Source organism: Nicotiana tabacum, chromosome 5 (genome assembly GCF_000715075.1).
Source record: "Nicotiana tabacum cultivar K326 chromosome 5, ASM71507v2, whole genome shotgun sequence".
Lineage (NCBI taxonomy): Eukaryota > Viridiplantae > Streptophyta > Magnoliopsida > Solanales > Solanaceae > Nicotiana > Nicotiana tabacum.
The window spans coordinates 136,842,739-136,914,827 of NC_134084.1; the positions used below are offsets into that span (position 1 = coordinate 136,842,739).

At 40.5% G+C, this 72,089-nt stretch overlaps 1 protein-coding gene across 1 annotated transcript; it reads left to right on the plus strand.

The window, feature by feature from the left end:
* Positions 1-34,912: 34,912 nt before the first annotated feature.
* Positions 34,913-36,738, plus strand: LOC107787610 (trihelix transcription factor GT-3b-like). Its single transcript, XM_016609227.2, has 2 exons — positions 34,913-35,450; positions 35,949-36,738. The coding sequence occupies exons 1-2, from the start codon at positions 35,163-35,165 to the stop codon at positions 36,420-36,422; spliced, it is 762 nt and encodes a 253-aa protein (XP_016464713.2). The 5' UTR covers positions 34,913-35,162; the 3' UTR covers positions 36,423-36,738.
* The last annotated feature ends 35,351 nt before the right edge of the window (positions 36,739-72,089 follow it).

Consider the following 72,089-nt stretch of genomic DNA (forward strand, 5'->3'; position numbering starts at 1 on the left):
ATGTGAAGTACATAAACCTGCCGAGGAGAACGGACCGATCCCATAAGAATAAGAAGCTTTAATAGGTCCTTAACCCTACTCATGAATGAACGTGTGAGTTATAATTTTTAAGGATAACCTTTCGGATAAAACGCATAGCGTATGAGAAAATTCGTAAGAAGAACACCATTATTCCGTGGCAAATCATGAAACTCGTGAAATCTCTACATTAGCAAGTCTATCACTCTACACATGTCTAGTCTCAAGTCGTAATGCAAAATAAAAGAACTAAACGAGCAAAGATAATCCCTATAGTACAAGTATAGCATGGTGTGAACCTAAGTCTACCCGGACAATAACATGAATCTAACTACGTATGGACTCTCGTCTCCTCGTGCGTACATAGCTCCTCCCCCCCACAATAAGTAGAAAATATCAATTACAACACATAGGGGTAGTTTCCCCTTCACAGAGTTAGATAGGAGACTTACCTCGCTCTAAAGTTCCATAACCGGCTCCAATGCTGCTCTAACACCTCAAACTGGTGTTTGTCGCTCCAAAACTAGTCAAACAATGTGAAAACTAATAAAAATATACTCAATATTCATAACAAATCAATTTAGACAAATTCCCAACTCCGCTCGAAAAGTCGATAAAGCAACCATCGAGCCCACATGCTCGAATTCCAAAAATTTCAAAAATAAATATTACCCATAACATTACTAACCCAAATATATGATTTATTCCCAATTCCACGTCCAATTTCGTGGTACAAATCCAAAAATACTAATTTTTAGGTTTATTTTCAAAATCCCAAATTTCTACTAATTTCCAAGTTTAAATCAACACACATACCATGTATTTAACTTGAAATAGGCGGGAATCACTTACCTTGTGATTGATGCTGGAAATTGTGCTCCAAAATCACTCCAAGATCAGCTCCCATGGAGGAAATGAAATGAAAATGGACAAATTCCCATCTTAAAACTTCACTGCCTAGGTCCTCCCTTCTTCACGATCGCGGAAAGACCATAGCGATCGCGAAGGACAAGAAAATGCACTGCCTCCAATTTTCTCTTTGCGTTCACGTCATCTTGTCCGTGTTCGTGAAGCCTTGTGACCACCACCCTTCGCATTCGAAGGGTGGGCCTCGCGCTCATGTAGGCCAAACGGCCTCAGGCCTAGCTCCTCCCTTCTTTCTACGCATTCATGACCGCCCCTTTGCGTTCACGTAGGTCCCTCAAGCTCTACTGCGCGTTCATGACCCCTGTGTTGTGTTCGCAATGAAAAATCTACTCCCACAAATCCTCCTTCGCGAACGTGATCGCCTCCACGTGTTCGCGATGGAGCACACCAGAACCAGCAACAACAGTAGCCAAAACATCCAAAATTGGTCCGAAACTACCCCGAAACACACCCGAGGCCCTCGGGATCCCGTCCAATCACACCAACCAGTCCCATAATATAACACAAACTTGATCGAGGCCACAAATCACATCAAACAACATCAAAGTCATGAATCACACCCCAATTCGAGCTTAATGAACTTTAGAACTTCAAACTTCTACATTCGATGCACCTCAAATTTTGCACACATGTCACATTTGACATTACAAACCTACTCCAACTTTTGAAATCAGAATCTGATCCCGATATCAAAAAGTCCACTCCCATTCAAACTTTCCAAAACCTTCGAATTTCCAACTGTCACCAAATGACCCTAAATGACCTACGGACCTCCAAATCCATGTCCAGACGCGCTCCTAAGACTATAATCACCATACAGAGCTATTCCCTGGCTCAAAATCACAAATGGACATTGTTAACATTGAAATATACTTCAACCTAAATTCATAAAATTATTTCAAAATGCCAACTTTCCACAATAGGCACCGAAATGCTCCTATGTCATCCAAAACCCAATCAAAATAATCATATAAACCTGTTGGAACCTTCAAATCTCGATTTCAAGGTCGTTTACTCAAAAATCAAACCTTAGTCAATTCTTCCAACTTAAAGCTTCCGAAATGAGAATTTTCTTTCCAAGGGCGCAAATCGCCGAACGACGTGCTAGGGCTCAAAACGACCGGTCGGGTCGTTATATTCTTTCCTACTTAAACATACATTCAACTCAAACGTACTAAGAACTGCTCCAGAGTTGTCCAAAATCATTGTTTAACCCCTTGAGCACCTACCCGTGCTACCACAACCCAGTTGAGCATATTGGCTCGAGCTAGCCTGAAGATCCTTCCTGTTACCTTAGCTAACAAGCTTTAGAACCAAATTCCAACTTCTGGAATTCTCTACCAGGCATGTTTCCAATATACGAACACCGTGTCAATCACTACACACTGTACCAACATGATTATATACCTTTACTGAATTCACACCATGCACCGTGTAACTCATTTGCCCAAGGCAATCTTCCCCAAGCACAACAACTGAATTTTCCACTGACCCGAAGCCCGTAGTATACCTCATAGCAAATATAAATCTTATTTCAACTCTCGCAATACTGCCATGATGGAAGAGATGTGTAGAAACTCATAACCACCTTCCAAATAACAAATTATGGAGTCTCTCCTCCTGACAAGAACCGTTACCTCATTCTGAATTGAATAACGATATTTTCTCTTTAATATGCCTTATGTAAATCCGATCGCATTGATCATATGTCCAATAATCTTTTCTCACTCAGTAAAAGCTACTGAGGCAACAAGCCACCTCAGACACTGCCAAAAGTCTCGTATGATGCCACAATGTGCTAACAAGCTACAAACTCAAATGTGATACATAAGCAAAACAAATTCTGGAAGTAACTACATCAACCCAAGTAACTAATTAAACAACCAAAAAGATGTTATGAACCTTCCTCAAAAAATGAGAAACAAAACACACAATAATAGATATGGGGAACTGTACTCAACATCACACCATTGCGGCATGTAACCCGATATACACATGATACCGTTGTGGCGGTGCAACCCTATCCAACCATGATAACCGTGGAGGATAGCCACCCGATCTAAACAACATACCCGTCGCAGTGTGCCACCCGATCTAACTAATGTACCCATGGCGGCGTGCCACCCGATCCAACTAATGTACCCGTGGCAACGTGCCACCTGATCCACACAGAATAATCTATAAGGAAATATTACCAAGCTAGAACATTCATACCTGCAAAATACCCAAATGTCAACCACTTGCATGTCAACTGCATAATACCTTCCCTAGGGAGACAGATAGCGTCATACGCTACAAAACTCAAGCACGACTAAGATGCAATAAATGACCTGCATCTCGAGAGCCATCCTATTCATATAACACCGCAAGCTACACAACACTACAACACATGTGCGAATAATCAAGCCATCTCAAAACCCACATGGCACAATAAAGAATTACATGGAATAACTGACGATAAGAATAACATTCAAAGCCCGAAGACTCCTCCATAAGCAACACTATACTGAAATGAACATATCCGGTCTGCTATAGAGCACACATTCACATTTAGATCCATCCACGGACCTCGAACCGATTTTGATCATACCATACTAAACTAATAACCTTTCAAGGATCCATAATGACCTATTCATGACAAATAAGCATAGCCGTTAAATTCGGAACAAACTCACGCGGTCCACAACCCAAGGAATAGAATGCCCCCAGGTATAAACTCTTGCATTTGTGATATTACCATAACTTCCATACTTGGTTTCAATCCTTAACAATCAAGTGACTAACATGACACACTTACAAAAATCTCCATGTGGGATATGCTCCCACGACCTTTCGTACTTGGCAGCAAAGTATGCACTTCTACACTACCAACCAGACCAAATTTTAAGACCTATTTACCATAAAAATGGTAATGATAATTAAATTTGTTGATAGGACTCTAAAAATACGTGATCTATTTTTGTGTTAGTTGCTTAAGCAGTTGATGCTAGATGTGTGGAGATAAAAGATAAAATGCGACTAAAAGGGAGTTATAGTCAAACCAAGGGGTTAGCTGCCCGGGCCTCGAACTAACCGATGAGGGGCCTCGAGGTCGATGCCTGGGCTCGAGCTTGAGCTATCGAGGGTAATCGGGAAGGGGCTAACAGTTAGGATATAATTAAAGGGGGCTCTTTATGGCCAGTAACGAGCAATAAATGAAGAACAAGTATGAAAGTAGTAAGCAATAGCAATAGTGTCGCGAGAATATGTTAGATAGAAGAGAGAGAGATAGAGTTGTTATTTATCTTGTGTAAAATAGTTGGAGCAACAAAGACCATTTACAAAGTGGTAAGGATCCCCTTTATATAGGAGGGGAATCCCAACATAGTACGAAATACATTAATTGTAAAGGTATGGAGATGAGACGGCTACGCGTGACACCTTGATACAGGCTTTGGGTAGGCCCGCTTTGTCATACTTAGCAGCGTGCTTTGGGAATTCCCCCTTTTTTACTCTAACCTCGATCGGCATCCCCTTTAGGTCAGGCCTCGATGAGCTTTAAGGGAGGGCACTCAGTCATAGCTTCGCGCCCTCGAGGCCTCGAGGTATTCCTCTAAAATGAACTAATAGCAAGAAATCAAACCCTCTAATTTTTTTGCATACAGATAGTCTCCGCATTTCCTAGAACGAAGCGATGGGAAACGATTCTAATACCCGACTTCCCGGGCTTCCCGCGACAACGTCATGACGATGATGTAATCTATGGCGTGAATTTTCACGATAAGTGGGACATCCCGTGGGCTTGTCTTTTCGACGCCATTTAATGCGTTGTCGATTCTCGTTCTTCAAAGTGATAGTACCGTCGTCGATTCAGTTCTTCAAGAATGCAGTAATTGCACCCAACGGTCAGTCTTCCAAAGGCATTGATGACCGTGTCATTAACTCCTATAGATGGGGGAATTCTGGCGTTATTCTTCTATCCAAGTGCCTTCCTCTATTCATTCATCCCTTTCTTCTCGCCATCTTTCTCTATTGTTGATCATTATGTTTGGAGTTCACGGCCTTAAGGTTATTTGGCAGCATTCTCATCGGCCGTGTGGAGGCCTTTTGCCTGAGCTTCCCTTTGTCGAGCGAGATCATGCCGTCATGTCGTCGATGTTATTGTTGTTACGCTTACTACTACTGTCCTTATTGGCTCGAGATAATGATACAGGGGCGACTGGCATCATCCAATATAAAAGGGTGTTTGGACTTTACACCGTTGCTCGGGAGAGTATTTGAACTATACACTGCTGCTCACTCTCCTACCCTGGCCTAGTGTGATACTTCATCCCTTGGGTTTTTCCTCCCAAGGGATAAAATGGCACAACCAGCCGTTGAGGCTGGGGCCCGCCGAATCTTCACCCTTTGGCTTTGGCGGCCTATGTCTTTTTTTTTCTACCTCTTTTGCATCCTCCCCCTTTCCTCTTCTTCATCTTCTCCCTCGGCGATGTTATTCCGTGGGATCGAGCTGGGAACCTAGAGGAGGTAGCGATCGAAGGAGTTGCCTTCGAGGATGCGAGCTCGAGGAGGTGGCGCTCGGAGATGCTGCTACCGGAGATGAACCTTCGAGGGTAGACTAGGTCCTTAGGCTTTTACCATGGGTGTGCACCCCTTCGCTTCTTTGTTTTCGTGTAAGGACCCATTGTGGGCTTTTGTAATCATATGTAAGGACCCCTCGAGGGCTGTTATAAGCAAATGTTTACGAATATGAATGTGAAACTATTTTCTTGACTTCTGCCTTTAATGCTATCATATTCATTTATATTTGTGGGAATTCTGAATGTATGCTTCTGCTGACGATTGTCAATATCTTACTCGGATGCGAGTATCCCTTCCGGACCTTGATTGATAGAAATGGCTCCTTTTTGAGCCCACCGTTGTCCCTCGGACCAAGCCTGAAATGGTCCGATAGACTCAGGTCATCGAGACCCTCGAGTCACATGAAGATAGTGCATCGAACCTTGAAATTTTTTAGGGTGATCTATAAGTGAAGATCAGCTTCAGGCACCTGGAGATTAACTTTGAACTTTGATGTAGATAACCTTTTAAGGCATTGTAGGTAGGTCCCTGAGGAGGGGTAACCCATAGTTAGGCGATGTCCTGAGGTCGAGCCCTCATGTACGGAGCTCGAAGTGCTTACTTTTCTTCTTGAGAGGAACCCTCGATTCAGGTACCACCTCGGAACTTGTATTGAAGTCATTGGCCCCCCAGGGCCTAACTTGGGTAGGCAGACCATTGCTGTTTCCCACATATATATGGGGTTGCTTCCGCTTCTTGGGAGATCCCATTTTTAGATAGCTATCCTTCCATTTCGGCATCGAGTCCTTTGTTACCTTAGCACCAAAGTGTTTGTGTAGGTTCCTGCTTCAGTTTACTAGTCCCCCTATAGCCATGATTGTTACTTCAGGGTCTGCCCGATAGAGAAGGAAGAACTCCACTCCCAGTACTCAAGATCCACGGGAGTTCACCTTGAAGACTATGTCTTCGATAAGAGAGGAGCACCTTGATCTAGTGAAAAGAGACTACAGATGGGGCGAGGGGGTAGCGTTGCAGGTGCTTCCCCCGGATGAGGGTATCACGGACTTTGCCGATGGATTCCTGAACGTGTACTTATACCCTTTCGCACTAGGCCCCCTTGATAGGGGCGTGGTCGATTTCTATTTAAAGTACCAGGTTACTTTGGCATAGATACATCCGTTGTTTTGGAGAATAGTGCTGATGATGAGGTTCTTTGCGGAGAAGGTAGGGCTTGAATTTACGCTCAGTCATCTTGTTAGGCTGTACCGACCCTTTCATCATCAAGGTATGCTAACCTTGCGGTACCGCTCGTCCATGCCCTCTGTTGTTGATGATGAGAAAAATAGAGATCGGGAATGGATTAGTCGGTTCATCCGGGTCCAGACGACTGACGTTATCCCCGTAGAACTTATGCCAATCCCCGAGGAATGGAATTACACGCGTGAGTGGAGTGTCTCATGCTTTCTCAAATTTGCTCGTGGTGGATGCTATTTTAGTAATCGTGTTTTCCTCTTTTTTTGCAGCAATTTCATGGGCACTGGGTGGAGTTCCTGATCTGCCTGGTTGGGTCCGGAAGCCGGCGACCCATTCGACTTGTGACGAGCATAGGTGGCAAGCCATGTCCCGGGGGAGATGTGAAGCAAAATATCATGGTATGTGTGTACGCTGCTTTTACCTTGTCCTTCGTATATTTGGGAAGACATTTTCCCTTTTTCATGTATTAATCTTGCCGTCGTAGGTATCAGAGCATCTCCAAGGGCGAGGCTATGCTCCTATGGAGAAGGGGAGGGGTTGCCAGCTTCCGAGCTAGAGGACGACAATAATAAATTGGGCCGAGTCTTTGAGGAGAAAACATCATCCGAGCCTACTGCACCCAAAGTTTCTGGTTATAGAGAGGTGGTTCCTCCGAGCGATCATGATTCAACCGGGGTTGATTCTTCCAGGGCCGAGGGGACTAGATTAACAGAGGTGTGCTTGGCCTTCGAGGAAGTCCACCGACTTCACGTTGCGGTGAGCTTTGGCACAGGCATTCTGAATCTTGCGTCTTCCCTTCCTTACCAAGTTTTTCTTTTGCAGGCCTTTGGCAGGCTAAGGTTTTAGCTGCTCCGTCATGGAGCTAGGCTTCGGAAAACGCTGGATGAGGGTAGGTCCCTTGGGCTCCTTTGCAAGGAAAAGGAAGTTGAGTTGGCACACTGATGATTTGAGGCGTACCGGAGCTCGAATTACGAGAGCTATTTGATGGAGCAGGTAACTTCCCATCCTAGGTGGGTATGCATTTCGCTTTTTAACTTCTCAGGTTAACTCTTCGTCTATGAGCTGCAGAAAAAGACGGAGGCCCTGGAGCGCCTTAGGGGTGAAGCCGACCAAGTAAGGAATGTCTATGGCGAGCTAAGAGCGTAGGTGCAGGCTCAAGCTTCAGAGGAGAAAGGTGCCTTGGCTTGAGTTCCTGCCTTCGAGGTCCAACTCTGCTTAGCTAGTGATAACACTTCAGTTCAAGCAGATATGATCACGAAGCTCGAATCTGAACTTTTGAAGGTCAAGGTTGAGATCGTTGATGCTCGGACTGAAGCATCACTGAGTCGGACTAAAGCTGATTAGGAAATAGAGATCTATTTGTAGGATGTTGCCAATGCCCGAGGCAAGTTGAAGAGGGTCCTTGATCCTGAAGAGAGGATCAAAGAATATGCTCTTTATAGATCCCAAAGAAGGGTTCTCGAGGAGATTGGTGCCAGGGGTTTTGTTCTCCCGGAAGAGTTGGCGCGAGTGAGGGCGAATGAGCGTGATGCTCGGTCATTCTTATCCGACACCGAGGAGAGTGAAGGTGAGGCTCATAGGCCATATCTTTCAAGGTCGGGATGTAGACTTTGCCATTTTGTATGCGATATCTTTAGAGCGTGTTTGTAGATGGAGAATGCACTTTTTCATGTATGTAAATAAAAGAAAACTTGAGGCTTTATTTCTTCTGTGCCCCTTTCTGCTTTGCTTCTAACCAGGTGGGCTGGTTTCAGAGTTGGTGAGAATCCTTAGATTTGTGACATGGCTTCTAGGGCTCATTAGGTAGGCCCGGAGGCTCTTACGCGCTCGGTCGATGCGACCTTTAGTGTAAGCTGGCATTAGAGCTCTTAGATTTTGCTCAACTATTTTGGATTTAGTGTCCAAGTTAGGCTTTGGCTCAAGCTTATTCGACCCTCAAGCTTTTATGTCTGCATGGGCGGGCGACAATGGCTCTTATCCTTGCCTTTGGGCATTTGTATTTTAACTATTTAGCTCATTCGACCCTCAAGCTTTTGTGTCTGCATGGGCGGGCGACAATGGCTCTTATGCCTTGCCCTTGGGCATTTGTATTTTAACTATTTTGGGTTTAGTCTCAGAGTCGGGTTTCGACTCGAGCACAATTGACCCTCAAGTTCTGTATTTGCGTAGGCTGGCAACAACGGCTCTTACGCCTTGCCCTTAGGCATGTATAGTTAGCTATTTTGGGTCCAGTCTCCGAATTGGGTTACAGCTCGAGCTCATTTTGACCCTCAAGCTTTCAAATTTTAAGCTGGCGACAATGGCTCTTACACTTTTGGTCGTTGCAATCTTTTAGTGTGTGGCCCTGAGGCTCGTTAGGCTGGCAACAATGGCTCTTATGCTTTTCCCTTAGGCATATGTAGGCTTTGTTTTCCTCTTGTTAAGGACTTTTTGAAATGATTTTTCCTGACCCGTCGTCAATTCTAGAAGAACCTCGATTTCAAGTCGTTTACGGCGATGTTCGAGCACCTCGGAAGGTTTGGCTTGTAGGCTGAGTAGCTCGAAGCCTTGTGATTTGGAGCTGACATGGTCGAAGCTCTTTTGCCTGTCGAGGGTAGCCTGTTTTAACCGGTTCTTTTCGAAGTAGATTCAAAGTAATGGCCTATGATTTTGTAGCGACGGTCGGGCATCCCTGAGTCGCGTTAATTCGGCTAGTACAGTCGTATGACCGTAGTCATATGTGTTTGGCCGGAGCCATGTTTGATCCAGTAAGATGGGAAGTACATAATCCTGCTGAGGCGAACGACCTGATCCCATTAGAATAAGAAGCTTTAACGGGTCCTTGACCCCACTCACGAATAAACATGTGAGTTATAATTTTTAAGGATAACCTTTCGATGAAAACACATAGCGCGTGAGAAAATTCGTAAGAGGAACACCATTATTCCGTGGCAAATCATAAAACTTCTGAAATCTCTACATTAGCAAGTCTATCACTCTACGCATGTCTAGTCTCAAGTCGTAATGCAAAATAAAATAATTAAACGAGCAAAGATAATCCTATAGTACAAGTATAGCATGGTGTGAACCTAAGTCTACCCGGACAATAACATGAATCTAACTATGTACGCACTCTCGTCACCTCGTGTGTGCATAGCCCCCCCACAACAAGTAGCAAATATCAATTACAACACCTAGGGTAGTTTCCCCCTCACAGAGTTAGACAGGAGACTTACCTCGCTCCAAAGTTCCATAAGCAGCTCTAACGCTGCTCTAACACCTCAAACTAGTTCTCATCGCTTCAAGACTAGTCAATTAATGTGCAAACTAATAAAAATATACTCTAATACTCATAACAAATCAATTTAGACAAATTCCCAAAACATAACATTACTAACACCTCAAACTGGTTCCCGGATTCCGAAAATTTTAGAAGATAAAAATTACCCATAACATTACTAACTCAAATATATGATTTATTCCCAATTCCATGTCCAATTTCGTGGTAAAAATCCAAGAATACCAATTTCTAGGTTTTTCTTCAAATTCCCAAATTTCTACTAATTTCCATGTTTAAATCCATATATATACCATGTATTTAACTTGAAATAGGTGGGAATCACTTACCTTGTGATTGATGTTGGAAATGGTGCTCCAAAGTCGCTCCAAGATCGGCTCCCATGGAGGAAATAAAATGAAAATGGCAAAATTCCAATTTTAAAACTTCACTGCCTAGGTCTGCCCTTCTTCACGATCGCGGAAAGACCATCGCGATCGCAAAGGCCAAAAAAATGCACTGCCTCCAATTTCCTCTTCGCTTTCGCGTAAGCTTGTCGATGTTTGCAAAGCCTTGTGATCACCACCCTTCGTGGTCGCGGTGTGGGCCTCGCGTTCGCGTAGGCCAAACAGCCTCAGGCCCAGCTCCTCCTTTACTTAAACGTGCTCGTGTCTACCTCTTCGCGTTTGCGTAGGTCCCTCAAGCTCTACTCCACATTCACGACCTCTGTGTCACGTTCTCAATGAGCAATCTACTCCAGCCCCACAAATACTCCTTTGTGAATGCGATCTCCTCTACGCGTTCACGATGGAGCACACCAGAACCAGCAACAGCAACAACCAAAGCAGCCCGAATTGGTCCGAAACCACCCCGAAATACACCCGAGGCCCTTGGGACCCCGTCCAATAATACCAACCAGTCCATAACATAACACAAACTTACTCAAGGCCTCAAATCATATCAGACAACATCGAAATCTTGAATCGCACCCCAATTCGAGCATTATGAACTTTAGAACATCAAACTTCTATATTCGATACCGAAACCTATCAGATCACGTCCGATTGACCTCAAATTTTGCACACAAGTCACATTTGACATTACAGACGTACTATAACTTTCAGAATCGGAATTCAATCCCGATATCAAAAAGTCTAGTCCCGATCAAACTTCCCAAAAATGTTCGAATTTACAACTGTTGCCAAATGACCCCGAAATGACCTACGGACCTCTAAATCCATGTCCGGACGCACTCCTAAGACTAGAATCACCATACAGAGCTATTCCCATGCTCAGAATCCAAACAAACATCGATAACATTGAAATACACTTCAATCCAAAGTCATGAAATTCTTCCATAATGCCAACTTTCCACAATAGGCGCCGAAACGCTTCCGGGTCATCCAAAACCTGATCCGGATATACGCCCAAATCTAAAATTATCATACGAACCTATTGGAACCTTCAAGTCCCGATTTTGAGGTTGTTTACTAAAAAATAAAACCTTAGTCAATTCTTCCAACTTAAATCTTCCGAAATGAGAATATTCTTTCCAAATCAACTCCAAACTTCCCAAAATTTAATTCCGACCTCACGTACAAGTCATAATACCTGAAGTGAAGCTACTCAAGGCCGCAAACTGTTGAACGATGTGGCAAGGCTCAAAACGACTGGTCGGATTGTTATAGAATCCCCTGACACTTCAAAGTTCCCAAGAGTTTCAAGACTTGGGGCAATGCCTGTGCCGGATAGAGCAGCCCAACCTATAATTAAAATCTACTCCCAAGTACCTTTAACCACTAACAACTAACTCTTCCATATAGGTTTGAATGCTAATGAGGCCCTTTCAATGCAAACCACCCACTATGACATTTCCTACCATAAAAGCCTACTTTCCTAAGTAGAATAGCATAGAAATAGACACATAGAAACAATCCTTATATATCAGCATTAAGTGAGTGAAACACACATTTGAACACGTTTAGAAAATCAGACTTCTTGGTACATATGACAACATGTACTTTTATATTGTTGCTGCTAAAAATCAGACAAACATGAATCATACAACTCATAGACAGATAATGCACATGGTTAGGAACTGTAACAACTTTAAGATGCAAGTACTAATGCCTTAACATTGATCATAAATTAGCTCGGCACCAGACACTATCATGAGCATACACCTAGGTGAATGATATTACTTGAATCCCTTAGGATTCCCAGTACAGATTCAGATAATGACACAAGCAAGTTATTGCACTCAACTAGTAACAATAGAAGGTTTCCCTTACACCAAACTGAATCCAGAATGACAAAGGAAAGAAAAGACTGAGTATAAGTTTAAAACAATATTCAAAATGTGAAGTCATGAAGAATAAACAAAAGTTCATACCAAACTCCCACACATACAGTGATTTCGGTGAAGATTATGACTTCACAAGACAAAATAAGTCCCAAACATTGAAGAATCAGGTGGTTAGTATCATTAGGGGTTAACGATAGGGGAAAACATCAAACTTAATAGACTTAAATCATCTACATAGGCTTGGTTGAATAGCTAAACATGATGGAGTCATATTCGAATTACAGAAAATAATCAACATTCAACCACAACAAGCACACCTATGGTTTGATTCATAGGAGATAGACTGATCATGACGAATGGTACTAACATTCAAAAGCAAGTTCATCCTAGTAGGACGGTTTATAAGCTAGAAGTTAGACATGGATGTAAAGCATTCATGATGAGGATTCAAAGGATACTTAAGGACTAATAAGCATTTATCAAAGCATTTTGAACACTCAGGTTATAAGTCTTAGCCTAGAGAGGCAGGGTTATCCCATGTATTTCATGTATACCCTAGCTAAAGTTATCTAACAATATCCTAAGTTTAGAATGAAGGAACCTAAAATGACATGGCATGTTAAACATGAAGACATCAATAACAACCCTAAGTATAGCATGATAGAACTCAAAGAATATGGCATGATGAACAAAAAAGCCTAGGTAGGATAGGAGAACTTAGAAGGGTGCTACATGTTAAACAGAAAGACTATAGCTGAACCTAAATATAGAACTCAGGAGAATATAACATGACAAATCATGAGGACTTATAACAGAACATTAAGTGGAACAAAATTTAGAATACAACATAATGAGCATGAAGGTTATAACAGAGCATTAAGTGGAACAGAACTCAAAATGCAACATGATGAGCATACACGTTTTAGCAGAACATTAACAGAACTCATAATGCAACATGAAGATTTACTCTACTCTAGGGTAAGGTCTGAGGTCTTGGCAGATTTGAGAAATTATCATGCTAAGAAACTTAAACACATAGGCTGTTCACTACAGAAATTGAGGTCATTAGAGTCACACATCTATCTAATTAACATTAAATAAACACAATAGCTTATCACTGCTCCTTAACAAGTCATAGTTAACCAAAATAAACAATTAAAGGCTGAATAAACATTATAGACTAAGCAGTTAATTATGAAAATAATAACACATTTATGATTTTCAAACGAAGCAATTAAAAGAGAGAATGGAGGTATCCTAACCTCTTCTTGAGCAGTTAACCAAACAAAAAGATCTTGTTTAACCATATAGAATCAAAAACTCACCCGACCAGTACAATACTCATAATCAGAGAGAAACCAGAAACTAATTAGAACCCTTGTTCAATTTACTACTTGGAACTAAAAGGGAGATCTTTCTAAGTGATTTCAAGATAGCTTTTGTGCCTATTGAGTGTATTAGCGCTGTAGGTTGAAGATGTTAGGTTTTTCTTATTGTGTAAGGTCTGGTTGGTGAGAGCATTGAAAGACCTTTTATAGTGCCATTAATGGCTTAGGATTTCAACAGATTCAAATTCAGTAGTGGAAAATGGTGACTACTAGATGATGCAAGCATGGGCGAGTGAAAATCAGAGAGACAGATGGGATTTTACCTAAGAGAATGGGAGCTAACCGTTGAGGTATAAGAGACCACTGTTCAGAATCTTAATACCTAGAGGTTATTGCATTTGACCTCTAGGTGTCGAATATCAACATTGAAGTCAGCTAGCCTCTCAGGCTCGCTTTGATTTGAAAAGATGGATGAGGAGATCTGGCGAGTTGAAGTATCACCCTTTTGGTTTGACTTCTTCAAATAGGGCTATTGAGATTAAATGGTGAAAATGAAAAGGAAGTGATGAGTTTCGTAGTACATAAACAAAACTGATGGCCATGCATGACATGGATTTGAAAACTACAAATGATTTGAAGTTTCATCTTTAGGTTAGAGTTTTCCGATTTGGGGTTTTGAGTCTAAAGATGAAATGAGCAAAGATTCAGCGAGAATCATGGGTAATGAAGGTAGAAGGAACGTTCTCTGATCATGATTCATGACCTTGCACTAATTAATGCAAGGTTTTAAGTGATTGACGAGTCTGACAGATTGAGAGAGATAAGAGAAGAAGGGGAAATAGGACGGCTGGGTGTTTGGCGTGAATGATTAGGGTTAGTAGTATTGAAGGGTTGTCTCTAGGTTTAAGATCGAGAAATGGGACTTGGGCCATTGAATCATTTGATCAATGGCCCTGATAATCAGGTCTTAAAGTTTTAAAGAAAAGGTTATTAAGAAAAAATGGGGACCTGGATTTGTGAAATCCATTAGTTGAGATAATACATGGTGTGGAATTTAAAATAAAAGGAAAATATGAATAAATATGGACCGTCGATGATTTGGATCGACGGCCTAGATCAATTGTGCTTGTTCTATGAGTGGGTGAGACAGATGGCATGATGCCATTAGTCCTCAAGAGTTGTTCTGGATTGCCAAGGTGGATAAGATGGGGGTAATTTTGGACCGGGTTAGGCTATTTGGACATGTATTTTGGGCTGAAATTAATTTTAATGAATAACCACTTTGTATTCAATTAGGTATTGCAATTGTAGCCTTTTTAGTTTTAACCCCTTGTAAAATTTATTTAATTAAACTTAATTAATTTTCAATAGATGTAGTAAAATTAGAATTATCAAATATACTACTAATTATTGTAATTATTTATAAAATACTTTATTTACTAATTTATGACACTAACTTTGGATTATTAACGTAGTGACCTATTTAACTAAAATTGAGAAATAATTCTCTAAATTAATTATAAAACCTATGTGATGTATTTTATTTTAAATAATCTAAAAATGATAAGTATATTTACGTAATACTGATGCTAAGTTATTAATTTTAAAAATACTAATACCTAGTTAATTTTGTAAAATAAGTAGATAGAAAATACTTTCAAAAAAATCATTGTAAATTATTGCGTATAAATAAATTAATTTTAAAAGGGAGGGACAAAATTGACCATCAACACTAGGTATTAAAGGATGATAATGTGGATTGCTAAAAAGTATTTTCTGGAAATTTCCAACTCAATTCCATACCGTTACAGGTAAAAACGCATGGCAATTACAGGACAAACACGCAGCAAATGACATTGCAATTTGTTAGAAGGATGATGCTCATATTTACAAAAGTAGTCAGGGAGGGGGTTTCCGTGACTCAGGCTAGTACTTCCTCTTACACTCATATGCATTTTGAAGTGGTAATGTGCCATGTCATTAATTGTATCCACCTTTTCCCCATATCTTTTAAACCCAAATGTCACACCCGTTACAAACCGACCCGACTACCCATTCTATCGCGTCCATCTGTAACTGGTCCATTCTTCCCTCTAAATAATCCCAAAATACTTGTCTCTCTCATAACTGTCTACATCAAAGCCATCAAACCCTCATTTTCTCTCTGAAAACCCTCTCTTTCGTGTCTTCACTCTAAAAATTTCACCATGTCTTCTTAGCAATCAGAGTCTCCTAAAGACACCATTAAAATCCCTATTGTGTCTTTATCTCACAAAGCATGACCATCAACATCGAAGCCTCAACCTTCACCTATTGAAACCCCCCATCTCCAACCAACCACCACCCACTGTCTTTTCCCCTACTTTGTGAAGTTCTGGTTCCCATCGTAGCAGGAAAAACCAAACTCCTAAGAAGTTTGTCGCTTTGACCTCTCCCTCTACTACAATAGAAAAAATGGAAGTAGAAGGACTGGTAGAAGGGGAAGAAGGTACAGAGGTCTCGAATCAATGGGTTGAGGAAGAAAGTGTGGACCAAGTGGTTATCACTGGTCTTGGTGAAGAATCCGGTGCATCTGATACCCCTTCTGCTCAAAATTTTGATCTAAATATCTAATCACCATCAGGTAATAACTCTCTAGCTCCTACTGATTATGTACTTTTTTAAGATTTGGGTGAGAAAGAAGCAATAAAAAATATGTTGCTTATTGCTGCTGAAAAGAGTCTAGTTGGGGAGTCTGTGTCTGGTGATGTGAGTATTGGGGCTAAGGGGGGGATAAAGAGGGAATGGGGATGGAAATAGGGACATGGTGCCTCAAGGTGACTTAGCACAAGTCAGTACTACAGGGGATCCAACAGAGGTACCTTCCCCCTCTACCCAAGAGGAGCACTTTACTCCTACTTGGGATGAAACTCCATGCTCCAACAGAAAGCCCCTGGACATACTGACCCTTTATGTAGCCCCTTTAGACTTTGTGATTACTGAGATGAAGTCTGTGTCAGTAGAAAAATGAGATATAAGTGAGGAGGATTATGACAATGTGCATGTAGCCCAGTTCATCGATGCTAGGAGCGATGGGACAGCTTTGGCCTTGAAATTGTTATGAAAGAGAATAAGGAGAAAAAAAAGAGAAGAAGATTAGTGAAGGAGGGTAGATTAGTTGACGAGGAGGATCTGCCTCCAGCCTATGTTGTGGAAGTTGAGGAAAAAGAGGTGAATGAGGAACTTGCTTCCCTTTTTCGTAAATCCTCTAAGAAGATTGTGCCTGTGAAATCCAAGAAGGTGTCACTTGTAAAGAGTGTTGAAACTCGTGGTGAGAAGAGTGTTGAGAAGAAAGAGTCTGGTGAGAAGGCAAAGCCTATTGGGAAGGAGAAAGGCATTGAGAAGAAGAAATCTCACAAGAGAAAGCCAAGTGACAGTGAGGGACCCGGTTCCTCAAAAAAGGTCAGATTGGAAGTGTCTGATAATGAAGGAAAGAAAAGCTGAAGAAGCAAAAAATGTTGTGGGGCAGTGTTTGATATTGATATTCTTGACAATTCAGGCATAAGGCAGTTAGTTGAAATCTGTGAATTTCAAAAGTGGACTCATCTCTTTGCTGTTAAGAGTCCAAAGGTCTATGAGGAGGAAGTTTGCAGTTTCTATGTTGATTTGTCCACTGTGGAGGATGCCAACATTTGCCTAAAGGTCAATGGGGTGGATTTTGTGATGGATGAAGCTGTACTGGGAAGTATTCTTGATGTGCATGCTGAGGGGATCTCGACTGTTGAGGGGAACTATTCCCGAAGTTTTAGGAAGGTTATTCTAAAGCCTCAAACTGTTCAACAAGGAGAACGAGTGTACAAGAAAGCACTGCTTCTAAAATACCAGCTCATGTTTGAGATGGTGAACAAGGTTCTGCTACCTCGAGCTAAAAGACAATCCATTGCATCGATAGCAGACATGTTTTTTTGGAGGCATTGGACGGATACAGTGCTATCAATCTGCCCGGAATCTTGATTGAACATATGAAGAAGGTGACAAACTTCAAGGATGGGAACCATGGGTTGCCATATGGGTTTCTACTCACTAAAATTTCTGAATATTTCAAAGTCCCCTTAGGGAGAGAAGTTGTGGGAACTCATAAGCAAATGTTCTCAATGAATACCTTGGAGGAATGCAAGTGTATTGATAAGAAGGGGGAGTTGGCAGCAATTCTACAATTTATCATTTGATTGATGCTTAGAGTGCTTCTAAGGAGGAGATAAGGAGGCTGACGGCTCAGAATGACAATCTTGAGGGAAAGCTCAGTAAATCCAAAGAGGAACCCGGTTCTAGCAGTGCTCAAGGTGTAGAGGTTGCCCGCTTGACGGCTGAGAATGCAGAGCTGAGGAAACATATTGAGAACCTAAAAGAGCAGCTGATTAATGAGCATTGGTCTTCTAATGCTCGAGGGGATGTTCTCCTCAAAGCCCTTGCCCCTTCGTCCTTCCATTACTCTTCTAGTGCCCCTAAATTGTCCCTTTGTCAGTGTCCAGTATATCAGTCCCTATTCTATTCCAAGTGTCCTGTTTTGATCTCTTGCCCTTGTGACTATGGTATTTTAGTGTTTATTTTGTGGATGTTTTGTAATGATGGTACTACTGCTTGTTTTCTTCTCTTTAAATTTAATGAGTATTTAATCCTTTTTCTATGCATGTTATACTATTGTGTTTTGTTTTTAACTATGATGTATACACACAAGTGGCATGAGTTAACTTTGTTGGACTTTTTTTGTGTTTACTTGTAAAAATTCTTTTTATGATGCCAAAATGGGGGAGTAAAATTAAGGGGGAGAAACAGATTCTCCGAGGGAATATAGCTAATATGCAGGCGGAACAATATGAAGATCTGGTTCTCAGGGAATATAAATTCTATGTTTGTCGTCATCAAAAAAAGGAAAAATTGATAAGTTATGCGTCTTTTGTTTTGATGATTTAACATACTTCATATGAGAATTAAATGGGGAACCTGATACAAAGCCTCTCAGTGCTAAGAACAACAAGTAAAATGTATGATACAAGTTCCAATGAAATCAGTTAAGGGAACAACAGAGGGAACAAACAGTATCAATTCCTTTGGTCACAGTACAAGTCAGCTCTTTACAGCTGTTAAAGTATTTGCACTGTAGATGCAACAGTGCAATAGTGCAACAGTTACTGTTGAAGCATGCTGTGTACCGGACACTTGCTTGCATCATCCTTGTTGACCTCACTTACATATTAGCAACATGAGGCAATGGATTACATACACTTGCAAACCCTAAAACATATTTTACTCTCAAGTGTGCAGCCGCCTTTATTTACTCCAAGGTATTGAAGAACAAAGCAGCAACAGAACGAAGGACCAGAGCACATAATTGAGTACATCGTGTGTCCTTAGTGTTGTTGTCTCTTTGTTAATGTTATTCATTTATAACTCATACTCAGCTTATTTAGAAGCATCTCGTAGGATATGTTTGTAAACCATAAACCGTGTGTTTGTGTTTTCCTAGAGTTAGTCAAAGTGGTTAGCTTTGTAATAGTGTTATTACAAAGAGGCTTGCAATGTAGTTATTGCAAGTAGGTGAGGGATTGAAAGTTTAATAGGTTACAATAGGTTGTAATCTAAAGTTGCTCGGTTAGTAAAGTTGAAATCCTACGAGGATAGGTTGTGATTTTTAATCCCGTGAGCTGGGAGTTTTCCACGTAAAATATTATTGTTATTTACTTATCGATGTATGTGTGTGTTCTGTAGGAACTGATAGATAACCAAGTTCTCTATACAATTTGATGGACTCTTAGTTTATATCAAACTAGATTAATTTGTGTCACCAAAAATGATATTTAAAATAAATTTGAAGGAAGAACATTACCATTTTCTTTTTAGAGTCAGTCTATAGGAAAGGAGACCTAATTGGATCGGTGCTGGTCAGGAGTTAACTAAATTGGAAATAGAATACAACAAATGAAGACCAAAACACATTAGCAATTAGAAATGTTTTGCAATTAAGAAAGTGGCCATTGAGTTGACAAACTAGCAAAGTGGGTCACTGAAGGAATTGGGATTATTTTTTTCATGTCCTTTTCTAAGACCATAATTAGACACATGGGCTAAATTTTGTCGCTAAAGGTAGTTGAATATTTTTTTTGGGGTAGACAATGTGCTAACAAGAGATAGAATTTAAAGTGTAATCTCAACAACAACAACAAAAGAAGAAGCTATTTGTGCAAATGCTCTCAAGGAATTTCACATTTGACCCTAACAAAAATAATGGGCTAAGTCTGCCCGCAGAGTGGCGAACGCTTTGTGCTTTAGCCACTCCCTAGAAAAAAAAAGAATTATCAAGTGACACTCTCTGTTTCTTACTATAATAATAATTCTATTGTGAACACAACGAATGTAGAAAAGATAAGTGATAAAATTTCCTTTAAATTGAGCTACATTTAGGAAAGAGATATCCTGTCAAACTTTTCCATAATAGTCTCCTTTATCTAGATTTTTTGTTTTATCTATCATAACGATTGATTATCACACATCTATTATTATTTAAAATTTTATTTTGGTTCTCTAAATCGAAGGTCTCTCAGAAATAGCTTCTCTACTTTTACAAGGTAGAGATAAAAACTGCATACACACCTCAAACCTCACTTTTATGGAATTACACTGGAATTGTCGTAGCTATTATTATTGTATTTGACGCAGGGGAAACTTCTAGTAAAGAAACAAGTTCATCCTCTAGTTGGTACTCTTCTAATCTCTACAGAGAATCTCCGCATTCATCCCAACAAATTTATCATGGATTCAACTACAAACTGTAATCTCCAAATATCTACAACTATTCTATTTAAAGCACGTGAGCTAAATTAAAGGTTAATTACTTTAGGTCATACCTTAAAATCAACCAAACAACTAGTAATGTATATACTATATAGGGGCGAAATCGGGGTTAACGCACACCCTAATTTCCCGGTGTATCAAACGGAGTAAGAGTATATGAGATCGAATCAAAGTCGGGAACTCTTTGTAGCAAGGCCCGAACAGAATGCTCGCCATCAGACCTGATAATACAACACTCCTCAAACCGAGAATGAGCTCCAAGACCTTGGAAAACATGGCAAACAGTTACACACGACTAATAGAGGGCCCGTTATATCCGCACCCAACCGTATATCACGGCGCATAAAGGAGGATTTTTTACCTTTTTAGAAATATACTAGAGATGAAACTCTCCTACTATATATAGGGAATGTTTTATTTCAATAGGACACATTGTAACACGCATACCAAGGCAATACAATTTCATTTGTGTTGCTCTCCAGCTATAGCAAAGCTATTAATTTAATGCTTGTTATTCATTCTCTATTGTCTCCGAATCGGGGATTCGATCGAGGGCAAAACTATTGTCCAATCAAAGTTCAAGCTTGGCCGTAACATTACAACTGATTTGATTATTTATTTTGTCTTTCACTCGTTGATCTAATATATTTGATTATTTGTGTTGAATCTATCCACATATCCTTAAAACCACATACAAAGTTAATTGTTATCTGTTTTAAGGGTAAACAATTCGGACCTCACCATGGGGCTAAGGATAATAGTGATGGTTTAATACAAATCTCCATAACACTCTATTTTAAGCTTGTTTTAAAGTCTCAATTTTAAATCAGCTTAAAAATATCAAATTCTAAGTCTGCCCACTTGAGCGTTGAGGCTGACTGTGGCCATCATGGCAAAAACAATGACGGGAGAAGAATGTAAAAGCCCGCAATATTATGATAATGTTACGTCCTGCAGTATTATATTACGATGATGTTACGCCTTACAGTATTATATTACGATAATGTTACGCCTTGCAGTATTACATTACGATGATGTTACGCTTCGCATTAATAAGTTACGACAATGTTGCACCCTGCAGTATTACATTACGGTAATGTTACGCTTCGCAGCATTAAGTTACGACAATATTGCACCCTATAGTATTGTACGTTGAATTTGTCGTAAGGTAATTGACATCAGTCCAAGTAAAAGATTATTTGGAAATTATAAGGATTATGCTATTTCAAAAGTGATGAGTAAATTCGTGAATGTGAGAGGGGAAACTAAATCAAAGAAAATGAGTTTCGTCAAAGTTTGACCTGGTGGGATAAAGTATGGCATGAGCTAAAATACTCGGTATTTATGGACTAGTACCATACAAGGTCCATGATAGTAAGGTGTATAAAGTATGTTAAAAGTAAGTAGTATTTTAAAGTAATTTGAGATAATTATTAATTATGCGGATATTTGGTGAAAGATTAACCATATAATTAAGGAAATGGGTGGATAAAGTTTGGATAACCTTAAATTCACCCAACGTGGAAGCAACTCATATCCAAAGTAATGATTATGGAATTAGAAAACAAGGTGGCAAAATTATAGATATGTGATTTGGCATTCTTAAAAATAATATGAGTCACATATATCCACTTTTAAGAAAAAGTAATATACCCATTCTTAACATATCCTTCTTAAGAAACGTGAGAGTTCTATAGTCATATATCTACTCTTAAGAAAGAGTAATATATCCATTTCCTATCTTAAGAACATGAGAGTTATATATCAAAATGTAAGATTTGGCAATTATAAGAAAGATAATGTGCAAATCTTCAATTCAAGATGTGATCATTTCCTACAAGATATAATCAATTCACAAATCTTCAAGTCTAATTCATAAGAAACGTGAATTAAAACTAAGGAAAGTGACGGATTTTGGGTAAGTTTTCATACAAAGTTACACTACGTAACAACAACAGGATTTACAATTCTAAGAGAGCACGGTGCAATCTTTCTCAAGAACAACATACAGATTTTCTTCTACTTCGATCCGCTGTTACGTCTTGTTGCAATCAACGGGTGTTAGAAGCATTGTCAAGGGAATCGGTTCAGGTATGTTAAGGCTATCCTTTCTTTCTTTTGACATGATCCATACGATGTAAACGAAACGTGCAAATGCACAACTTTCATAAATGACTCTGTTCATAAAAATGCTAGGGATGCTTATGTTCTTGATTCTCCATGTGTCATATTATTCTATCATCTGTTCATAGGTCTCAGAAAAATACGTAAGTTGAAAAAATTATACTACATGATATTATTCAAAGTCATAATGGTCTTATGACACTCCAAGAGATTTTATTAACGTACTTGTTATGCATTGCATGCATGTACATTGATCCATGATCAGATGGCGTTATATGGGCATATATATGTATGTAGATATATGTATATGGGATATGGGAAAGGTTATGGCGTTATATATGCATCACCATCTGATCATCTGGTATACGTTGATGATTTTGCCTAAATTGGCCAAGATGATATGATGGGATGCCCTTAGAGGCTGATGATGTTATGAAACATGTACCTATGCACGACATGAAATTCATACGCATATGCATGATACTATAATTATTTCATGATTAACAAAGTTATTCAGACTTACAGGTGGAGTCATTTCCTCTATATTTCCTCCATGTCTGTTATGTACTTATTTATGTGCCTTACATACTTAGTACATTATTCGTACTGACGTCCCTTTTTGCCTAGGGACGCTGCGTTTCATGCCGGCAGGTCCCGATAGACAGGTCGAGAGCCCTCTAAGTAGGCTATCAGCTCAGCGGAAGTTGTTGGTGCGCTCCATTTGCTTCGGAGATGCTTGTTTGGTTAGTATGAGTTAGATGTGTATTATTTGGTATGGCGGGACTCTGTCCCGACCTTTATGAAAATTATGTATTCTTAGAGGCTTGTAGACAAATGTCATGTACGTAAAATATTGTATGGCCTTGTCGGCCTATGTTTAGTGTTCAAGTGGTTATTTTGGTCTTAGAGGCCCATATGTTTTATGTATAAGTTGGCATTACCTGTTGTATTCTACCTATTTCACGGCAGCCTCTCCGGCTCAGTTATTTATGATAGTATGACATGAAAAAGATACATTATATTGGTACTCGGTTAAATAAGATACCGGGTTCCTGCCGCGGCCCATCGGTTTGGGTCATGACACTAGCAATGAGGTGCCCCCTGCTAATCCCAACTGAGTCTCAGTTGCCGATCCAATCGACGCCAATTCATAGGTTGCTATCGACATCAACCTACCAACTGACCCCGAAAACAATGTTCGTAGAAGCCCCCTACCAACAGTTCGAGAAATGACCGAAGGCGAAGGTGATAGGGTAAGACTGCGGCCAATCGTCAAAATATGCAGGCTCAATAGGCGGCGATAGCACAACGAAAAAATCAAGGCCACGCCCCTGGCAGGGTCAAGCCCGAGCAATCTCGAGAGAACACCCGAAGAGATGAACAAACCGGTGAGAGGTCGTGTGAAGCTGAACCAGGGATCAACCCCAAGATAATGAAAATGCTTGAAGCATTGAATAAACGGGTGGAATCAGGTGAGAAGAAAATTGAGGCCAGCGACAAGAAGGTAGAGACATATATTTCCAGGGTCGGTCAAATCCCGGGAGTACCCCTGATGTTGAAAGAACTGGATTCTAAGAAGTTTATCCAAAATCCTTTCCCTTCGAGTACTGCATCAAAGCCCATCTCAAAGAAGTTTCGTATGCCTGATATTCCAAAGTAAAACAGAACCACGAATCCAAATGAGCATGTGATCTCCTATACATATTCCATCAAGGGGAACAACTTGGAAGATGATAAAATTGAGTCGGTGTCGCTAAAGATGTTCGGGGAAACTCTGTCGAAAGGAATAATGATATGGTATCACAAATTACCCCCAAATTCTATTGATTCGTTTGGTATACTTGCAGATGCTTTTGCGAAGGCCCATGCCGGGGCGATCAAGGTCGAAACTAGAAAATTGGACATTTTCAAGGTTAAATAAAGAGATAACGAGATGCTTAGAAAGTTTGTGTCGAGGTTCTAGATGGAACAGATGGACCTGCCTCTGATTGCCGATGATTGGTCCGTTCAGGCATTCACTCAAAGACTTAACCCCCAAAGTTCCATGGCTTCGCAGCAGCTAAAACAAAATTTGGTAGAGTACCCGACGTTAACTTGGGCCGATGTCCATAACAGATACCAGTCAAAAATCAGAGTCAAGGATGACCAACTCGGAGCCCCTTCTGGGTGCATTTATCCCGTTAGAGTCGACATTTGGTATAAGAGAGTCACCGATCATGAACTGAGACCAATATAAGGCCGGTATAACCGTACAACAAAGATCGAAGTGGAAAGGGGTCTGGGTGTCACCCCACGAGGAAAAAAAAAGAAGCAATCGAAGGCCCAATAGCCGAGGTCTGATGAGATAAAATGTCTTCAATAGGCTACTCGGGGCCAGGGAAGCACCAAGATTGTCAGAATACAATTTCAATGTTGATGCTGCCGACATCGTATCAGCCATCAGGCGCATGAAGGAAACCAAGTGGCCTCGACCATTGCAGACCGAACCTACCCAGAGAGATCTTAACTTTATATGTAAGTATCATTGCACTCAGGGCCACAGGATCGAAGATTGCCAGCAATTGAGAGAAGAAGTTGCCCGGTTGTTTAATAATAGGCACATACGAGAATTTCTGAGTGATCGAGCCAAAAACCACTTCATAAATAGGGACATCAACAAACAGACCGAATAAGAGGACCTCAACACGTCATCAAAACGATCATTGGAGGGGTCGATGTCCCTCAAATGCCAATGATAAAATGCACTAAATCTCGAGTAATGCCGAGGGAAATGTACAGCCTCATAGTGATGCACCGGTAATATCTATACTCATCAATAAATCTTGAGTTAAACATGTGTTGATTGATCCAGGTAGCTCAGCCAATATCATTAGAACGAGGGTCGTAAAGCAATTGGGGTTACATGATCAAATAGTGCCAGCAGTTCATGTGTTGAATAGATTTAAAATGGCATATGAAACTACTAAAAGGGAGATAACCCTAGAAGTGAACACCACCGGAACGATCAAAGAAACAAAGTTCTATGTGATCGAAGGGAACATGGGATATAATGTTCTATTCAGAAGAGCATGGGTTCACAACATGAGGTCGGTACCTTCTACCTTGCACCATGCGTTGAAATTCCCTACACCTGGAGGAATCAAGACGGTCGAAGAAGAACAACCGACTGTGAAGGAGATGTTTGCAGTTGACGAAGTACTCCCGGTGCCCGCCGTCTCAAGGAACACAGAGTCAACCAAAAAGTTTGAAGTTAAATAGCAACCATCGTTGTGGTCCCCGGCCGGACCGGAGGAACGGGGAGTAGACGAGGTGGATAATTACGGAGTTTCGAGATCGTTCATAGCTTCTGATGATACCGACACCACCAAATTGACAGTCGAAGAGTTGGAGAAGGTCACATTGATCAAACACCTACCGGATCGAAAGGTATACCTGGGCATGGGGTTAACCGCCAAACTCAGGAAAAAACTCATTTATTTTCTTAAAGCTAACATAGATTGTTTCGCTTGGTCTGACATGACAGGGATCCCGCCGGAAGGTAACCACTCATAAGCTGAGTTGGACCCGAAGTTCCATCATGTTAAGCAGAAAAAGAAGCTGCAGTTTGAGGTCAAACATGCATTTATCAAGGACAAGGTATCTAAACTCCTTAAAATAGGATCCATTCGGGAGGTTAAGTACCCAGACTAGTTAGATAACGTAGTAGTAGTGCATAAAAAAGGGAATAAGCTAAGAATGTGTGTAGATTACAAAGATCTAAACAAGGCATGCCCCAAGGATTCTTTTCATTTACCCAACATCGATCGGATGATCAATGCGATGGCCAGACACGAGATACTCAATTTTCACGATGCCTATTCCGGGTACAACCAAATTTGGATGAACCCGGGTGATCAAAAAAAGACTCTTTTTATCACTAAAATTGGTACTTACTATTATAATGTAATGTGCTATTAAAAAATGCTGGTGCACTATTAAATTGGTACCTATCAATGCCTAATAAATCGGATGTTCTAAGAATAGATAGGGAAATCAATGGAAGTTTATATTGACGACTAGTTAGTCAAGTCCGTGCGAGCAGATGACCATTTGAAACATTTGCAGGAGACTTTTGACATATTAAAAAGATATAATATGAAGTTAAACCTAGAGAAGTGCGCATTTGGGGTCAGATCGAGAAAATTTCTCGAGTTCATGGTGTCCAATCGAGGGATCGAGATCAATTCCAACAAAATCAAAGCCATAGAAGATAGCGCCATGGTGGACAATGTCAAGGCCGTTCAAAGGCTAACCGGATGTACAACCGACCTGGGCTGGTTCATATCAAGGTCTTCGGACAAAATCCATCGGTTCTTTGCACTATTAAAGAAGAAGAATAACTTTTATTGAACCCCAGCAACAAGCTTTGGAAGAACTCAAACGATACCTATCGAGTCCGCCCCCACTGCACACTTTGAAGGCGGACAAGTAGTTATACCTTTACTTGGCGATTTTCGAGGTAACGGTAGTGGATTCTTAGTTCAGGAAGAGGAAGGTACACAATTTCCTATTTACTATGTCAGTAGAACTCTAGGTGAGGCTGAAACAAGGTATCCTCACCTAGAAAAACTGGCGCTCACTTTGCTAAGTGCCTCTAGAAAGTTAAAATCGTACTTTCAATGCCACCCCATATGTGTCGTAACCTCTTACCCACTAAGGAACATAATGCATAATCCTGAGATCTCGGGCTAGTTGGCCAAATGGGCCGTCGAAATCAGTAGGTACGATATCGAGTATCGACCCTAAACCGCCATAAAATCTCAATTTTTGGCAGATTTTGTGGCAAACTTTACGATGGCCTTAATACCCGACATATAAAGGGAATTATTGTTAACCTCGCAAACTACTTAGGGAATTTGGACCCTTATTATGGACGGTGCCTTGAGCACAAAGGGATCAGGGCTTGACATTGTGTTAAAACCACTTACGGGGAATGTAGTTAGGTAGTCTATTAGAACTATGAAATTGACTAAAAATGAGTCCAAGTATGAGGTCATGATTGTAGGTCTTGAATTGGCTAAAAGCCTTGGGGCCAAGGTGATCAAAGATAATAGGACTCCCTTCTTATGGTAAATCAAGTCAATGGGACGTTCGAAGTGAAAGAGGAATGAATGCGAAGATACTTAGACAAATTACAAGTAACGCTGCATCAATTCAGGGAACAACAAGGCCAATGGTTTGGCTAACTTGGGGTCATCGATCTATGTCAATAAATTCAGTTCAGGAATGGTATTATAGCTCATGAAGTCGGTGATAGAAGAGTACCACGCCGAAGTAAAATCAATGAGTTTAACTTGGGATTGGAGGAACAAGTACATAGACTACTTGAAGACCGGGAATTACCCTTGGATCCCAAAGAATCGAGAGCCCTATGTACTATGTCGCTATATTTAACTTGGTCGAAGGGACATTGTTCAGGAGAACGTTCGACAGCTCGCTAGCTAGATACTTGGGGCTGGGAGATACCGAATATGCCTTGAGAGAAGTTCACGAAGGCACTTGTGGGAACCATTGAGGGGCGGAATATTTGGTCCAAAAATAAATTAGTGCCGGCTATTATTGGATCGAAATAAAGAAAGACGTGAAGGACTTCGTATAAAAATACGACGACTGCCAGAGACACGTCCTAATGATCCACCAACCGGGAGAACTATTCCACTTGGTCTTGTCCCCGTGGCCGTTTATGAAGTGGGGAATGGGTATCATCAGTCCCCTATCTTGGGCACCTAGTAAGGCTTAATTCATACTATTCATGACCGATTATTTATCAAAATCGGTCGAAGCCCAAGCGTAGAAGTCATTGACTTCATCTAGGACCACATAATATGCTGATTTAGGATACCGACAGAGGTTGTTTGCGATAATGGAAAATAATTCATTGGCAACAAGGTAAATAAATTTTTCGAAAACCATACGATCATAAAGGTACTATCAACGTCTTATCACCCTAGTGGAAACGGGTAGGCGAAATCAACAAAAAAGACCATAATTCAAAACCTGAAGAAGAGGTTGACCGATTCCAAAAGGAATTGGAAGGAAATCCTGTCCGAAGTCCTGTAGGCATACCGTACGACCTCGAAGCCTAGTACCGGGGCCACTCTGTTCTTATTGGTCTATGGGGCCGAAGCCTTAATACTAGTCGAAGTGGGAGAACCGAGCCTTAGGTTCCAATATGCGACAGAAGAGTCGAACGGCAAGGCCATGATCATGAGCTTGGAACTATTGGATGAAAGGCAGGAGATCGCCCTGGTCCGGTTTGCCGCCCAGAAATAGCGAATAGAAAGATACTACTACCAAAGAGCCATTCTTTGACACTTTAAGATCGGGGACTTGGTGTTGAGGAAAGTAACATTACACACCCGGAGCCCGAATGAGGGGAATCTGGGACCGAATTAGGAAGGACCACATCGAGTCATCAGAATTACCGGCAAAGGCTCGTACAAGCTCGAAACAGGAAATAATGTGCAACTACTGAACAACTGGAACGTGACACACTTAAAGCGGTACTACTGCTAAGGTACGACCTCAATTATTCTTTAATCATGTTATGAATCGAACTAATGTTTGCAGGTAAACGACCAAGGATGGATGTGGCTATTAGGTCTAAAAGCATGCGTTGCTCTCTTTTTCTCTTGAACCGTTTTTGTCTCAAAATGGGTTTTGGGCAAGGTTTTTAATGAGGAAACATTAAAACGTGTTACCTTAGATTCGAAGATCAGTTTCAAGCCAGAGTCTTTGATTGTTCACTTCATGTCAACAGTATCCGAGCCCTCTCAAACTCAACCTCGAATACTGGGGGCCATTACCCTCAGATAAGGTTTTTAGCAAGGACAAAAAGAAAACTTTGTATGCTAGTAGATAATGCTTGGTGGTTAGGATTCATTGTAAGGGCCAAACGGTCGTACGAACGGTTCTCACATAGTCCACTCTAGCCATGATACAAGTTTTTATGCACTTTTGATCATGTATTTTACATAATAAGAAATGAAAGAAAGTTCCATCTTGTTATTGTGCATATTTTGCTTCTTCGATTCCGGATCATAGAGCCCACAGGCTACCTCTGTTCGGAGACTATCGAGCTTAGAGGTTACCTTTGCTTGGGGACTATCGAGCCCAAAGGATACCCTTATTCGGGGACTGCCGCTTGAAGAAAATTCGGATGATCCAAGCTAATGAAACTCGGAAGCACCAAACCTATTAGGCGGTGCCTAAAAATAAAAGGCTACGGCCGCCCTAGGAATGGCTCGGGGACGTCAAAAGTTCATAATAAGAAAGTAAGGCCTTTAGAAAAACTCAAAACCTACTAAAAGGTTACCCTCAACAAAAGCATCGTCTAAAAACACTTAAGCATCTTGGGAACCTCCGGTCACACCGAGGTTTCGAAGCCATGAGCAAAAAAGTTGCATCAAAGTCTGGCTTCGATCGAACTTCCGAAAAATGAATACCATATAACTACATCTGATTCTATGCTAAGGCACAAAAAACAATACACGGATAAAAGATGCTGGAAAAGTAAAGACACGATATTTCTAGAAAGGGAAAATTTTCATATATATTGCAAAATATATTTACAAAGGCCCAGTGAAATGGCCCCAACATGAACAATATATATATATATAAGGGAAAACAAAAAAGGTACTGAGGCATCTATGTCTGGTCTTCACTGAGGACCGACTCGTCACCAGAACCATCAAAGCTCTCAGATCCCCCGGAGCCTTCGGCACCCTCAGGCTCGTAAAGCTCTTTTGCCTTGACCTCAAGCTTCTTAGCTTCCTTGATCTCAGATGATAAGTCGAAGCCTCGGGCGTGATCTCTTCGAGATAGCCGCCTCATGTATTCAGCCTGTCTTTAGGCAAGTCTCAGCTACCTCCACATCGGCCTCGTACCGGGCTACCATTTCCTCGGCATCAGCGGAGGTTGTGTCTAATTTGGACTTCAGTGCCTCGTATTCTCTTCTGAGGGCAACCCTTTCTGTAACAGCCGAGCTCAGCTATTCTTGAAAATTATCATTCAGCTAAGACCACTTATCATCTTTGTCCTTTGCCGCCCGGAGTTGGTTCTCAACCGATGCTAGCTCTGCCTTATTAGTTTTATTCTCCGAAGCTAGCAGGTCCATCCTGCCTTTCCTCACTTTGGATATGGCCTTGACCTCGTTCATCTTGGCTCGGAGCAGGTCGATCAAGTCGGTCTTCTGTTAGACTTGCGAGGTTGTGTTGTTAGTCATCACGACTAGCTCCTCATTTTTAGCTTCAAAGACCTTTACATTTTCAATCAGGTCGGCATGTTTCCTCTTTAAAATCGAGGCCTCTTTCTGAGCTTTCTCCAGCTTGGTCTGGAGGTCTTTAAGGGCCTCGTCCTGTTACTCACTATAGCTTGTTTGGCCAAGCTTCTAAAATCAGCTTATTTTGAGAAGTGCTTTTCTCAAAAGTACTTTTCAAAAAAGTATTTTTGTTGAGAAGTAGTTTGTGTTTGGCTAATTGATTTGAAAAGCACTTTTGAGCAGTAATTAGTGTTTGGCCAAGCTTTTGAAAACTGCTTCTAAGTGTATTTTTATCAAAAGTGCTTCTCAGAAAAGTACTTTTGGAGAGAAGCTACTTTTTTCTTCTTCTCAAAAACTACTTCTACTTCTCCTCAAAAACACTTTTTTCCATTTAAAATCTTGGCCAAAAGTGCTTTTGGCCAAAAAAGCACTTTTGGACCCAAAAAAGGTTCGACCAAACAGGCTATAAGAAGCATGTACATGTCCTTCTTCTGGACTTGTTCTTTGAGCTCGAACTCGAGCTGGCTGATTTCCAAGCGGTACTGGAGGAAACTTTCATGGTGAAAAATTAAAGCCCGTAAAATAGTGGAACTAGTAAAAGATATCAAGGGAATACTTAAGCGGGATTCATGAAGTGAGTATGAAAGTGTTAGAACCTTACCCGGTTCAGTTCCTACTCTGTCTCATTAAAGAGACTTGACATTCCCACCTCGTTCATCTTTGCTTGGTCCTCTTCGGTCACCATGCATCAGAGGTAGCTGGCCACACCTACCAGAGTAGACAGTATCTGGGCATCCTTCGAGAATGTAAGAACAACCGTCCTCTTGCGCTCGGGGTCCACGCTTGGCGTAGGGAACTACTTCACCAACCTTGGGGTCGTACTCGGCCCATCAGCTCCCGAAAGTACGTCCTTCTTTGGGATCTCCAAGTGACCCATCCCGGAGAAATCTTCCAATGTGGACATGTCCACGCCGTTGAAGAAGGAGTAGAGAGGATCATCTGCACCCTAAACTCATTCAATTAACTTTTCCTTTACTTGCTTGGGCTTCTTCAAGCATGGACTCGGTATAGGAGGGCGTCTCGATGATGTATATCACACTGATCATCTCCTTCAGAACAGGTACGACTTCTTCGGAAGTCACGACCCTCATCTTCACCTTCAGCCTCTCGAATCGGAAGAGGATCGGCCTCGTTGCCCCTTTCTTCGATCGTCGCCTGTTTCCCAGTAGGGGTAGATCCATGGTTGACAAAGATTTCATCTTCTTCGCACTCATCCCTGAGCTGGTGAAGCAAGTTAGAGTCCGGTACCCAGGACTTAGTATTCTTCTTCGGCTTACAAGCCTAGGTGGCCGCCTTTTTTTGTACCTTCACCTCGGGATCTGGGGAACTTAAGATTTTCTTTTCCTCTTCTTATACTCCGCAACAACCCCGGGTTGTCCCAAAACGAAGTGTTCGATGGTGAAGGACGTATCCTCGTCTCCGTTTAGCGGCCTAAGTTCGGTGGTCTTAGACAAACTTACGAGGTAAAGGAGAAGGTCAGCATCGTGTATGCTTTGGTCGTAGTAATAACTATTCAGGGGGGATCCTTACCATGAGATTGGGCCTCCCATTTTCCCTTCGAATGTTTGTGCTACGCGCGCTCGTAGTATGACATCTACTTGTTGAGCCGGGAGATCGCATTAGGAACCCAGGCAACAGCTGCACGACCATAAATACTGGCGATAAGAGAAGAAATAAAAGGAAATTAACACTTAAGGAAAGACTATACTTATGAGATGCGTTCTACTCCTTGGGGAATGGCAGGAACTCGGGAGGGATCGAGTGTTCAGTTTTTAGCCAAACAAAATGCCTTTGCCAACCTCAGTCTCGATCCTCGTCGATGCTCGAAAAAGGGCCTTGTTTGCTCGGTAAATAAGCTTGATTAGTCCCCCTCGGAAAACTCAAAGACTGTACAGATGGAGTAGGTGGTCGAGGGTGAATTGAGGAGACTAGGTGTTGTTCATAAATAGCATAAGAGGATCACGATCCTCTAGAGGGACGAGTGAATTTGCACGAGGCACACCTCATACCTCTTACAAAAGGCCAGGATTACTAGGTCTACCGGGCCCAGCATGAAGGGGAAAGTGTAAACACTTAAATACCCCTCCACGTGGGTAGTAATATCTTCCTTAGGCCCGCGGACAATCACGTCATTTGTCTTACTATTTACTGCCCTCTCGAACTATAGGACGAGTATTTTCAATAACGGAGCATATGTGTCTCCATGCTCCTTCGCCCCGGTCTTTTTTGACAGAGGCCTTCTCGACCTTGAAGTAATCCCCAATAGAACAATCCCCGGGTATGAAACTTTTCATAGGAGGCTCTGGAAGTACCTCGGGAGCATCCACCTCGACATCTGCAGTCAGGTGGGAACATGAAGGGGCCGTTTGCTGTAGTACTGACTTGGATGTTTTGGCTATCGTGAATCTGGGAAATATATGAAGATTTGAAGAAGGAGTATGAAGATTTGAAGGTTAGAAATGAAGATATGAAGTTCTGGGTTAAAATCCAAGGAACAAATGTGAAGGTTAGAGATGAAGGTGTGAAGGTTCAAGAAGAGAGGTATGAAGATTTGAGAAAGTTGAAAGCCTTTATAAAGTTCGAAAGTAAGAGCTAGGATCAGAAAGTGAAAAAAGTGAAGAGGGTTGAAGATTTTATAGGGAACAATGCAATCATTACGCGATGTTTCGCCTTCAAAGACAACCATTTCGATGATCGACACATGTCCGAAGTCAGAACGACGTGAATGAAGGGACGTTTCATCTTGTCTGTCACCTCGATTGATATGTACAAAGGAAGGAACCGGGGTTCATCTATCATTTCCCATCATTTCGACAATCCTAGCTACTCTCTGGGAAACGAGGGGATTATCTGTAACGAGTGAAATCGGGGTTAACGCACATCCCGATTTCCCAATATATCAAATGGTTTAAGAGTATATGCGACCGAAATCGAAGTCGGAAACTCTTTGTAGCAAGGCCCGAATGGAATGCTCGCCATCGGACCTGATAAGACAATACTCCCCGAACCCAGAACGAGCTCCAAGACCTCGGAAAATATGGAAAACAGTTTCACACAACTAAAAAAGGGCAGTGATATCCGCACCCAACCAGATATCACGACGTAGATCTCGCTCGATGTCGGTAACAGATCAGTAATTAACGAGAAATGAGGATTTTTACCTTTTTTAGAAATGTACTAGAGATGAAAACTCTCCTACTATATGAAGGGAAAACTTTTATTTAAATAGGACATATTGTAACATGCATACCAAGGCAATACAATTTTATCTTTATTGCTCTCTAGCTATAGCAAAGCTATTACTTTACTGTCTGTTATTCATTCTCTGTTGGCTCCGAACCGGGGGTCCGATCGAAGGCAAAACTATTGTTCAATCCCAGTTCAAGCTGGGGTAACATTACAACTGGTTAGATTATTTATTTGTCTTTCACTTGTTTCTCTAATATCTTTGATTATTTGTGTTAAATCTATCCACATATCCTTACAACTGCGTACAAATTTAATTGTTATCCGTTTTAAGGGTAAACAATGGCATAAAAAGATACCGCGGTATCGTTACAAATTTTCTATGTACTTTTTGTTATACCAGCCAAATAATACACGAGTACGATCCAAAATGCATGAGATCAACAATGGAAAGCACGTAGAAAAAGTATGTACAACTGGTCAAAGCCAAAGCCCCACCTGAATTAAGGGCTCTATTTCTTTCGTCAGCTTGACAATACTTTGACGCAATATGAACAAATGTGGATATCATTTAGTAATTAATTAATGTTTTTGCTTTATTTAGTATATACTGTATTAATTAATTTGACAAATAGGGAAAGAAAAAGAATAAATTTCCGCGTAGAGAGATGAGGACAGGATATCAAGACTAGCCCCTTGAAAGAAAAAAAATGAAAGAAATACTATATATGGATTTATATATGCTAGCAATTTCATTTATCTCTTTGAATTCTTGAAAAGTACCATCACAAAGAAATACTATATATATAGTACTATTTTTGTTTGACAAATACACACATTGGATTCACACCACCCTTTAATTTCTTTTCTTCCTCCTTCATATAAAACCTTTTTTCTTCTGTATCCCCTAATCTTTTCTTTTCGTTTCCTTGCCATTTTATTAAGTAAAACCTACTCTTTTATTCTTCTATATATTTTCAAGTTCAAGCAAACATATACTACTATATAATTTATAAATCTAGGGTTGTTAATAATATGGAGGGTCAACCTAATCTTTATCATCAACATCAGTTTGTAAGTCAGCAAAATTTACTGAATATTGATACAGGTGGAGTTGGGGGTGGAGATAGGTTTCCACAATGGAGTATTCAAGAAACAAAGGATTTTTTGATGATTAGAGGAGAGATGGACCAGAATTTTATGGAGACAAAACGCAACAAGCTTCTGTGGGAAGTCATAGCTACTAAAATGAAAGAAAAGGGTTACAATCGCAGTGCTGAGCAGTGCAAATGCAAATGGAAGAATCTCGTTACTCGCTATAAGGTATTTTCTTTTCATTTATTTCATATGATCGTGTTTAATATTTACTCTGCACGAGTTAAGCAAATAAAGACCTTTTTAAAACATATCGAAAGTATCTTTAGAACTTATGATTTTGAACACACGACATGAGATTTTTATGATTATAAGGAGCATGTGATAAGAGTAAAATGAAAATTAGTTTAAAGTTATATAACATTAAAATATAAAAAGTGTAAAAAAAAATTCGCGTAGACTAAAAATGAAAAAGAGTTACTCCATTTAGAATGGAAAATGAGTATTATTCTTCATTAAAAACAAAAATAAATTGATGGATTCTTTGCTACGTTCTTTTCTAAAAATGTTCATTAGTACAAGTAGTTTAATTTTATTATTTCATTTTGACTTTCATCTTGAATCTTGATAAAGAGACTTCAATAAATTCATAGGGTTGTTAAGTTTCTACGACTTTTTAATGTTCTTAAATGAAAGTTATTATTTGCCTTATATATTTATTTCTAGGGCTGTGAAACAATGGAAGCAGAAGCTCTAAGACAACAATTTCCATTTTATAACGAGTTGCAAGCGATTTTTATGGAAAGAATGCTAAGGATGGAGGCTGAAGAGGAGGAAAATGATGAGGATAGTGAAGAAGAAAAAGGTGGCAATAAAAAGAAAAGAAAGCTTAAGGGAAACACAAGTAGTAGTAGTAATGTTGCTAGTGGGAATTTAGTGGGAAATTTAAAGGAAATTTTGGATGACTTTATGAATAAACAAATGGAAATGGAAATGCAATGGCAAAAAGAATATGAAAGAAGGGAAGAAGAGAGGAAAATAAAGGAGATGGAATGGAGACAAAAAATGGAGGCAGTGCAAAATGAGAGGCTAATGATGGAAAAGAGATGGAGAAAAAGAGAAGAGCAATGGAAAATGAGAGAAGAAACCAGAGCTGAGAAGAGAGATGCCCTAATTACTGCACTTCTCAACAAGCTTTGAAGTGAAGATACAAGTGATTAATTTTTTCCAATAAATATTTTCTTGAGAGGTTAATTTTCTTGAAATTCCCTCCATCTATTAGAGGAAAGAAAAAACTGCCCCATGCATGTTAATTCTCTTTTTTTTCTTTGCAATTTATAAGAAGGTTCCGATTCGAGAACATTATCGCATAGTTTGAAATTTGGTAGATAATAGTTTCGTCCAATTTTAACGACCCTTCTCCTTTAAATATACATTGGATTTTTCTTTGTAAGAAATCTAGTTCGCACCCATGATGTGCGTCTAGCCTACACATAAAATGTTGCAGTACTATTACTACTAGACCAAAATTTTGGGGCTATTTAAAGGTCCAGTCTCTACATTATACTTAAATGTTTAATTAGTATGCCAGACTATTTACTTTATTATTGTTAAAAGACAATCTTCTCGTATTCTTGTGGAGAAGAAAGAAAAAAAGAAAAAAAAGTGGGGCAGGAATCTACCTAAGTATTACATTGATATTCATGCAACTGAAGGAACGATATTTCCACGCTTGACTATATATACCATGTTTTACAATACATATACTATTATTTATGTAGACTACATTAAAATATCACTCTATAAACATTTTTTTTATTGGTCTTAGAAGTTCTCTGATCAATTTCTGTAATTGACATGGATGATGAGATATAACGTTCATGTATAAACATATTTCCAATGGCGGTGATACGCGTAAATGGATGTAGTCAAAGTCTGGAGTTGGATATACTTTTAATGATTGCCCATTCCCATTATTTTCTGAAATAGAGAGCACATAGAAGGGCAATTACATATATCATCATGTTTATGCTATTGGCATGATGGATACAGCATTCAGTTCCCCGGATAACAATATTAAGAAGTACCTTATGTGAGAACAGAGTTCGAATTTAAAGTTTATGATTTCTTCATTTGTCAACGAACTCATAGTTCATCTTAATTACTGGATTTATAATTAAATATTTATATATATTTAATTAGACAACTAATACAAATACATAATCTAAGCAAAAATTATTGGATTCGTCCGAACCCATACTCAATATATACTAAGCTCCGCCTTTGCTTTCCGAATATAATACATTAATTGTGAGTGCAGAATGGTGCATGTCGCAATAACAACATTAGCTAGTGCCTCACTGATGTCCGATATCCGTATTGGAGTCCGATTATATCCAGATTTGCATCGCGCAGTGCCCCATTCGAGGAGAAGTGCTCTCTACCAAGGATTTTTTCATACCCAGGGATCGAACCCGAGACCTCTGGTTAAGAAAAAAGCAGCCCCATCCGTTGCACCATATTCTTTGGTGGTAACTAATTATATCTAGCTAGGTGCATCCTAGTATAGTGAGCACTCGGTTAATTCACCTTTTTTCGGAAATAGCCTCTCTACCTTCATGGATAGGGGTAAGGTCTGCATACACTCTACCCTCCCCAAACCCTACTAGTGGAATTATTACTGGGGTGTTGTTGTTGTTGTTGTTGTTGTATATAGAAGAATTGTTTGTATAAAGAGTTTATAATTCCTGTCAATTTTTAGTCATAAAATTATAGTATACATGATTTTTTTGTTGATCATGTTTACCCTAATATCGGATAACAATTAAATTTGTACAACGTTTTAAGGATACATGGATTGATTCAACACAAATAATCAAGAATATTGGATAAACGAGTTAAAGACAGAATAAACGACCAAACCAGTTGTAATGTTATGGCCTAGCCCGAACGTAGGTTGAACAGCGATTTTGCCCTTGATTGGACCATTGGTTCGAGCCCAGTTGGGAATAGAGAACATAATAATTAAATAAGAACTTCTGCAGTAGTGTCACAACCCAAAAATCCCTCCGAAGGAGTCGTGATGACACCTAGTCTCTAAACTAGGTAAGCCTAACATTAACTGAGATAACATTTATATTTAGTAACTTTAATTTAAATAACTCTTAACAAATTACAATTTCCAAAACCGGTGGTACAAGTCACAAGCCTTTCTAAGAGTAGTTATACAAAATAAATACATCACTGATCCGAAACAAAAGGAACAAATAGAAATAAGTACAAATGAAGGTGACTCCGAGGCCTGCGAAAGCTGTAGCATGTTTACCTTGAGTCTCCACCGCAACGACCCGCACAACTACTATCGATCAAATACCTGGATCTGTACACAAAAATGCATAGAAGTGTAGTATGAGCATACCACGGTAGTGCCCAATAAGTATCAATACTAACCTCAGTGGGGTAGTGACGAGGAACAGTCCAGACACCTACTGGTCAAATAAATTGAACATGATTTGATAATAAACTATCAACCTAGAAATGACATAGTAATATCAACAGTAGGGAAAAAACAAACTACAATCAATAGAAACAATAAAGAGAAATACGGGTGGAAACGAAGATAACCAAATAAATTAACACCAACATAACAGGAACATAAACAAATAAAAATATACTCAACAAGGAAGGCAATGTCAGCTCAATATATCATATTGTTTCTGATGCACAATTTCTAGCCATCTCAAATTCGATATCTCATATCATAACCTCAATTACAAAACTTTTAGCACACCCGACACCTTATGTCCACATATTTCTTTCTCACTTTACACAATAACGTTCTCATGTTACTCAGTTCAGAGGTCCATAACCAATGCAATTAAGATGTTCAAGGAGTCTGATTTACATAACATAAGTGGAGTACAACTTCTAAACCAATAAGGAACTCATCAAGAAAAAATGAAGTTATTTTTTTCAAATCATTTAAATAAAGAAAGTACCATTTTCAATTAGAGTACAAAATCGAATGAAATATTACCTTTAACAAGGAATTTAATAAATTAACTTAGTAGAAATTCTATTTTTAAGTAAAATACAACCTCAGACGGTTCAAGAAAATTTAATTGAGTAACTAAATGAATTGAAGATGAAACAATTATTGAAATTTGATGTATTGAAAAATATGTATATAAATACGGCAAAGTATTAAAAACATTTTGGAGTTCCTTCACAAAAGATCACAACGGTAAATGAATCTGAACAGTTAAAACACTTGAATTGGTAACAACAGATAAATATAGCAAACAGAAAGTGCACGGCATCACCCTTCATGCTTTTACTCTCGTTCTCACCATAAGAATCAATATTAACTTTCATTCTTTCTTGTTGCAGGCATGCAACCCGATCCCATTACAAATGCCACCATGGCGGCGTGCCACCTGATCCCATTTCATATATCTTATTGCAGACGTGCAACCCACTCCCATTTCGTATATCTTGATGCAGGAATGCAACCCGTTTTCATTTCGTATATCTTATTGCAGGTGTGCAACCCGCTCCCATTTCGTATATCTTGTTGCAGACGTGCAATCCGCTCCCATTTACAAATCGTCATCAATCATACTGGCAAGGGAACAAGAGTATAACAACAACATCCCGGCAATGGAGACAATATCATAAACAATAACATCCCGGCAAGGGAACAATAGTATAACAACAATATCCCGGCAAGGAAAATAATATCATAAGCAATAACATCCCGGCAAGGGAATCAACAAGTACATAATAAGGGTCACGGAAAAACCAAGAAGCTCGATAACCTCAACAAAACAACAAGACATAATAAGCATGTGATAACTACACCGGTAACCACAACAATTGGACATGTAACATATTTGCACGAAGTCATAGAGGAACGTACAATCAAAAGTATCAAAACAATAAGGAAGACAATCACTTCAATTAAGGAAATTAAGGGTCAATGTAACACGTAAGAATTACAGGAAAGCTAACAATGTCATATGGATCATATAGAGGAAATTTAAGCAATTAGGAAACCCAATCATAATGGGATACTTTCCACATAAGGACCTAAGAACCCTAGAGGCAAATTTCCCATAAATAAGTCCGAGCACACACTCGTCACCTTGCATGCATGTACTACAATTAGGATAGAAGACTCAATTCCTAAGGGGAAGTCCCCCACATAAGGTTAAGCAAGATACTTACCTAAATTCGGCCAATTCAATACACAATTTAGCTTTTCGTTTACCAATTCATCAATCTCGGCTCAATCTAGCCAAAAACGACTTGAATACATCTAACAATGCAAGAGAAAATAATTCCAATTAACAGAACTATGATTCTTATACAATTTGCAAAAGGTCAACTCCTCGGGCCCGCACCTTGGAACCCGATAAAATCTACAAAAATCGAATACCCATTCCGATACGAGTTCTACCATACAAAAATTATCCAATTTCGATACCATTTGGTCCTTCAAATAATCATTTTACATTTTTGAAAGATTTTACAATTTTTTCTCAAATTCCATCCCAAATCACGAATCAAATGATGAATTCAAAGATAGATTCATGTATTCTAGCCAAATCCAAGTTAGAATCACTTACCCCAATGAATTTCTTGAAAAACCTTCGAAAAATCGCCAAGATTCGAGCTCTCTAGGTGAAAATATGAAATAAAACCCTAAACCTCGTATTTATAGTGCACCTCTCAGATTTCCATCACTATTGACCGCAAAATAAACCCCGCTCACCGCGGAGAATGTTGACTGCAGTGATATGCTTTAGTATTTTGACCATAACTTTCTCTACAGATGTCTATATTGTGATTTCTTTATCTTTCATAAAACTAGACACGAACGGCTACAACTTTCATTTTTAAATCATCTCAAAATTCCTTGTAGATCAAAAGATATATCTTCCGAAGTTGGACCAGCGATCCTGCAGAACATCTTGATGCGCGGCCGCACACAAAATTATGCGGTCCGCACTGAGGTCCGCAAAATTTTAGTGCAGTCCGCACTCTCCTCTGCGGTCCGCATATATTTGGTGCGGTCCGCACTCCCAAAAGTGCCAGAACCATCTCAGAGTACCGAAATGCCCAGACTCGCTCAAAACACACCCGAGGCCCCCGGAACCTCAACCAAATATACCAACACATCCCATAACATCATACGAACTTAGCCCCACTTTCAAATCACTTCAAACATCACTAAGACCACAAATCAGATGCCCAAACCTATGAAAATCACTATGAACTTCAGAACCTCTAGAATTGCAACCAAGCGTCCGAACCATATCAAATCAACTCCAAACGATACCAAATTTTGCATACAAGTCCCAAATGACATAACGGAGCTGTTCCAACTTTCAAAATTGTATTCCGAACTTGATAACATAAAAGTCAACTATGGGTCAAACCTCTCCATTTTCCCAACTTCAACCTTTTCAACTTTCACCAAAATGCCTCAAATTACCCTACAGGCCTCCAAACCCAAATCCGAACACACGCCCAAGTCCAAATCACCATACGAAGCTACTGACATTATCCAAAGCTCATTCAGGAGTCGTTTACTCAAAAGTCAAATTCCGGTAAAGATCTCTCTGCTTAAGCTTCCAAGACTATATTCCTTCTTTCCAATTTGACTCCGATTCATCCGAAAGCTGAATCCAACCCTGGACACAAGTTTATATACATAATGTGAAGCTGCTCTTGAACTTAAACTGCTGAACTGGATGCAATTGTTCAAAATGACCAGTCGGGTCATTACAAGTAGCTAAAATACAGAAAATAAATTTGTATTACTTTTATTTGCGTGTTACAATGTTCCTTATAAAATAAAAACTTTTCCTTTATATAATAGGAGAGTTTCATCCCTAGTAGAAGTCTAAAAAGGTAAAAATCTTCCTTTCTCATTGATTATTGATCCGTAACCGACATCGAGCGAGATTCACGTCGTGATATCCGGTGTGATGCGAATATCACGACCCTCTATTTGTCATGTGTAAACATTTATCGTGTTTTCTGAGGTCTTAGAACTCGTGCTAAGTCCAGGGTGCATCGCTTTTATCGGGCCTAATGGTGAGCACATCGTTCACTTTTTACGGATCTCGATACAAAGGGCTCCCAGTCTTGATTTCAATCTCATGTGTTCATACCCTCATTCCGTTTTCTTCACCGGAAAATCGGGGTATGTGTTATCCCCGATTTTACCCGTATGCAGATATTTCCCTCATTTTCTAAGGAGTAGGTTTGCTGAAACGATAAAAAATGATAGATAAACCCTGGTTCCTTCCATCAGACATTACAACTGAGGTGGCAGATAAACCAAAACGTCCCATAAATCATGCCGTTCTCACTTTGGACATGTGTCAGTCACCGGATAACTGCGTTTGAATGTGAAACATTGTGCATTAACTATTTTTTCCTATAAAAGTTTCGACCTTTTTTACTTCGTTCACTTTTCGATTCTAGATTTTACCTTCGAACATTCTAATGGCTTTTAACTTTTCCAAATCTTCCTACATCGCTTCTTGAACCTTCATTCATCTCTAATCCTCATATACTTTCCTTGGATTTCAAACCCAGATCTTCATATTTTCAACCCACCTTCAAATCTTCATATTATTTCTTCAAATCTTCATACTTTTCCTTCAAATCTTCATATTTTCCTTCAAATCTTCATATTTTCCTTCAAATATTCATACTTTCCCAAATCACGATGACTAAAATTTCCAATTCAGTACCTCAACAAGTGGCTCCCTCATCTTCCAACCTGTCCACGGGTGCCAAAGTGGCTGCCCCCGAGGTGGCTCAAGAGCCTCCCATGAAGAGCTTACTTAGGGGCTGCTCTATCAGGGATGACTTTAAGGTCGAGAAAGCCTCTAGTCAACCCAAAATATCCTATTCGAGGGCGGATGAACCCAAAATATCCTATTCGAGGGCGGATGAACCCAAAATATCCTTAAGACTTGAAAATGTCTTACCCCGAATACTTGCTGGGGATTGGGATGGATTTCCCTTTCTACCTTCCCCATTTTATTTTTTATTTTTTATTTTTATTTTTTATTTTTATTTTTTATTATTATTATTATTATTAGCTTCTTCCTTTGAAGACTAACTCCTTTGAGACTTGTTTTGCCTTAACCTGAAAGGAACCGCTGAGGATACCGATTTTCACCAAACTTGTGTTGGACTCCTCGAAACTGCTAGGGATAACACTGTTGGGGAATTATTTACTTACCTGTTGGGGGTAAAATGTTATCAGCTGGGGATAACGTTGTCGTGGATAACACTGCCGGGGGATTCTGATTCCTTCAGAACTAGTACTTACTGAGCTCAAGTTTCATCCCTTTGTTGTCCGCTGCGGAACAACTTCCTCCATTGAAACTTATTATGTTGGGGGCAACACTGGTACAAAGACCACTTCCCTTGAGATTGGTGTTATCTTTATCCTTCCCCAAATGGGTATCTGACTTTCAGAAAATTTTCTAAATGAAAGGAAAATTTTCTGCCCCAGTTTGATAATATCCCTTGCGGCATGCATTTTGGCATCAATGCCATTTCCTTTACCTGTTTCAAATCAAACAAAATTTGTTAGTTTAAAACATGGTGGTTGGTTGTGATACTCCTACTGGTGATGGCTTTTCCCTTTCTCCTTTCCTGCTCTGCGCTCCAAAACTTGTTAGGATGATATTATTTGCTGGGGATAATCCCTTTCTGCTGGGGATATCCCTCTTCTTTTGTGGCATAGCTCGGAAACTGGCATTTCCCTGACCTCTTGGTCTAATATGAATTTCCCACACCATGCTCATTGCTCTCCTTGCTTTGTCCAGGGGCTTCGGCCTTGAGGTTTATAACCTTTGATTTCGACAAGGGTACCCTCTTGGCACTTGTCAATCCTTTTATCAATTCGCTTTGCTGGGGATATCTTTTGACACTGGCCGCGCGCTTGTTCCTTGCTGACTATACCACTTGGATGTACTAGTCAGATCTCATCTTGCCTGATTGGAAAGCTGATGATGGCCTATTTTGAAGTCATTTCCCACTGGTTCTGACCAAACAGACTCTATTGAGGAATTTTTCTATGAAAGGAAAAAAGATAAAAAGGGAACAGAATAAAAAGATAAAGGAAAAAGACGACTCTTTAACAAAAGAAACTATGAATAAAACCCTATCAAACGCAGATACCGACTCTAATGGTCATGACATGCTTATGTGGCCTATCCTCTAGCGCCAATCATCTTTCAAGATCTTCAATTGGCAATTCCCCATTTGATTCTCAATCCTATTCAACTTGTAGTGCCTGAAGGGTTTTCACTATCAAGTCTCTCTCATTTTTGTTTTTTTCTCTCAGCTTTCATCGCTTTATGGTGCCTATGAAGGTTTTCACCGATAAGACTCTCTCATTTGTATCACTTTCCAGCTGGGGATTTGGAGTGTCACCGGTATGACTCTTTCTGCCGGGGATTAGAGTCCTTTCTGTTGTGGAACAGAATGTTATGCTCACCGGTGAGACTGTCATTTGTCTGACTTGGCATCTTTTAAAGACTGATCAGAAGGTCTTTCTTTGGACCGTAATGTGGGTTTTGGATGGGACTAGAAAGAAAGGGTATAAAAGACTCAAAAGTGCGTCAATTCTGGGTTATTAATTACAACTTTCGGAACCAGATTTATTTACAACGAACGCAACCTCTGCCCCAGTTTCTTGCTTGAGGATATCTTAATTGAATTTTTTTCATTTTTCAAAATTATGACCGAGCCGTGAAGCGCCTACGTATCCTCTTTGAGGAATCAGGTCAAACGTAGTTCCCAATTCCTCTTTTTCATTCTGATTTTCTTTTGTTTTTGTTTTTGTTTTTCTCTTTTTTTTTCCTTCGTTTTTTTTTTGTTTACCTGTCATGTTTGCGTTTTCTAGTCGTTTCTAATGATTCCGAAAGAGGGGTATGAAAGAAAAAATAATAAGGCTCAAAAGGGGTTAACGAAGGATAAAGTGTTTAGGTAGCAGAACAAAATGCCTTCGTCATTCCAGTCTTCAAACATGCCGAGTGCAAACAACACAATTTAAACAATAGATTTATAGTCTCTTCCGATGGTGCTGGACTTGACAATTATATTCAACATCTGTTTGTTCATTTGTCACTTCTAAAGCACCGTTGAGCGACACTCTCATTCTCATTATTATGAACGACCCTCATGCCAATTTAGGCGAATCTTTCTTTAACGGTTTTCTTTGTGTTTAACTTGCCCTAGTTCCACATGACTCGGGCTCCAAATAATCTCAAACCGTTCTTATTTCCTTTAAATGCTTTGATCACCTTCCCAGGGTTTTATGATTAACTTTTAAGACTAGGCCCAAACTGGGTGCGCATGTCATGTCCCTAGAATCGGCATTGAACAAAAATGATAAAAGGACTAAACAAAAAGATGACTGGAAATAATAAAAGACCGGATTTTGTATTAGACTACCGGTGAAATGGTTTAAATAACAAAACAAACAAAACAATCCAGAACAAAATCCTAAAACAAACTGGACAAGACAACATCCGACTTATAACCCTAATAATCCGAACAACAGAAATGACAACAAAATGAGCCACCACAAGCTTCTCTCTTGCTGACCAAGGAACGAAACGTCCTCCCACTTTATCAAAATTGGCATTTTAACCACTGAGCTTTGCATCAATACTGCCGAGACCATTACCAGCTTCAACCTTATCAACCTCTGTCGGCAAGTTCTCGAGGGGGTTCGAGTGCTCCATGTCACTGTTATTAATCACAACCCGCCCGTCTCGGATCATTTTCTCTACTTCCCTTCTCCAACTATGACAGCTCTCAATGTTGTGTCCTATGACATTGGAGTGGTAGGCGCATCGCGCTGCCGGATCAAAGCTCCTTGCAAGTGGATTTAGAGTACATGCGGGGAGTGGCTCAATCGAGCCAGCATGCCTTAGCCTTTCAAACAGACTGGCATAAGATACCCCGATGGGGGTGAGAGCCTTTCCTCGTTTCAGCAACCTCTTCATTCTTGCATGTTGACAGGGCCGGAAACCTGATCCAGATGGCTTTTGATGGGCTTGTATGGGTGGGTAAGCATTTCGTGGAGTCGGGTCCCTGGGAAGTGAGGTATGGCTTTTGAGGTCACGGGGAAAGAAGTGGTGTTGGGGAGCGGAGAAGCATTGAGGATTGATGGAGCTACTCGGATAGCTGGGAAAGCTTCCATAAGTGGGTTGGGATGGAGAGTATGGGGGATCTTCCATTATGGTGTTGGGTGCTTGGGAAATGACCGAGTTCAAAAGACTTGGCGGTGGAGGGGGTGGTGCTTTTCCCGTTATCCATGCCTGATACATGTCTGCCACATGCTGTCTCAGCATTCTCACTTCTTCTACCAACCCGTTGTTCCGTTCGACCAATTGTTGTCGGTCATCAGTACCGACCCACTCGGTTCTGCGGTTCTGAGCCATTGTCTTTTGATTTTGCTTTGCAGGGAGGAGTTACCACAACCAACCACTTTCTATATATGGACACATCAAAGGGAAGCCATCACGTTAGTGTTAGGGCATTGGACAGACAATCATATATCAGAGATACAATGTACCTAAGCAGTTAGACAATTGTGCCCCCTGAAAATCTTCCACACTCTCTTTTATTTATTTATTATTATATTTTTTTATTTTTTATTTTATTTTAGTGGTGGTCGAATCTTATGGAGATTGCCTACGTATCATGACCCCGCATGAATCAGACCGAGCGTAGTTCGGACCAATAAAAGATCAATAATAAACACATTTTTTTTTGGAATTTCCAACTTTCAAATTAAAACAAACTTGATTGCAAAAGTTTAAAAACTAACCATACTAACAGACTTTTTACAAAAGACAACAAACGGCCTCGAAAATCAAATAACTCGCATACTCTAATCAAAGAATTACAAACTCAAAACAAACGGCCAGTTCCTTTCCCCGTTTGCCAAATGCAGCCAAACAGCTATTTTTGCAAATGTGGCCCCTTCCAAATTTCACATGAATTTTGAGGCTGGGGAGGATTATTTTATGACACTTTGCAAACTTGTCCATTCTTTTACGAAAATAATCTTTCGACAACTGAAAGATACTCTAAGGCTATTTCGGCAGAAGGGTTTAAGACGCGGCCGAATCTGGCTCGGCTTATCATGACAAAATTCAAACGGTATTCAGCTGACCGCGGACTCTTTTTTTTTTCAAATTACAAAAAAAACTGGTGTTACAAACACGACCCTTCAGCGTCTCGGGAACGAAGATTTTTCAAGGCTGTGCGGGTCAACTAGACCAAATATAAAAAATGACCCAAAGGTGGCTGTTTTTGCAAAGTCAGCCTTCCGGCGCCCCTTTCGGGAACGTTCGGCTATTTATGACAAACAACATCACCTGACTTATTTATGACTCTTTTTATCGTTTTTCAAATTAGAAAACTCAATATTGCAAGCACGACCTTTCAACGTCTCGGGGACGAAGATTTTTAAGGCTGTGCGGGTCAACTAGACCAAATATAAAAAATGACCCAAAAGTGACTGTTTATGCAAGGTCAGCCTTCCGGCGTCCCTTTTGGGAACGTTCGGCTATGTTTTGACAAAACAGCGTCACCCGACTTCTTTATGACAGAATTAAAATTTTGACATGTTTTTTTTTATTATTATTATTATTTATTTATTTTTGGCTTTTTTAGCAAAAGGTGGGGTTGGACCCGATGAGGGTTGCCTACGTATCTCACATCCGGTGAGAATCAAACCCGCGTAGTTCGGGCAATCAAGGATAAGTAGATGAACTAACTTTTTTTTTTAATTATTATTATCTTTGTGAAAGAACTACTTTAAAAGAAGAAAGGAAGTATTGATTTTCTTTTTAAAAGAAAGACTTCTAAGATATATTTTTTTTGAATTTTCATTTGTTTTTTTTTCTTATTCTAAAAAGAAAATATTTTTGGAATTCTACTTTTAATAAAAGAAATGCTTCTAAAAAAAATATTTTTGGATTTTGGATTTTCTTTTCAATATTTAAAGAAGAGGGAAAATATTTTCGGATTTTTTTATTATATATATATATACGTTTTTTTTTAATAATTAAACAAAAAAAAATTCTAAAGAAGTCAATAATGGAAAATATTTTTGGATTTTTGTTTCGAAAACTGGGAGTCTAAAAGAACTTTTCTAGACTTTGCAAGACAAATATTTTTGCAACAAATAAAGATATATATACATTTTTGGAAATAAAGAAAAACTTTTGGATTTTATATATATATATATATTTGGAACTAATAATAAAACCGCTTTCAAAACAAAATATTTTTTAACACACAAACTATTTTATTTATTTTTTCTATTTTTTTTGAACAACCGAGACAGAACAACGATTTTTTTCCTTCTATTTTTCCTTTTCTTTTAATAAAACAAACTAATAAGACGTTTTTTTTATTATTATTTTCTCAAAATTTCGGCAGAGTTTCGACAGTATTTGGGTATTGGATTTTTTCAAAAATAAACAATCAATTCCCTAACCGCTATTTCTCTTCTTTTTTTTCAATTTCACAATATTCATAATATTCAAACACCGGTCAGTGAGACAAAATAAATGCACGGAAAACAAATAGGATGCATCATGATGGTCTTTTCATATCAGGTTGCTAGTCCTAGACGGACCCAACCCCTGTGTTGAGTCCCCTAAGTCAAGTGCACATGATGCAAATAAACGTTCCTACTAGGGATCCGACATGAGGCTTTGTTATACTAAGTTTTAAAGCCTAGGTGTTTGTTCTAGACCTGGCTTACCCGAGCGGACAACTCGAGCCAAGGATGGGAGCTGTGTACCGGTAACCAAAAGGCCATCCGGTTTTGCAACTCCTCCGAATCCTCATTCTATTTTGGTATATGACACTAACAGAAAGAAGCCACGACCAGCGTGCACTCCTCAAGAGGGAAGAGAGGGGTTTCGGCACAGTTTATATATACAGTCCAAATAATATCAAAGCGGTAAAAGCAACATTTAGCACATTAGGCTCAAACATGTAAAAAAAATCAGATAAAGCCAAATAATAACAATTATTCTAAGCTCGAATTCTTAACCCTGAACCAGTGGTTCTGGGTCATTAGTCCCCAGCGGAGTCGCCAGAGCTGTCACACCTCCTTTTCCGCACCCGCAGGGGCGCAGGGGAGTTTTTTCCAATTAAAGGACAATCGAAACGGGATTGGTTTATTTATTTCAGAGTCGCCACTTGGGAGATTTAGGGTGTCCCAAGTCACCAATTTTAATCCCGAATCGAGGAAATGAATGACTCTATATTACAGTCTGCGTACCAGAAATCTAGATAAGGAATTCTGTTAACCCGGGAGAAGGTGTTAGGCATTCCCGAGTTCCGTGGTTCTAGCACGGTCGCTCAACTGTTATATTCGGCTTATTTATCTGATTTTAAATACAATTATGAACTTATGTGCGAATTTTTATCTTTTAACCGCTTTGTTAATTATTATTATTAAGAATGTGAACATCGCTTAAAACATGTCTTTGGACTGCGTCACATGAAATGCACCCACAATCCGGAACATATCTTATTTGACGTTTTGGGATTTGGATTTGGGTCGCATGAAATGCACACCCAAGTTTAAGAAAGTAAATTATTAAACACGCGCCTAAAAGACTATCGCGTTATTATTTTGCGGAGGCCGTGAAATTCGCTAAACGACCCTCCTGAATTCCAAGTAATTTTAATCAAGTATTTACTGAGGGCCCCGCAATTTGTGTTTTTTATTCGGCGAGGCTCATCTCATTCTTATTTTTTAAAGGAATTTGCAACGTCATGGAAATGCATCTCATACCACGTCACAGTCAATGTACCCGTGATTAGAGGCACATTTCGATTTCGTTGAGATTTGGATTTGGGTCACATAAATGTGCACCCGAGTTTAGGGAGATAACGTTATTAAAGGCGCGCCTAAAGCAACTAGCGCATTATTATTTTTGGGGAGGGCCGTGAAATTTGCTAAACGACCCGTCCCGGAATCTAAGTATTTAATATATACACTTAGAGGGCCCCGCAATTTGTTCCTTTTATTTGGCGAGGCTCGTCTCATTTTATTTTTCATTATTATTGTTATTATTATTTTTTTTATTATTATTTATTTGTTTTTAAAGGATGCCATTTCTACGCCTTTAACAATACTAACCTTACGACTTCTTTACAACTAAAATCTCATAACTTGTCAAAAAATTAATAAAATGAGTTTAGCGAACGAGTGTTTCGGGAGTAGTAACAACGAGTACTAATGCCAATTTTATCCGAATGAACTAAGCAAAGGGCCACGAACAAATTAACATCAAACTTGCGTCGTAGAACAATTAACCCAACTTAATTACATGACATCAAATAAACAGGAATCACATAACGCAAAATGAGCAAAAATGCATACGATGAACACATAAGTAGAAAATTATCATACCAATTTCTATATTGCATCTTCGAACATTTAACGTAACATTTCCTTATCTAATACTTGAGGTTTACTAACCTTTGAACCTCGGCAAACTCAGGACGACAAACACGACCCCGACGGGACTCAAGCCGGACCTCTCTGAACGAAGAACAACAAAGGAACCTCGGACAAACACCTCGACATACCGGACCTCGACGAACCAAAGACGACCTCAACGGACTGCACGACGACAGTGAAAGAACGACGATAACATGGCTGATTGGTTGTCGTGTTTGGACAGTACAACTGAAGCAGTGGTGTTTGGACGGTGTCGATGGAGATTGGAGGAGAAGGAGCGGTCGTGGGCTTTGTCGATTCTGCCGGTGGTCGACGAAGGTGGGAGTTGGTTGTGACGGGCTGCCGGGAAGGTCGTGTTGGGCAGTGGTTCAGGTTGGAGGTGGGTCGACGGACTGGAGCTGGACGGGGGTTTGTTTGGCTGTGTTTTGACGCGGGGGAAGTAGGGTTTTCTGGTTTTTCAAGAAGGAGGAAAAAGATGGGGTGGCTTTCGTCGATGGTTGGTTGACGATGGCGGAGGGTCAGTGATGGTGTCGATGGAGGAAGCTGGTCGTGGGGAGTGGCGATGCAGCGAGCAGCAGCTCGACGGAGCTGGTACGTGGGGGGTTTACCGGTGGTTTTGGACGCGAGGATTTTGGGGTCGTTGGTTGGACAGGGACGACGAGGGAGTCGGGGAGCTGGTTGTTTGGACGTGGTGTTTGGGTTTGGGACCCTTGGAGTTTTCTTCCTTTCTTCCTTTAAGAAGAAAGAGGAACAGTAGTATATGTTTTCAAAATTCTCCAAGTCTTTCTTCGTTCGTTCCCCAGTAGGTTTTTCTTCTTTTCTTCTTTATGAAGAAGAAAGACCAACAGTAGTTTCCTTCCCCATTTTTCAAAGTCTGTTTGTTGGTCCCCCCTTTCTTTGTGTTTGTCCGTGTATTTAGCATGGGCTTGTCAAGAAAAATGAGCCCCACGCGTGGTGGGGTTCGAGGCATATGTCCCCCACGCGTGGTGGGGTTCCCCATGTGTCCTGGACACGGTTTATTATGGGCTAGGTCCGAAAATTAGGCCTAAAACCGGGTAGTTTAAACCCGAATATTATTTTAAAATAGCTACAAAATATTAATAAAACTATTTTTTGTAATTTTCGTTTTTAAATATTAAGATAAAATATGAGGTAATATTTTTGTATTTTTCAAAGTTAAAAATGACTATAAAACCTTAATAGAACTATATTTTTTGTAATTTTCGAAATTATATAAAGTACAAAAATAAAGTGCAATTTTTGTATTTTTCAAGTTTATGAGAAATACATAAACTAAAATTTATATATATATTTTTTGAAATTTTCTTTTTGCAACGAAATAAAGTAAAATAGTTAAAATAGCTATACTAGACCCAATTTCACATATTCACGCTAAAAATGTGAAAATTCTCGGGGAGGGTCAAAAATCACGTGCTTACATACGTCATTTTGTGGACAATACTAAAAACCCTCGGTTCACCCTCGACCATCTACTCCGCCTATATAGTTCCCAAATTTTCCGAGGAGGACTGATCAAGATCGTCCGCCGAGCAAGAAAGGCTCCTTTCTCGAGCATCGACAAAAACCGAGACTGAGGCTGGCAGGGGAAGTTCGTTCGGGTGAAATTCAAAGACCTGATCCCTCCCGAGTTTCTTCCGTTCCCCGAAAAGTGGAACGCATTTCGTAAGTGTTGTCTTTCTTAAGTATTAATTTCTTTTTATTCTTTCTTTCATTGTATGCACTTTTTGTTGTACAGTTGTTGCCTAAGTTCCCAATGCAATTTCCTAATTAAGGGGTGGATTGAGGGGATCTGTAGGCAGATGTCGTACTCCAAGTGCGCATGGCACAAGCTTTCGAAGGGAAAATGAGAGGTCCGTTCTCATGGTGAGGTTTTTCCCTGAATAATTACCACCATGCTCTTGACTTAACCAGTGGTAACCCTCTCTCATTTCTTACAGGTTTTCCTAAGACAACAAAACTTAGGCCGTTGGACGAGGACGTGGATCCGTCCTCTCTTGCCAAACCCTCTATTTTGGGCACTCGGGGGCTACTGAGAAGGAGGAGGAGGAGAAGAAGAAGAAGAATAAGAAGAAAAGAAAGTCCTCGGGTTCTCCGGACGTAGAGGTAAAGAAGAGGAAAGTGACCATTCAGGTACATAAGCCCAAAAAGGGCGCCAAATCCAGGGTACCGTACCCCGATGCTCTCTATCGGCTCAGGGACGAGCCTGAGGACAATGACCTTTTTATTGCTCACGGGTCGACCCTCAACTAGGGGGAGCGGGTAACGGCCGAGAAAGAGGACCATGAGGTCAATTCCCCTCTTACTCAGGAACCAGAACGAGAGACGGAGGTTGTGGCCGTCCAGGAAGCCTCCCCTATCCCGAAGGAGGTTACCGGTGTCATTGACATAATGGAGACACCCTCTTATACAGATTCCATGCTTGAAGAGGCCCAAGTGGGCAATGAGAAATCAAGCGAAGTGGTGTAGGGCCCATACGATGCCCTCAAGTCGTTCTTCGATGGCGTAGATATGGCTGCATTGGAGGACGTTTTTGGGCTTGGTCACTTGGAGGTCCCAAAGAAGGATGTACCATCGGGAACGGACGGGCCGAGTTCGAGCCCAAAACTAGTGAAGCAATTCCCTACCCCGAGCATGGACCCCGAGCTCAAGAGAACTGTCATTCTTACAATCCTAGAGGATGACTGGGTCCTGCTCTATTAGGCGTAGCTAGCTGCCTCTGACTCTTGGTGACCGAGGAGGACCATACAAAGACGAATGATGTGGGCACGTCGAGCCTCTTCAAAGAGATGCAACAGGCTCTAAATCGGGTAAAATGTCAACCCCTTAGTACCCCTTTGTGAATCTCATTTTGGTTTTTGATGTCCTATACGAACTTCATTGTTTTTCAGGCTTCAATGCTTCATCATGAAAGCTTCCTTCGTTACCGCTTAGAGATTAGTTAGCTTGAGTTTGAGCTTAAAGAGGAAGTCTGGAAGAAGGACATGTACATGGCTCTTAGTGAGGAGCAGGACGAGGCCCTCAAAGATATCCCGATTCTCCAAGACGAGCTGTAAAAAGCTCAGAAGGAGGCCTCAGCCCTAAAGTGGAAACATTCCAACTTGGTTGAGAAGGTAAAGATCTTTGAGGCTAAAAACAAGTAGCTAGTCATGGTGACTAACTACACAACTTCGCAGGTCCAAGAGAAGATAGACTTGATCGACCAGCTTCGGGCTGAGATGGATGAGGTCAAGGCCATGATCGAAGTATGGAAGGGCAAGATGGACCTGCTACCTTTGGAGAAGGAAGTTGCGAAAGTGGAGCTGGCATTGATCGAGAACCAACCCCGTCTATTTGCATATTGTTTTAAACCTTAGCATAAAATCATATGTAGTTATGGGGTATCCATTTTTTAGGGGTTCGAACGGATCCCAACTCTGATGTGATTTTGGTTTACTTGTGGTTTCTAACCCTCGGTGATACCGAAGGTTTTTAAGATGCTTAAGTGTTTTTAGACGGGGTTTTTGCCGAGGATAACCTTTTAGTAGGTTTTGAATTTTCGTAAGGGCCTTACTTTCTGGTCACGGACTTCGAATGTCTCCGAGCTCTTTCTAGGGAGGCCATACCCTTTTATATTTAGGCACCGCCTAATGGGTTTGGTACCTCCAGACTTTGGCACCTGGATCTTTTAAATTTTATCGGGCGACAGTCCCCGAGTAGGGATAGCCTATGGCCTTTATGATCCATGATCGGAGAAGCAAAATGCGCAGTAACAAACAACAACAACAACAACAACCCAGTATAATCCCACTTAATGGGGTCTAGGTAGGGTTAGTGTGTACGCAGACCTTACCCCTACCCTAGGGTAGAGAGACTGTTTCCAAATAGACCCCCGTCATCCTTCCCTCCAAGAACTTTCCACCTTGCTCTTGGGGAGACTCGAACTCACAACCTCTCGGTTGGAAGTGGGGGTTGCTTACCATCAGAGCAGTAACAAAGTATAAGGGAAATAGAAATTTCTTTCATTGCTTAGTATGCAAGGTACACGATCGAAGGCGCTTAAAGTGTCTCACTTTCATTTATTTCATTTCTTTATGATCTAGGCGCATACTTTTATAACATGATTAAAAAGTAATTGAGTTCGTACCTTAGCATTAGTACCGCTTTAAGTGTGTCACATTCAAGTTATTTGGTAGTTGTACGTCGTTTCCTGCTTCGAGTGTATATGAGCCTTTGACGGTTATTCGGACGACTCGATATGATCCTTCCCAATTCATGCCCAATTTCCCTTCGTTCGGGTTCCTGGTGTGTAGTGTTAATTTTCTCAACACCAATTCCCCGACTTGAAAGTATCGTAGGCTGTCCCTTAAGTTTTAATACCTTTCTATTCCCTATTTTTGGGCGGCCAACCGGACCAGGGTGGCCTCCCGCCTTTCATCCAACAGTTCCAGGCTTGTGATCATGGCTTCCCCATTTGGCTCTTTGGTCGCATATTGGAACCTGAGACTTAGTTCTCCTACCTTGATTGGCATTAAAGCTTCGGCTCCTAAGACTAAAGAAAATGGGGTGGCCCGGTGCTCGATTTCGAAGTCGTACGGTATGACCATAGGACTTCGGGTAGGATCTCATTCCATTTTCCTTTCTAACCGGTCAACCTCTTTTTCAGGTTTTGAAGTATAGTCTTGTTCGTTGATTCTTCATGTCCGTTCCCACTAGGATAATAAGGAATCGATAGTATCTTTTTGATATTGTGGTATTCGAAAAACTTACTCACATTACTGTAGACGAATTATTTTCCGTTGTTATAAACAATCTCAGTTGGTATCCCAAATTGACATATTATGTGGTCCTAGATGAAGTCAATGACTTCTTTCTCTCGGACCTTTTCGAATGACTGGGCCTCAACCCATTTGAAAAAATAATCAGTCATGAATAGTATGAATTGTGCTTTATAGGGTGCCCATGGTAGAGGATTGACAATGTCCATTCTCCACTTCATAAATGACCATGGGGACAGGTGTTTTGGCACTCGTCGCATTTCCGTACGAAGTCCTTTGCATCCTTCTCCATTTTGGTCCAGTAGTATCCGACCCTAATTAGTTTCTGAATCAAGGATTCTGCCCCAAATGGTTCCCGCAAATGGCTTTGTGAACTTTTCTCATGGTATAATCGGTCTCTCCAGGTCCTAAGAATCTGGCTAGTGAGCCAAATAAGGTCCTCTTGAACAAAGCCCCTTCGACCAAGCTAAATCTAATAGCTTTGGTGCGCAGGGTTCCCAATTCTTTGGGATCTGAAGGTAGTTTCCCTGTCTTTAATTAGTCTATGTATTTGTTTCTCCAATCCCAAGTTATGCTCATTGAGTTCACTTCAGCGTGGCCTTCTTCTATCACCGATTTTATTAGTCGCACCACTGCTGCCGAACTGAATTCATTAGAATCGACCGACGACCCCAAGTTAGCCAGTGTATCAGCCTCCCTGTTTTGTCTCGGGGTACATGTTGTATGGCCCATTCATTGAATTGATGTATGGTTACTTGTAACTTATCCAAGTACCTTCGCATCAGTTCTTATTTTGCTTCGAATGTCTTGTTAACGTGATTTATCACAAGGAGGGAGTTGCACTTAGATTCGATCACCTCGGCCCCAAGGCTTTTAGCCAATTCTAGACCTACAATCATGGCCTCATATTCGGCCTCATTGTTAGTAAATTTCACATTTTTAATCGATTACCTAATTACATTTACCGTAGGCGGTTTTAATACAATACCGAGCACGGACCCCTTCGTGTTCGAGGCACCATCCATAAAAAGGGCCCATATTCTCGAAGTGGTCCCCAAGGTTAATAATCATTCCCTTTCGACTTCAGGTAGTAAGTTCGACGTAAAGTCGACCACCAAGTCTGCCAAAATCTAAGATTATATGGCGGTTCAGGGTCGATACTCGATATCATAACTGCTAATTTCCATGCCCCATTTGGCCAACCGGCCTGAGCGTTCAGGTTTGTGCATGTTGTTCCTTAGCGGGTAAGAGGTCACAACACATATGGGGTGGTATTGGAAGTACGGTTTTAGCTTCCTGGAGGGGCTTAGCAAAGAGAGAGCCGACTTTTCCAGGTGAGGATACCTTGGATCGACCTCGCCTAGAGTTCTACTAACCTAGTAAATAAGAAATTGTGTACATTCCCTCCCGAACTAAGACAACAGTTACTGCCACCTCAAATCGCCAAGTAGAGGTATAGTTGTTCGTCTACCTTTGGAATGTGCAACAAGTGTGGACTCAATAGGTACCATTTGAGTTCTTCTGAAGCTTGCTGACATTCCGGGGTCCAGGAAAAATTCTTCTTCTTCTTTAATAGTAAGAAGAATCGATGGCTCTTGTCTGAGGTTCTCGAGATGAACTGGCCCAAGGCATCTATACACCCAGTTAGTCTTTGAACGGACTTGACGTTGTCCACCATGGTGATGTCCTCTATCGACTTTATTTTTTTAGGGTTGATCTCAACCCTCGATCAGACACCATGAACCCGAGGAATTTTCCCGATCCGACCCTGAATGCGTACTTCTCCGAGTTCAGCTTCTTATGGTATTTCTTCAGTATGTCGAATGTATCATGTAAATATTTTTAATGGTCCTATGCTCGCAGAGATTTGAACAACATATCATCAATCTCGTTTGGATTTGGAGACGACTTTCTTTAACAAGTTGCATAGAGTCTTGTTGAATGCCTCAGCTAGACCATTGGCGGCAGCATTGTACATCGAAGAGTTACGTTTCTTGAAGCCAAAGAGATCACAAATCTTATTCATCAACCTATTATCGAATGGCTTGCCATTATCTGTTATTATGTAACGGGGAATGCCAAAGCGATAGATGATGTTTACTTGGATGAAACTTGCAACATTTTCCTTCTTTACCTCTTTAAGAGCAACAACTTCAGCCCATTTTGAGAAGTAGTCAGTTGCAGCCAAGATGTATAGGTGGCCACCAGAGGACTTTAGCAGTGGTCCAACAACATCCAATCCCTAAGCGTCAAATGGCCTGGATGCAACAGTCGGGTGCAATACTTCAGGAGGTTGATGAATAAAATTCGCATGGAATTGACAAGCCTTGCATCTTTGGGTGTAGTCCAAGCAATCTTTTACCATCGTTGGCCAATAATATCCCATCCTTTTTATATGGAAGTGGAGCTTTGGTCCAGACTGGTGTGACCCATATACCCCAGAATATGCCTCTTGTAAAGCTTGGAGCGCTTCTTCTTCTCCTAGGCATCACAAGAGCACTCCCTCGAACGACCTTCTGTATAGAGTATCCTTGTAGTAAAGGAAGTGAGGTGCGCGACGAAGGATTTCAGTCCTTTTCCTTGGATTTTCTGGAAGTATCCCATAGCATAAGTAGTCGATAATGGGTTATCGCCATTCTTCTTTCTCAACTTCAGAAACAACAACAAGATGCTTGAGTTCGTTTTCTTCACCTTCAGCCTCATTTGGCGGCGGTACTACCCATTTTTGGCAGACGGTAACTTGCGCTTGGTCAGGAAGGGCTAATGATGAAGCTAGAGCAGCTAAAGCATCAAACTTCTTATTTTCTTTCCTTGGCACATGATGAATAGTCACATCACCGAGCCATCCCATCAACGTTTTAGCGTAATCATGATATGGGCGTAGTTCAGGCTTCTTGACCTTGTAACTACCCAAAAGCTGATTGACCACTAACTGGGAGTCACCAAAGACTTGCAATTGCAATTGTTTCATATCAATGGCCATTTCAAGCCCAAGTATTAATGCTTGATATTCAACAACATTGTTGGAACAGAGTTGTATCAAGGTGAAGGAGTAGGGTAAGACTTCACCTTGGGGAGTGACAAATACTACGCCAGCCCTGGCTCCTCCACGATGCGCAACACCATCAAAGTACATCTTCCATGGAGGTTGAACTTCAACGACCATTGCGTCCTCATCAGGTAGTTCATCAGTTAGCTCCCAGTCATCAGGTATCGGATGATCTGCCAAGAAGTCTGCCAATGCTTGTCCTTTTACAGCCTTTTGAGGGATGTACAAAATCTCGAATTGTTGAAATTGGAGGTACCATCTCGCTAGTCGAATCACTAAGAACAGGTTTTGACATCACGAACTTGATGGGATTTGCTTTAGAAACAAGACGAACAACATGAGCTTGAAAGTAGTGCTTCAACTTTTGAATTGAGAAGACTAGCGCCAAACACAACTTTTCAATTGGCGAATAATTCAGCTCGTTTGGTGTCATCATCCTGCTCAAGTAGTAAAGAGAGTTTTCTTTCCCCTCACTATTTTCTTGGGCCAACAGTGCTCCAACAGACCTTTCCTGCGCCGCAATGTATAGTATCAATGGCTTTCCTGGTATAGGAGCTGCTAAAACTGGAGGCTTCATCAAGTAGGTTTTGATACTTTCGAAGGCATTGCTACAAGCTTGATCCCACTTGAAAGGAACACCTTTCTTCATGAGGTGACTAAATGGTTGGCACCTCCCAGCCAGGTTTGATATGAATCTTCTAAGGTATGCTAGCTTTCCTTGCAGACTTTTCAATTCATGGATATCTCGAGGCTCAGGCATTTTCAAAATGGCATCCACTTTGGCTTGATCAATTTCGATCCCTCGATGTCGAATAATGAAACCAAGGAACTTTCCAGAAGTAACTCCAAAGGCACATTTCAACGGATTCATCCTAAGTTGGTACCTTTGGAGCAATTCAAATACCATCCTCAAGTCTTTCATGTGGTCGCCCTTCTCTCTTGATTTCACCACAAAGTCGTCAACATAGCATTCGACATTCTTGTGGAGAAGATCGTCGAAAATATTCAGCATAGCCCTTTCGTAAGTAGCACCAGCATTTTTCAAGCCAAAAGGTATTACCTTGTAGCAATAAATACCCTTGGGGGTGCGAAACACAGTAAGCTCTTCATCTTTTGGTGCCATGCAAATTTGGTTATAGCCCAACGAACCGTCCATGAAAGACATTGCCTCGTAACCAGTAGTAGCATCGATCATCAACTCTGGAATAGGAAGCGGGAATTCATCTTTAGGGACATGCATTATTGAGGTCCCTGAAGTCAACGCATACTCGAATCTGGCCATTCTTCTTCCTTACAGGGACAATACTTGAAACCCATGTTGGGTATTTAACTTCCCGAATAAATCCAGCTTCAATGAGTTTGTTAACTTCAGTTTTAATCAGGGGAACCAAGTTCGACCTAAAACGCCTTTGATCTTGTTTAACAGGGCGAGCACCATTTTTGGCTGCAAGGTGATGGACTGCTACTTTCGGGTCCAAGCCAGGCATATCTTTGTAACTCCAAGCAAAGACATCCTTGAATTCTTTGAGTAACTCAATATAAGTGCTCTATTCATTAGCTTCTAGTAAAGCACATAGGTAGGTGGGTCTTGGTTCCTCATCGGTGCCAAGGTTAACTTCTTTTAAGGCATCAACTTTCGTCTTCACTCCTTCTTCAAGTTCAGGTGGAGCATCTTTCGCATCTTCATCTTCTTGAGGGTCCCCATCATTGAAGGATATGTGATAATACGGCAAAACATCCTCCAATTCCGCGTTATCTCCCATCGAAGACGAAACACCATTCTCGCCTTGTATAGTGACATGATACGAAGAACCTACACTTTCTTCATCTTCGTCACGTTCCTTAGTGTAGACCACAGTGTATGGCTTTACCTTCAGTACTTCTTCAAATGAAACCAGCAGTTTTGTTTGTTGCCTCATTCTGGAAGGAAACAAACTTGGGAAATCCTTAGAGATCTCCTGCATTTTGGGTGAAGCAGGTGTTCTTGTATTTCTATGATTTCTCTAGAACTTATTACCCTTCTTTAATGGACCAAATCTCTCAAATACAGAAGTTCTCACAGTTGATTTTCCAAGCCGATCAAAGACAGAAGGCCTGTTAGAAGCGACAGATTCGTCTTCTACATTGATATAATTGCTACTCTCCCTTCTTATTGAGATGCACACTGGTGACAGTTGCTTGTATCCCAAACCTTCACGTGGTTGCCTCATTGTAGCTTCTGATGGGAGCTTCCTTAACTTTGATGGCTCATTGGGATTGTATACAACTTTTAGAAATAGCTTGTAAGCGTTAGGATCGAAACCTTCATCTGTTCGCTTTGTAGGGAGTGCCACATTCTGCAAACGAATTTGAGCTACAAACTCTGCAAGCGGCTTTGAGGACAACTTTACTTCCTCAATTCGTTTTACCGGAAGAGTTAACTCCCTTAGCGTCTTAGTTTGGAGATTATGTGATCTGCCCTGGTCTTTTTTCCTTTTAGGGATATATTGGAGCGCGGGACTTACTTTCTTTCCATAAGACGTAATACCCCCTTTATGAGATTTATTCACGTTGGCGGGTACCTCCTCAGTAATAGTTTTGGCTTTACCAATAGTCACATCAGCTCTTTTAGTTATGGGTTCGTCATTCTTGCTTTTCGTACCATCATCAACTTTCAGATACTTCACAATGCGGTTCTTCAAGTGGAACTTTGCATCGGCAAAGTATGACTCAGCCTCAGTGAAATGCTCATCATCGTCAACTACCGTCTTCTCGACTTTACCCTCGTAGTATTTTAAACATTGATGGTAGGTAGATGGAACTACTTTATTCTCATGTATCGAGGGCCTCCCAAGAAAAACATTGTATGAAGTCTTCGCGTCGATCACATGCAGCCATGCACTTGATTGCACATCTTCAATAGTGATTCCCAGCCTGATCGCGCCTATGGCTCTTTTCCCCCCTTGGTTGAATCCTTAGATCATCACACGACTTTCTGAGAGTTCATTCATGGGAATACCAAGTTCTTTCACAGTGTGGATTGGCAAAATGTTCACTAAGGATCCTCCATCAACCAAAATCCGATTTACCCTTTCATCGCGCATATAGCCAACCATGTACAATGGGCGGTTATGAGGAGTGTTACCTAGCAAAAGATCGTCATTTGTGAACGTGACCTTTTCCTCACAAGCATTAACTTCTTGAGGAGTGGACTCGATTGGCTTTTCCGAAGATGGTGCCAATGGTAGGTCATCACTCTTTTCTTCCCCTTTGTCAGCATGACAACAAAAGACATCAATGCCCTCATGGGAAATCTTCGTGCGGAACCAACTTGGTAAAAACTCCCCCAAGGTCACTGGATTTCGTGGCTTTTGAGAATGGTGCATCTCCACTTTTGCTTTCTTCAAATGCCTAACTGGATTCTTTTTCGTTGGTCTTTTTACCATCATCTTCCTTGTTGGTTGTTCTATTGATTCTTTTCATGGGCTCCTTTTGTGGTGCCTACGACGAGTCACCAATGTCCAACCTTCATCATCATCAGGTTGATTGACTTCAGCTTTGTCGCTCTCCAGTAATTCTTCATCTTTACTTTCTCTAAAACCACCTAAGTCATCCTGACTGAATGAGCCAAAGGTGATAGAGACTTGGTTTGCACTTGCTTTCTCATCTTCAAGCACGATCTTCTTTTTGCGAGTCAAATCCATGACTTTATCTTTGAAGACAAAGCACTTATCCAGAGGGTGGCTTACAAGTCGGTGATATTTGCAGTAGTTCGGGTTATTTGTGTTCCTAGCTTCATTTGGTCGCTTCATCTCCGGAAGCTCAATAAGATTTAACTCGAGGAGTTCTTCGAAAATGGCTGGCACATCAGAATCCAGGAATGGGTACTCTTTTTCCTGCATTTCTTTTAGAGTCAACTTTCCACTTGTCTTGTCTTAAAAAGAAGTGGATTTCATACTCTGCTTCTTGCTCACCTTCGTAGCTGATCCATTTGCCCATTATGGAGGTGATCTCTCCTTGTCTCGGTCCGAACTGATGTTAATCGCTGAAGCGGGCCATTCAGGTCATCCTCATCTGCCCTCACTTCGGCGCAATAGGAATTATGGATCTCTTCCCACGTGGTAGGGGGTACTTCATGAGTCTACTGAGTAGCTTTTTAGTTGTTTTTTGACCCGTTTCTGTTTAGACCATTTTGCAAGGCTGCTACTGCCATCCCTTCTGACATGTTTGGTAGGCTCATCCTTACTCTGTTGAATCGGGATAGGAAATCCCGAAGTCCCACACCCGTCGTTTGCCTGACGGCGAAGATATCATTGACCCTAGCTTCTGCCTTTTTCGCTCCCGCATGCGCGGTGACAAACTTGTCTTCCATCTCTTCGAACGTGGACATCGATCGTGCTAGTAGTTGGGAATACCACATCTGCGCTCCCCCTGTCAGAGTTTCACAGAACCTTTTCAGCAGTACAGACGGCACATGTTCCTTTGATAAATCGTTACCCTTTACTGCGGTAACGTAATGGATTAGGTGATCTTCCGGGTCCGTGGTGCCATTGTATATTTTCAAATATGGCGGCATTTTGAAGGTCTTTGGAATAGAATGGGGAGCTGCCCCTTCGCTATATGGTTGTTCGACGAATCGGCCTACACCACATTTTAGTAACAGCTTCGGAGCGCTTGGTATTTTATCAACCCTTTCCTGATGTTCCTTCATCTGGTCGCGGAGTTTTGTTCTCATTCTCCATCTCTTCCATTTTCTTTAAGATGGCCATAAGTTCATCGTAACCTGCATCAGTAATAGTGCGGGTGTTTCCTGTTCGTGTAGAGCTTGGCTCATCGGCAACAACCGCGATTTCTGTGGGTGGCGTGTCTTTGACACCTCCCTGAATGAGTTTCTCGAGCATGTTTCTCAAGGTGCTTGTTAACCATTCTTCTAGTAGCCTTTTGACTACTAGTGGCGCTTCTCCTGCTGAGGATGTTGAGGTTCCCCTCTCACACAAGGTCGTTAGATCCCCGTACGGAGGAGGTGAAATCTCACCCTCACGTGTAACACTTGGTCTTGTATTTTCATTTTCTTCTCCACTGGCCTCATTGAGGGAATTCAGGAGGTTATCTGTGACACCCTCCATTGCTTTTAGTCTCGCTTCTCCCTTTCCCGCCATCGTTGGATTTTATGGAGCTGGAGAAGGTGATTATTTCCTTCAAGAATCTAGATGAAAACTATGATTTCAGTTATATAAATCCCTACAGACGGCGCCAAATTGTTTGAATCAAAAGATACTAAAACCTTTTTTGAACAAATCAATCAAAGATGAAGGGGTAAATCTTAGCTGAATATAATAATTTCTAGAAAGAATAACTAATAAAGAGAAGATGGTCGTTATGTTTTCTTTTCGCTCAAGAATCATAATCTCTCTAAAGTCCAGCCCCCTGTTACAATGTTATTGTTCCCCTTTTATACTAAGAGAGAAAACTATTCTAACTTGTATAATAGAAAATAGAAGGAATATTCGACGGAATATTCCTAATGTCCCCTAATGGGCTTGCACTATTACAAGGGTCGTATAGTTTCTTCTTTGCCTTAAGGTCGTCTCCCTCGGGACACCGACTCAAAGAGACCTTGTCCTTTATTATACTCGTCGCTGGTCGTGGTCGGTCAAATTTGGACCCATACAGATACTCTAAAAAATTTAGGAAATTGCTACCTCAAAAGATGGACTATTGCTCGGTTAGAGAAAGAATATGTTGGCCGCAACAACAAGTTCTCGAAATTGTTTTCTGTACATACCGATTTGTGAGTGATTTGGTTTAATCATGTTAAAGAAAGATAGTTTGCGAAAGTCAAAGGCAGGCATAGTCTCTGAATAGTATTTTGGGAAAGTTTTATCGTGTATCACCCCTTAAGCAGGGGTGTCAAATGGGCGGGTTGGACTGATTTTGTGCGGGTCAAAATGGGTTAAGTCAACCCGCCCAAATATTACTTGTGCTAAGATGAAGTTGGGTCAAGATGGGCTAAATTTGGGTCATAGTCCAACCCGCCCAACTCTTATCAATCTTTGGTTAATATATGTTGTTTTCTTATAAATTGTATAATGAGAAATTTTCACAAACCACTATTGCTTAGTGGTGATTAGCTAGCTGTAGCTACCACTTATTATATTACTTCCTATAGCTATGTTTTCAGTTTTGCTAGAGTGTATTCGATGTATTTAAGCTACTGTATTCATGAATACAGTAGTAAAACTTGACGTGAAACAGGGGAATACAACTAGGAAATTATTATATTCGACTGTTGTTGCGGCCTAAACACTCACACAAGTGTACGCGATCGACAAGTAATATAGTAACAAGTAAAGTATCGTTCCCACGAGGACTTGTGATTAACTTATCAACTGATGCAAACTCAAACAATTATCGATTTAAGCTAATTCATTACAAAATACATAAATAACCAACTTAAAACTTGACTGGTAATTTAACAATAATACTATACAAAGTTCCCACGGGGTCATGGGCTTGCTAGAGATCATGCTACGCTTTTAGCTTAAAGATAATTTATGAATTATCTAGGTTATTGATTATAGGGTTAATAATACCCATAAGAATCTATCAATTTCTTATGCGCCTATTCAAGTTAAATTAATACCTATATTTCTATGGTATTAATATTAACTTGAATGCATTTACAGATCCTATTTCTCAACCAAGCAAGGCAATTAAGTATAGTTCTATCTTAATTGCGAATCTTTCACCCGATGCCCAGGATCCGGATCTTGCTCTATTTGATTCTATATGCAATCAAGAATTTCCTTTTTCAAGTTTAACTCAAGATTCGTAAATAGTATTTCACTGTTAGCTACGCAGTAAAATAATTAACAGCAAAATCAAATAAACAACCCATAATGATAAATTCAAGATCATCAATTTAAGCTTCAAACAACATAATCATCTAACACCCATAACCCCAGAATATTTGGGTTTTTAGCTACTCCTAATTTTACAAATATCAACAATAAAAGTCTTAAACATAATATAAGTAAATACAAGAAGAAAGTTTAGAAAAACTCTTTAAGTTCTTGCTTCAAGATTGTAATCCCCTTATTCTCTTCACTTCAAGATTGGATCTTCTATTCACTTTCTCTCTCTAAAATTATTTCTTCCTCTCTCAATCTGATCAATCCAATAATGGAGTTTTTGCTTTATGTAAATTGAGTGTGATTAAGAAGGAATTCCAATTTTACCCCTAAATAACGTTTCTCTGGATCGGACACGCGCGAACAAGTGCGCGATGTATGTAGTTCACGCGATACTTCGCGCGTATGGTGAGTCCCAGGCAGAAAAGCTCGCGAACTATTGCGCGAAGTTTGGAAGTTAGCGCGCTACTTAGCGCTCTTCAGTAGCTCGATTTTGTCCATTTTTCCGTCTCGTCCTTGCGCACACTCGACTCGTAGGGGTTGTTCTTGCTCATAAATCATTCCAATCTCCTCTTGAAAGCATCATTTAGGCTCCTCATCCTGCAATGTATACATATCACAATTAGAGCCTATTTTTCATCAATTAACCATAATATGTCATCGGAATATAATCAAGCGAAAGCATAAACAATAGCTAAATCACCTAGATTTCGCCTATTATCAACACCCCACACTTAATTCATTGCTATTCCTCGAGCAATCATTTATATTCTCTAGAGAATCCTTCGCTCAACGATTTCCTTTAATGCATTACACCTAGAATAATGTACATGTATCACGCCTAGTAGTGAACAATCCTAGCCTCAAAACCAACTCTCAAGTGCCATGCAATATTCATACTTCCTCAAAGTATTCCACACAGAAATCAAGACTTGCTTCTCCGTCACGATTCATATGCCCTCACAATTACATCAAGAAAAACTGAGTTCAATCCACCACATTCAATTCATATATTCACATATATCAAGGAAATCACTCACTCTCACAAAAGAGGTCACATGCATGCAATTGGTGCCATAAGCTAGCCCTTAATGTAAATCTCTACTAAGGTAGGCTAGCTCGATCCAAAATCAATTAGGACTTTTTCATGGTTGTAATGTAGGCTAAGGGACGGGTAGGATGTATTTAGGAATAGTGACTCAACCCCTAAGCACTTTAACACATCATACGAGCAATTTTCAGCGCAAATAATTCAACCCACTTCTCATTCATACACAATATCATCCCACAAATACGCCCTTCTTCTTTAAGTACTCTATTAATTCATTCCCACTAGCTAGAGCAAAACACAATGTAATCATCTCTTCTTTTTTTCTTCTCACTCAATTTCTGCTAGTGGTGTATTCGTTTACAACATAAGTGCACCTTTCATCCTTTTATTGGTTCCACTCAAAAGCCACCCCACACTTATTTCCTTCTTACTTCTTTAGCGCTCTTCTCACAATTAAAGTGCTTTAAGAGGTAAAATGATCAAAACAATGTCAATTAAGAACAAAAGGGTATAGGCTTGTAATGCAGGTGCCAAACAAAAAGTTTGAAGGCTCAAAAGGGTTAACTAGGGACAAATTTTATTTGTAATAAGCAATTAAGCTCAAAAAGGTCAAAGAAAGCCTAACATCATTTTTCAAACCGAGCATCACCTCAAATTTCGCTTCAACTCACATACCGGGCAAGTTCTAGACACAAGTACAATACATGGACTACACAAATACTCAACACACATGGCATATGACTCATTCCAGATCAGCTCATCAAGACACTCCATTACGAGCAGTCAATTCAGTAACAAACATACAATTTAAGGCACTTTCCATGAGATTCAACAATTAAGACTAAGTGTGTTACACTCTAGGGTCTATTGTGTTCAGGTGTGTCAACGCTATGGGTTCACTTTTCTATAGCTTATAACTCCTTATTTTAGTCTACAAATAAAAAAATATAAAAACAGAAATTAAAAACTACCTATGCCCGGTTCAAGATAAACCCATGGAAAAGAACCGTGGCTTAAAGAAAAACCAAGGGGGAATTGCTACACTACCTAAAAATTTAAAACAATCTTTTTGTCGTTTTATTTAGACTCACTTCCCTCAAGAAAGTCATCTAAAAGATCCATCATCAGGAAGAGCCTATAATTTTTCTTTTCGTTTATTTTTTTTTTTTTTTTTTAAATTAGTGAAACTACTCCTGCTTAACAAAAACTGTCAAGTCAACATGAGACAAACAAAATAACCCGACAATTTGTACAATTATATACAACATACAATGAAGGAATCCCCCCACCCCACACTTAAAAACAAGACATGTCCCCATGGCTTAAAATTGAAAAGAGCAGTGAGGTAAAGAGACTTCCCTGGAGCTTCACTCTTGATCGGACACGGTTTCAGGGTTCACGTTGCACTCATGCCCCAAAGCTCGCAGCCAACCCATGAACTTCTTTTCCGACTTGACTTGTCGGTAAGCTATCGCGTCCACACGAGTGCTCAAATCATGCATGGAAGTGCATATATCAGCCACCTCCTGTTCCAATGTGGTGGACCGGGATACTCTGGCACTTCTTTAAGAGGATATTGCGCGTGACAGTGTTGCAGCTGATTTTCTAGGTGCTTGAGCCAGTGCTTCTCCCTCCACATCCATTTGCTCTTCCTCCTCCGATGCATCCGAACCACTTTCATCCTCTCTACCTGCCTCTGCTGCTGAGGCTGCCTCCGTGGTGTTCGGGCCAGGTCAGATCTTGTGGCTTTTTCTTACCAGCCCGTCCACAGGAATGTTTTCAGGCACCTACACATTTCTGCAAAGCCTAGTCACCAAAGATGGGAAAAAGAAACCATACTGGCGTTGGGGGCATCGGATAAACATCTTTTTGTGGATCACTTTAGCCATGTCGAAGGGAAGACCCTTGATGAAACACCAAATCAATGCCGCCCGGAGTCCATTCACCTTCGTAGTATTTGTGGAGGGGATAAGGCGACTGTTGATCACATACAACCAGCTCTTTGCCTCTTGAGTTAATATGGATGAATGGAACTTCTCTCCATTATCTAGCCACTCTACCATTTTTCCTGGTTCGCAAATTTCATCAAAGAAGCGCTCCCACTTGGCATCGATTGGATTGCGCATAAAAGTTCGTGTTCTCAGGCAAAGGGCCGGGAAGTTGATAAGCTGTGCGTATCGCCTCAATGGAGGCATCTACCGCCTTACGGTGCACTGTGACCACATGGTTGACATGCTCGGGGTAGATTGGCATAGAATTGTCGTACCACCATTACATTAGCCTCCCCTGGCTCATCAATGAAAGCTTGCAAACCCCGCTCCATCAATTCATTGAACATGTGGGGGCATCGTTCCTTGACCTTTTTGATGTTGATTCCCCTTTCCGCAATTGCCTTCTTAGCCGCCTTCTCTGTAAAACGGGTATGAGCCTCAAGGGAGACAAATTTGGTGCTGTCATAGTAGCGCGCTGGAGCTGCCCTTTGGCGGCTTGATGATGGACCTGTGGCTTGACACTTTTTCGTTGGTGCCATAATACCTGCAAAACATGGACATATTAGCTCAGCCCAACAAAAGTAGTGTGACTTGCTGCGGTTACTCAGACTTCACACGCAAAATTGGTCACAACTACATATTCATGCTCATTGAGGCCTTTCCACAAACACCTTGTGGGCAGTAGGCTCTCACAACTTTTTTCTAAGGGTCTTGCAACAAAGGCTTCCTACAAAAGTTCATCCATAATCCAATTCAAGTACTACCCACCCCACACTTACAACAAACTAACCCCACAATATATTTTACCAAGTTTAAAACCCAAATCACAAAATACAACTATATTAATGGCTTAAAATACAACAAGAAACTTAAAATCTGAAAATAGAAAGAGAAAATAAAATAAAATAAAGAAAACTAAAACTAGGGTTCATACCTTGTTAGAATTCGTGAGGTGGGGTGATGCTACTAATTATTTTAGGGAAGGAGCCCGTGAGATATGAGATGAGTGCTGGAAGTTAGGAAAGTTCGGGGGTTTTGTTGGTTTGGGAGAGATGATTGTGTTTTGGGGGTATTGGTTGGGTTTGGTTTAATAAAAGGGGAAGGGGTATAAATCAATAGCCTATTTAAAAGAAACAAAAATAAAAGAAACAAAAAGAAAATAACACGCCTGAAAAGTTCCAGGCTGAGAGGCTCGTCCAGGCGCGCGAACAAGTGCGCGATGTATGTAGTTCGCACGATACTTCGCGCGTATGGTGAGTCCCAGGAAGAAAGGCTCGCGAACTTCTGCGCGAAGTTTATAGTTCGCGCGATACTTCACGCGTTTTAGTTAGAGTTCAGGCAGAAAGGTTCGCGAAGAAAGGTTTTGGAGAAGAGAAGGGTTTTTTTAATTATTATTTTTTTTATTTTTTTTAAATTCTTACCTTAGAGTCCGCCCTTGTTCACCTGCATTTATTAGTACACAAAATAAAAAAAAAGTATATTCACAAATACCACAATCGTTGGGTTGCCTCCCAACCAGCGCCTTATTTTACGTCGCGGCATGACGCCATATTGCATTATACATCAATTAAATCTACTGAGGTTTTGTGACGTTGAATGTCACCACCCCAATAGTGTTTAATTCGTTGACCATTTACCAAGAACGTGCATGTTTAACTCATGTTTCGCAATTCAACTTGTTCCATGAGGAGTTACACTTACTACAACAAAAGGGCCTGGCCAACGGGACTTAAGCTTTCCAGGAAAAAGCTTTAGCCTTGAATTGAACAAGAGAACTTCTAGACCCGACTCAAACTCACGATGTTGGATGTGTTTGTCATGCCACTTCTTGGTCTTTTCTTTATATAACTTGGCATTTTCATAAGCATGCAACCGAAACTCATCAAGTTCATTGAGTTGTAGCAGCCTTTTTTCTCCAGCTAAGTCCATATTCATATTTAGCTTTTTGATTGCCCCATAAGCTTTATGTTCTATATCAACAGGCAAATAACATGTTTTTCCATAAACCAACCTGTATGGAGAAGTACCTATTGGAGTCTTGTATGCAGTTCGGTAAGCCCACAATGCATCTTCTAACTTACCGGACCAATCTTTCCTATTTGCACACACTGTTTTCTCCAAAATCTGTTTTACCTCCCTGTTTGACACTTCAACTTGACCACTCGTTTAAGGGTGATATGCAGTAGCAACCTTGTGTCTTACACCATATTTTTCTAGAACAGTTTTCAACAATTTGTTGCAAAAGTGTGTTCCTCCATCACTTATCAACACCCTTGGAGTTCCAAAGCGTGTGAAAATGTACTTCTTCACAAAACTTACCACTACCTTCGCATCATTAGTAGGAAGAGAAATGGCCTCAACCTACTTAGACACATAATCAAATGCAACCAAAATACATCTGTGCCCATTAGAATACGGAAATGGTCCCATATTCCCCAGACATCAAAAAGCTCTACTGCCAAAATATTTTGTAAAGGCATCTCGTGCTTCTTTGTGATCGTTCCGGTTCTTTGGCACCTGTCACAATTTTTAACAAAAGCATGTGCATCTTTAAATAATTTTGGCCAGTAAAAACCTGATTGCAAAACCTTTTGTGCAGTTCTGTCTCCACCATGATGACCTCCATAAAGAGAAGAATGACAATCATGCAATATTGCATTCATCTCCTCCTCAGGGACACACCTTCTTACCAATTGATATGCGTATTGCTTGTATAGAAAAGGCTCGTCCCACAAGTAGAATCTCACATCATGTAAGAACCTTCTTCTATGGTCAGCTGTGAATTCTGGTGGTGTCACCCCACTTGCAATGAAATTCACATAATCAGCATACCACGGGGTTTCATCCGAAGTGATGGCTAGCAAATGTTCGTCAGGGAATGTTTATTTGATTGATTCTCCTTTAGTGACATGGCCTCGATTTTCCAGCCTGGATAAATGATCTGCAACCTGATTCTCTGTTCCTTTTCGATCTCGAATCTCCAAATAAATTCCTACAAAAGAAAAACCCATCGAATTGACCTTGGCTTGACATCTTTCTTTGCAAATAAATACTTGATAGTTGAGTGATCTGTGTAAACTATGACTTTGGTCCCCACTAGATAGGACCTAAACTTATCAAATGCCCATACTACTACGAGCAACTCTTTTTCAGTAACAATGTAATTCATTTGAGCTGGATTAAGAGTTCTACTCGCATAGTGAATGGAATAAAATATTTTCTCTTTCCGCTGTCCCAAAACAGCTCCAATGGCTATATCACTTGCATCACACATCAATTCAAATGGAAGTTTCCAATTTGGAGCAATGATAATCGGTGCAGTAACTAATCTTCGTTTCAGCTCATCAAATGCATTCAGACAAGCATCATCAAACTTGAAGGATGTATCTTTCTCAAGAAGCCTGCACAAAGGAGATGAAATTTTTGAAAAATCTTTAATGAAACGACGGTAAAAACCCGCATGGCCTAAGAAACTACGAATGCCTCTAACTGATGTCGGTGGAGGTAATTTTTCAATTGCTTCCACCTTTGCTTTATCCACCTGCAATCCATTCTTGGACACTTTATGCCCTA

Bases quoted from the DNA above. Each gene is read 5' to 3' on its own strand.
- LOC107787610 (XM_016609227.2), top strand. From the start codon at position 35,163: ATGGAGGGTCAACCTAATCTTTATCATCAACATCAGTTTGTAAGTCAG. The intron at 35,451-35,948 runs GTATTTTCTTTT...ATTTATTTCTAG, and splicing joins ATCTCGTTACTCGCTATAAG to GGCTGTGAAACAATGGAAGC.